General features: G+C 34.0%; 3 protein-coding genes across 3 annotated transcripts; all 3 read right to left on the bottom strand.

Moving 5' to 3' along the window:
- Positions 1-15,650: 15,650 nt before the first annotated feature.
- On the bottom strand, positions 15,651-16,700 carry LOC148205089 (uncharacterized). Its single transcript, XM_088102441.1, has one exon. It carries the CDS (start codon positions 16,698-16,700, stop codon positions 15,651-15,653), a length of 1,050 nt encoding a protein of 349 aa, XP_087958567.1.
- A 21,986-nt stretch (positions 16,701-38,686) lies between these two features.
- LOC148205088 (uncharacterized) lies at positions 38,687-39,664 on the bottom strand. The gene has a single exon (XM_088109799.1). It carries the CDS (start codon positions 39,626-39,628, stop codon positions 38,888-38,890), a length of 741 nt encoding a protein of 246 aa, XP_087965925.1. The 5' UTR covers positions 39,629-39,664; the 3' UTR covers positions 38,687-38,887.
- Positions 39,665-45,888: 6,224 nt separating this feature from the next.
- Positions 45,889-53,454, bottom strand: LOC148205087 (serine carboxypeptidase-like 42). Its single transcript, XM_088102678.1, has 10 exons — positions 52,815-53,454; positions 51,612-51,719; positions 51,297-51,389; positions 48,194-48,286; positions 47,844-47,929; positions 47,433-47,711; positions 47,204-47,337; positions 46,541-46,633; positions 46,317-46,434; positions 45,889-46,207 (listed from the first exon to the last, which is right to left on the bottom strand). Exons 1-10 carry the CDS (start codon positions 53,071-53,073, stop codon positions 46,040-46,042), a joined length of 1,431 nt encoding a protein of 476 aa, XP_087958804.1. The 5' UTR covers positions 53,074-53,454; the 3' UTR covers positions 45,889-46,039.
- Between the last annotated feature and the right edge of the window lie 18,635 nt (positions 53,455-72,089).

Raw genomic sequence — 72,089 nt, 5'->3', positions numbered from 1 at the left:
GAATAAAATAAAAATAAAAATAAAAATAAAAATAAAAATAAAAATAAAAAAATAATAATAATAATAAAAAAAAAGGTAAATAATAAAACATAGGAGAAAAGCCTATGGTAAAGCCAAAAATCAATCCGGACGAAATTTGGTATTGACATGTGGCCATACTCGATTTCAGACATTGCATCCAGGACGGAGGCAAAAAAAACCAATTTCATTCAAATCTATGTTCTATTTTTTGATCATTTCAAGATTACAAAGGATGTTCGCTTCAATGCAAACAGCAGAACACATGACATGGCATGATGGTAACAAAAGTGAAGGAGTGTTGCGTCATCCTTCTGATGGGTTTACTCCGTACATTCAGGCGTCTGCATCACCATATTCATGTTGGCCGGTGATTGTTACCCCATACAATCTTCCACCTGAGATGTGTATGACAAAGCCTTACATGTTTTTAACGTGTATAATACCAGGTCCATCTAATCCTAAATCAGGGATTGATGTTTATTCAGAGCCTTTGATTGATGATTTGAAGAAGCTGTGGAGCAGTATTTGGACGTATGATGTATCAAGGAAGCAAAATTTTCTTATGAGGGCAACTTTGATGTGGGACTATTAATGACTTTCCAGCGTATGACATGTTATCTGGTTGGAGCACGGATGGTCGATTAGCTTGTCCGCATTGCATGGAACACACAAAGTCATTCTTATTGATGCATGGTCGGAAAAGTTGTTGGTTTGACTGCCATAGAATGTTCTTGCCCATTGATCACATGTTTAGGAGGAACAAAAAGGCTTTTCGCAAAGGACAACTTGAAACAGATATGCCACCTCCTAGGCTGAATCCATCTCAAGTTTGGAGAAGAGTGAAACATTTTCCAAAAGTTAATGAAAGTGGTATCAATAGGATTAAAGGGTATGGGGAGTGGCATAACTGGACCAAGAGAAGCATTTTTTGGGATCTTCCGTATTGGAAGGATAACTTGCTGAGACATAACTTGGATATCATGCATATAGAAAAGAATTTCTTTGACAACATCGTCAACACAGTCATGAATGTTAGTGCCAAGACGAAAGATAATGAAAAGGTAAGGAAAGATTTACCTTTGTATTGTGCGTGAAGAGACTTAGAGTTGAAGGCCAAAGATAATGGCAGGTTGCTAAAGCCAAAGGCAAATTACACCCTATCAAAAGACGAGGCCAAAATAGTTTGTCGATGGATAAAGGAGCTTAGAATGCCAAATGGCTATTCTTCAAACTTGGTCGAATGTGCTAATATTGATAAGGGTAGTATTCAAGGGTTAAAGAGTCATGATTTCCATGTCTTTATGGAAACTCTAATCCCTGTTGCGTTTAGATGTTTGCCCATGCACGTGTTAAATCCACTGATAGAAATCAGTCATTTCTTTAAGTATTTGTGCGCCATGACGCTCAAGGCAAATTCTTTGAGAAAGTTGGAGGAAAATATTCCAATTATTCTTTGCAAATTAGAAAGCATATTTCCTCCTGCATTCTTTGATTCCATGGAACATCTTCCAATTCATCTTGTATATGAAGCACGGCTTGGTGGACCAGTGCAATATAGGTGGATGTATCCGTTTGAAAGGTTCATGGGAGAGTCAAAATGTTTAGTCAAAAATAAAGCTAGAGTGGAAGGATCAATTTGTGCGGCTTACTTGCATCGTGAAACAACATACTTTTGTTCACATTATTTCAAAAACTTCATGTTGTCGTCGATGAATGTTAGGAATGAAACACAATGTCAATCTGCCACATCTGATTCAACTTTGTCGGTGTTTCGAGAAGTAGGCCATCACGCGGGCAAAGAGTTCACTCATTGGTTAAGTGATGTTGAATTCAACTCTGCTCATGTCCATGTCTTAATTAATTTCCTTGAAGTTAAGGTGTACCTTGAGTATGTTTTCATCCCATTCCTAAGTTTTCAATCATACTATTTTAATAGTCACTAATTGTGTTCGTTTTATACAACTCATTTTTTTATGGCGATGCAAGTTCCAGAAGGGAGTTCTTCTGCTATAATACACTCACAGTTCCCTTAGTGGTTTAGATATCAAGTATGAATATTCTTTTAATAGTTTTAAAAACAATTGATGTGACACTTGTAGGTTAATTTTTCTTCACCTCTTTATAGGTTCATAACCAGCCATTAAGTCCCTTAATTCAAGATCTATAGGAATTGTCAAATTGGCCCATGAGATGTGTCAAAGAATGGCACACGTATTTTGTAAATGGATACAAGTTCCACACCGATGCATGGTCGAAAGGAAAAAAGACAATTAATTGTGGGGTGTTCGTTAAGGGCCTTACAGAGGGTGGTTATGATGACTCTTATGGTATTATTCAAAAAATTTATGAGCTAGAGTATAATACTTCAACTACTCCAAAGAGGGTAGTTTTTTTTATTGTCAATGGTTTGATCCTTCTAGGAGTGGAACAAGAGTGGATCCTAGGTATACTATTGAAGAAATTCAAATGACTTCAAGATACCAGCCATTTGATCCATTCATTCTAGCTCTTAATGTTAGACAAGTTTATTATGTCCCATATCTATCATTTTGCAACATTGACAAATGTGGTTGGTGTGTTGCAATACAAACCAAGCCTAGGGATCGCATTGAGTCAAATGATGTCGAAGACGATATCCCTTTCCAAGTTGATGAAATGACACATGGAAATGAAATTATTGAAGTTGAAGGTGTATCTGCATTGCACGACTTCGATGGTGATGCTGAAGAGTTATAAGGATAAATAGAAGAACATGAAGAAGGAGAAGAAGAAGAGGAAGAACAAGACGATGATGATGAAGAAGACGATGATGAAGATGATGATGATTATGATTATGATGATCACAGTGACGCATCAAACAACGATGACAATGACGATGATGAGGACGATCTAATTAATTAAATGTTTGTATTTTGACATGTGTACGATTCACGATTATATAAAATTAAATCATTTATTAAATACCAATTATGTACTATGTGTTTAATTGTCAATTTATTTATATACTTTAAATTGTAGTAATGTCAAGACATGATCCTTCACACCTTGACAAGGGCAAGACAGTAAAAAAGCCTAGGAGGCAGGCCAAGTACATTATTAGAGTTCCTTCGACGATACCATTTTCAAGTGTCAGTACTCCACCAGACGTTGGCTCCTCACGTCCACCACCCCCTTCTACGACACCCATACCATCTGTCGGGCCCACACCTCCTACTATAGTGCCCACTCCTTCAGTTGTAGGACCCACACCATATATTCATCCCTCTCCTTCTATCCCTACGCCATCTTCTATACCATCTCCAAATGTACATCAGCCATTTGCTGATCCTGCTGATCCTATTGATCCTACTGATTTGGGTGATCCTACTCCTCATGATCGACCATTCATTGAGCCATGTGGAAAAGGGTAATACCATATCTTCATCTTAGTCTTGTATTTTGCATTAAATTATTGGTCTTACTATGGTTGTAGATTCATAACTTTCTTACATTCATATTTCAGGTTTCTTCCTTCTAGAGTTACTTCACAGGCCATCACTAGGTCTATTAAGCAACAATTTCTTCAGCCTTGGGCATCATGGGGAGTAATCCCTGAAGACAACAAAAAACTGTTCTGATAGATATTTAAGGTAAAACATCGTGTTACTTAATCATCTTACATCACCATATTCAAATAGGAATTTCTTTTGCTTTATTTTAACATTATCTATTGTAACAGCAAAAGATGCAGTGGGCAGCTGAGCATGAAGCTCAAATTCAGAAAAACTTTAACATGAAAGCATCTCATCCATTGTCAGAAATGTTTAGAGATGCAAGGATCGCAGGACAACATCCTTATTTGGTGGGGGAGCACATATGGAATTCATTGATGGCACATTGGAATTCGCCATAGTACCGCATTAAATGTGCTACTGCCTAGAAAAATAGGGCTTTAGAAAAAGGTGGTGTACTGCATACCGGAGGATCAATCACTACACATGAACATGCGATTCGTATGGTAAAAATATTGATTCATTTCTTATCAATAACTCTATAACATCATGTACTTTGAAATTAATATGTGTCATTCGTATATTTTAAAATATTACAGGAAGCAGAGCTTGTACGGGCTGTTCATGTTGATGAGGTGTTTACACAAACTCATCTTCGCAAGGGGACTGACGAATATGCTGATGAGAGGTCTCGCAAGACCATCATTGTAAGTAAACTTTTTAACAACATTCAATTTTGTACTTTTCTTTTTGTTTCACACTTTCAAATTCATGTTACTGACATTTTCTATCTTATTTAACAGGAAGATTTTTCTACGAGATTTACACAGGCGAGATCAGAGGGGGAATCTTCTCCTGATGCTAACTCTAGAGTAGATGCAGACGAAGAAATCATCAGGACCCAATCCTGGGTTGATGTCGTTGGGGGCAAGAAGAAAGGACGATTGTATGGAGTAGGACAACTTGCCTCCCATTACAGTGCTGGAAGAGGAGGCATATTGAGACATCAACCATCTACCTTCGGCACATTTGACCACAACAATGTCGTTAGTAAAGAGGCTTATGATTCACTTCTAGCTAGATTTGACAATCTTGAAAATCTGGTCAGGACATTGATACGTCAGCAAGGACAGTCCGCCCCATCATCATCCCAACAGCCATGCCCACCTCAACACCATTCCCAGACCACACCTGTGCAAGAAGAAGATCATGACGATTCTAATGATTATGATGAATATTAGACATTTAGGAACTTTTGAAAACATTTGAAGTTAGGTTTTTAATTTAAAAACTTTGTTTTGCCATTAGAAACTTCTCAAACTTTGAAGTTATATTGAAGTTAGTTTTTTGTTATCAAACTTTGTTTTGCATTTAGGAACTTTTGAAACTTAGAATGATTGAAGTATTCTTGATGAATGTTGAATGATTGCATTTGAATTGCCTGGATGAATTGGCTGGCTGAATTGATGTTTGGGATTATTTATTGTTTATTTGCAGGTTTTGGGTATAATCCAGAAAAAAATTGCACTAAAAAAAAATTCACGGTACCGACAGCCTAAAGTCGTCACTAAAACCATCGAGTTTCGCCTTGCATTACCGAGGGTCTTTGCCCCTCGATAATACCGACGAATTTTAACCTTCGGTATTACCAAGGGCTTTTGCCCGTCGGTAATATCGGAGGTAAAAATCCGTCAGTAATGTTTCCGATACGCATATTACCGATGGCTTCGTGGTCGTCGTAAGGCCGTAGGTAAACACGACCTTGACCCTCGGTAATATCGATGGATTTTATCCTTCGGTATTACCAAGGGCTTTTGCCCGTCGGTAATACCGAAGGTCAAAAAGCTGTCCGTAATGTTTTCGACACGCATATTATCGAAGACTTTTTGTCATTACCAAGGGATTTGGGCCGTGGGTAAATCCCTTCTTTTTTGTCTATACATAAATATCATTGCTTGTTACAAAACCAAAAAATCCATCTTAGTCTACATACAAACTAAATCTCTAAAAAAGAAAAACAATCCTACAACAATCCATATCCCTGAAGCGCTTCCATTCTTCTAGTGTTGTCGTTGTCGAGGATTTAGTCTCATACATATTTCTTTCTAATTCCAAGCCACTCCTCATGAAAACAAAATTGTGCACTTTAGAAATTAACACATTTATCAACTATTTCTAATAATCATAATGTTACTTACATTGGTAGATTGAGGCATGATTTACCCATTGTATTTGTCCTCACCATCACACATTTCCATTGCTTTCAACATTATAACACCACAATCGTGTATAAAAGAATGCAACCACAACATATATTAGTTCTCACAACCTACATTAAGGACAACACCAACTCTTTAAAGACAATGGTTATAAAAACTTACAAGTTTGGTTGGGATGAGATATTTGCTTGTTCAACAACCAAAGGTCCAATCCTCCATTCAGGTCTAGTGTACAAGATGCTAAAAAATCCTCCAAGATTTTCAACCTACAAAATACGAAGTACAAAAACAAGCTAAACAAATTCCACATTAAGTGACAATAACAAGTTTATTTAGAATCAAAATTTTTGTAAACATACAATAGCTTTGTCAATCCTTTTCCGGTCTTTGATACCCTTGCCCAATGAGTCAATGACAAATATTTGTAATGTGCTAAATTTCACTTAATAGCACCACCAATGACCATCATGTACAAAAGGCATAAACAACTACAAACAAAGAACAAAATGTCAATACATGTACAAAAAAAATTGGGCAAACATTGTCCTTACAATTTAAACCTAACTCACAAAGTCAACTGTAGCAATGTCTCCAAGTCCAAAATTATCAGAACATAAATAGGAGTTGTAATTATGAAGTGTAAACACGTGTCGATTCTGGGAACGTCTCCTATAATCACAAAGAATATGGTGTTGTGGACAATTTCAAATTCATCAATCGATAATAGCTTACACATAATTTGTACCATAAAATATATGTTATCAAAAAAATTATTACTTACCCCGTATAATGGACTAAATAAAATCCTCTTAAAAACACCGTAGGACCTTTTCTCAAAGTACATAAAAATAGTAGTAGCAAATAACACCACCTACATAATGAATGATGATAAATTATCATGAACACAATGAAAATTGTACAATCAATAACATAACTGTGAACATTTAACATAAACCCATGTCACATAATAGTTACCATGTTATCAATGTATTCCATTGGCGCTAAAGTGTAACATGAAGTTGTGCTCATGGTTGGCCAATTATTTCAGATACAACCCTGAAAAAACAAGAATATTGAATCAAAAACCACCACCTTTCACCAATGACAAATAAATTTCTCATCAATTACCTATGTGGTTTGTCTCTTAGGCTGATTGTGTAGTACAACTGGTCAACATCCACAGTACTGGTTGGATCACCAACATAATTGAGCAAAAGGGGATCACCAATGGTACATTATAATCATCCCCTTCATCATCAACAACAACATCATCAATTTCAATGACTACTCTTTCAATGCCAGAACCTCCAACTTCTTCAACCGTTACTTCTTTCGGATATGGACCTGCAAGTTCTTCATGATATGCACCTGCAGGTTCTTCATCAACACCAGCAGTAACTTCTTCATCAGATGCAGCTACAACTTCTTCATCATCCCTATTGCCACCTTCTTCATCGTCTGCACCTGCAGATTCTTCACTGACATCAAGACCTCCACGACGACCATCTCGTACGTTTTCATTTTGACGAATGTCATGTATTTCCTGAGTAAGAGAAGCAATCTTGGCATTCAAATTTTTAGTCTTCTATTGTTTGCCCTCATTCTCTCCTTAGCATCTGCTTCCCAAATGTCATCATCTGATTTTGCATTTCGTTCTTCTTCAACACTACATCCTTCAGCCTTCACTTTCTCATCCAAATGGAAAGCAGCCCAGATGGCCTTGTGTCCTTTATCATGCTTACTTACGTACCAATCCAAATTTACCTATCACAATCCAACACAAAAACCTTAAACAAATAAAAAAATCAATAATTCAAAAAAATATATAAAATAGGTTCACACACTTACATGTCCTGTCTGAAACAAAACTACTAGTTTTTTGGTCTTTGACATAAACAGACATCATATCCATATGCGCGAGAATTTGCGATGAGAAGAATAACCATGCGAAGAAAGTCGTTCAAGAGCCCAAAGCTACAACATTACAAACAATAGTTAGCCAAATTTACAATGAACTCCACCACATTAACATAATGAATTCTAACTCATGTTACCTACAACACGAAGACATTGCCACTCAGACTCAACACCTGATGGATAGCTCCATACATTATTTTCTTACTACATCTATTTAAATTATGTACAATATTTTTACGAACGACGGTTTCCCAATCATATAGACATAAACTGCACAAGGCAAGTTAGCAACATGGACAAACTTCCTAGAAAAAAAAAACCAAACAAACTAACACATACAACCTACAAACCACATCAACCTCAATCTCATCATTGTTTACAATCATATGAAACATGTTCAACAAGTCCTTCAAAGTAGTTGCTTTTGAATTAAACAATTGACCAACAATATCAACTACTGATTCATCAAAAGGCACATCTAAACCCCCTTTTTCTAGACCTAATCTCATAAAGACATCAAAAACTTTGAATGAAACCAATTGTTGACTGACTCGAAAAAATTCCTTGTGCCCAACCCACCTAAGAACCATATCCTTTAACAATTTTAAATTAACCTCTAAAGCGGTAGTAATTTCCAAACACCACCTAAATAAAGTCCGACTATATTTCCAAACACCACCTAAATATGGACAGGGTGTTCATATGTTCATATGTTCATATATATATATATATATATATATATATATATATATATATATATATATATATATATATATATATATATATATATATATATATATGGGGTTTGCTAACGCGCGTACGTCTGTTTTTCAGTTGGTACATTTTCGCAATGTGTACCGGGTTTTAGTAGACAAAAATACCCTTATATATCATGGATTCTAAGTTTTAAGGTTAAGGGTATTTTAATAATTTTCATTCTTAAAACTAAAAAAAAAGAAACCCCCAAACCCTTACTCACCTCTCTCATTCCTCTCAAGTCTTTATCTTTGATCTCTCTTACTCCAACCTTTTCTCTGTCATCCCTACTATAGCCTTAATTGAAAAAATCAGAAACACTTGCCCTTAAACAATTTGCCTTTGTAAAGAGTTGAGTCATTGACATATTCACCTTCAGGCAAAGGTTCATTCAAGATCTCTTCAATTTCACCATCTTCACTAACCTCTCTAATTTCATCATCTACATATGTTGAATCATCATCTCTAAAAAAATCCTCTAGGCCAATTACCAATTCCTTCGGATGTCATTATGCTTGTGAAAATTAGATAAAATTATATACGACAAAAATTATAAAATGAAAACTCATTATAAAATCATTTTTTGTAAGAAATTGTTTAACAACAAGTGTTTCTGATTTTTTCCAGGCCAATTACCAATTCCTTTGATGTCATTATGCTTGTGAAAATTAGATAAAATTAGATAAGACAAAAATTATAAAATGAAAACTCATTATAAAATCATTTTTTGTAAGATTGTTTAACGGCAAGTGTTTCTGATTTTTTGAATTGGGGGATGACAGAGAAAATGTTGGAGTGAGAGAGATGAAAGAGAAAGGGTTCCGAGGTGAGTAAGGGTTTAGAGGGTTTTTTTTTTTTTTCTTTAGTTTTGAGAATGAAAATTATTAAAATACCCTTAACCTTAAAACTTAGAATCCATGATATATAAGGATATTTTTGTTTACTAAAACCCGGTACACATTGCTAAAATGTATCAACTGAAAAACAGACGTACGCGCGTTAGTAAACCCACATATATATATATATATATATATATATATATATATATATATATATATATATATATATATATATATATATATATATAAAGAAGGTAATCAGATACGGATAACATTGGCTTATCAGTTTGCAAAATCGAATTTTGTATGATTGGTACGTATGACAAATGTCATCTAGATTACAACTTGACTTTTTCTTTTTTTATATAATAGGTTTCAACTTTATGTTTAGAATTATTTGGAGTTTTTGAGTTATTTACTTTTTCTATTACACGCGTTTGACTTGGCCCCATGTTTCTTATCTTTCTTTTTTCTTATTTTTTTGTTAGTCGTAAATTTTTGCACGTGATAACAAATTACGAGTGTGTTTTGAGTATTGAAATGTGAAACATATATAGTATGTCTAACATGCATTTATAAAAAAAAAATTATATTCATATAGTTTTATTTAATATTTATACTTATACCATTAATGATACTATAATTTGTTATTCATGATTACTTTATTCTAAAGTGGGTGATATTGATTGTATTAAATTACTTTTAGGGATAAACATAAACATCGTTTGAAAGTTAAATATTTAGTTAATATATGTAATTAAGTAAACATATTAAAGTACACATTTGGTAAAATTAGTTGGTCCGACAATTAATTGTTAAATTTAAAAGAACACAAATAGTAATATTATTTATATAAATTTTAAATATTTAAAAAAAAACGTAGATGAAACTAATTCCTTAAGAAATTATTCTTTTATTTGTTTTAGTTAATTCCGAACATATATGTCATAAAATAATTTAAAAATAGCACGAACAACTATTATGTCATGACTAAAATAAATAACAGAATATTACTAAGAATACTGATTGGGCAATTTTATTGACGTATCTCCATTGAATGATAATTGCATAAAGTATATTTGTACAGAGCGTGTAAAATGTTGGTCCTAAATTAAATTTGAAGTCTAAAAACAGAAAAATGATCTCTTTAGTCATTCTCTGTGCCCACTATATTCAAACAGAAACAGCCAAAATAGCTATATGGTTGCAGCACATTGCTTAAGAGAATAAAACTTGGGACTCAATGTGGGTGTCATTATTAATTTACAACATTTACATGAAACATTTATTTATTTGGACGAGCTTTTCTGAAGAATTTTTTAAAAAATAAAGTTTTTATAAATTAAAATTAGTATATAAAAAATAAAAAATTTAAAGATTAACCTAATACAAAAATAACTAGATTTATACAAAAGAAAAAATTAATTTTCCTTGTGATTTTGATGAATAAATTCTTACAAAAAGCTCGTCGGAAGACTTGAGACATGACGTAGAATTTGTATGTTGAGAACAATGGCGGACGATGATCTTATTGTAGAGTCTTGAAGCAATGAATGTGATATCTTTTGGAAGACTTATGTGGCTTCAGTCCGAATTCGGCGAGGCTGTTACGTTTCTGCCATGGTTTTGAGACAGTGAGAAAATGAAGAGCTTGATGGGTGAAGAAAAGGAGAAGAAGAAGGAGAGCGAGACGAAGATCATCCTTGAGCATCTTGAAATAGTGGGAAAGGAGTGAGGAAAAATGGTGGAAATCAAATAAGAAAAGTGAAGAGAGAGCGAGAAAGAATGCGAGTGAGAGAAGAAAAAAGATGATGAAGATAAGAAGAAGAAGCAGAAAGATGACGAATGAGGCATGGAGAAGAGTGAGGAGAATGAGGTCCAAGTTCGGAAACATAATGAAACTGCTTTTCATAGAAATGAATGCATGCTTTGTTCGTTGTTAAAGGAAGAAGATGAGAAGGGAAGTGCCATTCACATATTCTATACTTCTAATGCCACTTAACCACTTTCTCACTCTTTCTTTAACCCAATATTCAGACTCACACACTTATAAAATCGATTATTAAATCATATCAAATACTTCCAACCATTCACACAATATTTTTGGAACTTTATGTATATTTATGTTATTATATATTAAAAAATATTGGATGTATGTTGTTGAGATTTTAAATAATTATCATATATATATATATCAATAACTCAAAAGTTTATTTTACAATTTAACTTTTAATATTGTGAAATTGCGATATTATACATGTAGTAAATTACTTTGTATTGTTTTGATTATCAAAATAATTTTATCAATGTTAACATAACTTCATATCGACTCTATTAAACAAATGAATATTAATCAATGCCTTGATTCATTCCATGAGGCGTTCACTTTTAAAGAAATAAGTATATACACACAAGCAAGGCATTTAAAATATTCCGTCGATAGAAAATTATTGTCTATTCGGCCTGGGATGGAAAACGGGCTTAGAACCTGCGCAAGCAAAAGTGCTTTTGTGACAATTACTATATTCTTTTAATTTCGACTTTAGTTTACTTTTTATTTTTTATGTATACCACATTTTACTATATTATAATCGACGACAATGGGTAAGTATTGAAGGAAAGGATTATTTCTTAGGTGTATTGGAAAAGTTGATACTACTTGTATTCAGATTTTGTTACATAAACAACTTTTTAATTTAAAGGAACAAAGTTCAGCAGTGATTCCTTACTTGTCAATGCCTATAGTATTATAGTTTGTAGTATTAACTAATTTCAGTTTTTAGAATCAAGTGTTTTTTTATAAGTGCCTGGGTAAACGTGTCTTACATCTTTCAAAATTAAGTATTAACTATAAAATTACTAGATATCATTAGTAAGGCTAACGGGTGTCAGATATAAATATTGTTTATCCATTATTCGATTCATATAAAACAAATTATATCTATTATTCGTACTATTACATGTTGGATATTTATATAAAAATAAATTTGTAAAATTTTTTAAATTACGAATACCCGTTGAATACCTACATATATTTTAAAAATAAACAAAAATACTAGAAAACTGAACATAGATAGAAAAGAAAAAAAACAAACATTCAAAGTTCTTTCCAAGTTAAAAAGAAAAAATAATGGAAGATGCACAGTTTGTTTTGCTAAAATATTCTTTTCCACTTTAACAATGAATCCTTGTTTTCCACCTGTCCTAGCTGATTGATTTCGCCAACTCCCTAATTGCATGAACCATGCGTGTTGGGGACACATCTTGGGTCATCACCGCCAATATTCGAATGTGAACGCGAGTAGCATATTATCAGTAAGAAATGCCACATCCTCGCTGAAAACCTTATAGTTGGTGGGTTTTTCGCGATATAGGTATTACTAGATCTGGGCAGAGTCACCAATCAACAATCGTGGTACAAAGTAAAGTGAAAATCCCTATTAGAAGCACAATATCAACTAAAAGCAAAAAAACAAAACAAAACCTCAATCGTGTTAACGCTGGACCAGTAGTGTGCTTTAGAACAGAGTGGCAGAATGTAGAAAATGAAAACGTGATGCAAGAGAACAGAGAAAACGATTATCTTCTCATTAACAGAAAACTGATATATGTATATCAGATACAGAAGTAGAAAATTGTCTTTTGACAGTTAAAACCGTTAGGTAGTTTAGATTTACATTTTAACACTCCCCTTTAAAGCTAAACTACTCAAAGATCTAACACTAAGAGAGTCCCTCAGCCTTTCAAATCTATTTTGCCGTAATGCCTTAGTAAAGATGTCTGTTGTTTGCTCATCTGTAGTGCAGTACATCAGTTCTAATCTTTCCTTACTGACTTGATCTCTGAGATAATGAAACTTAGTCTCTATATGCTTGCTTCTGCCATGAGAGACTGGGTTCTTGGACAAGCTGATAGCTGATTTGTTATCCACCATCAAGCGTGTTGGTTTACAGTGCTCAATCCTCAACTCTCGTAGAATAACTTCTAGCCATGCACATTGGCAAGCAGTTTCTGTTGCAGATATGTACTCTGCTTCGCAAGACGAGAGTGTGCAACAACATTTTGTTTCTTTGAGCACCAAGATATTGAAGCTCCCATCAATTTGAACAGGTATCCAAAGGTGCTCTTCCTATCCACTTGATCACCACTCCAGTCTGCATCACACCATGCCTTCAAAATATCACACGTACTGTCAACCTTCCTGGGAAAATGAAGACCATAATCCGTTGTTCCCTTCAACTAGCGCAGAATGTGTTTGGCTGCTGCAAGATAAGACTGTCTTGGATCATGCATGAACCTGCTGACAAGCCCGACTCCGAAGTTGATGTTCGGTCTGTTGTTGCAAATGTAACGAAGAGTTCCTACAATCTGCTTGAACACGGTTGCATCAACCTTGGTCTCTTCTTGTTGACACGTGAGTTGCAAGTTTGCCATGACTGGGATGGATGTGCTATTACAGTTCTTCAAGTTAAATCTCTCCAGAGTCTCTAAAATATACTTTCTTTGATGCATGAACATTCCATCTTCTGTCTGCACGAATTCCAGCCCAAGAAAGTACCCCAAGCTACCAAGATTTGTCATTTCAAGTTCATTCTTCATCTTCACCTTAAATTCTTCAATTTGCTGTGTGGAGCTTCCAGTGACCAGTAGATCGTCGACGTACAGACACACTAATAGAGTACCTAGCTGTTCAACAAATTTCATATAAATTCCATATTCAACAATGCATTTTTGGAAACCATACCTGATAAGAAATGTGTCACTGTGTTTATTCCAGGCTCGTGGTGTCTGACGGAGGCCATATAAAGCCTTGTCCAACTTGTATACTTTCAGCTCTTGTCCCTTCTTAACAAAGCCAGGTGGTTACTTCACGAAAACTTCTTCTTTGAGAGGGCCATTAAGAAATGCGGATTTGACGTCCATTTGGTAAATGCTCCAACCATTGAAGTTGGCTAAGGCAACAACAAGTCTTACAGTCTCTAGTCTTGCCACAGGAGCATAAACATCAGTGAAATCTATCCCGGGTTTCTGCAAGAAACCTTTTGCAACCAACCTAGCCTTCAGCTTTGCAACACTTCCATCTGGTTTATATTTAGTTTTGAACACCCATTTCACCTCTATGGCCCGTTTATGCTGAGGCAGTTCCACTAACTTCCACGTCTTGTTCTTCTCAATTGTTGAAAGTTCTTCCAACATAGCCTCCTTCCATTCTTTAATTTTGATGGCTTGTCCCATGAAAGTGTTTCAGCACCTGTTAGAAGAGCATAATGAACTATATCACCTGAGTCCGTGATATCACTGTCACTAAACAACTCATGACCAGCGAGTCACGTAGATGGAAATCGTGTTCTTTGTGACCTTCTAGCTTCAGCGTCTTCATTTGTAGATATCTGCTCGGTCTCCTCTGCCCTTTTCTCCTCCAGCCAGGTAGGAACAACAGCACCAGAGTGCTCGATTGATTCAGTTTCTGCATCAGCCCATCTAAACGTAGCAGACTCGTCTACTATCACATCTCTACTGATCAAGATTTGCCTCTTCTATGGATCATACAGCCTGTATGCACCTGTTGGATGATAACCTACAAGAATGAGAGTTTCACTTCTGTCGTCTAACTTCTTCCTTCGTTCAATTGGGACGTGTTTGTAACAGACCGAACTGAAAATCTTCAGGTGACGCACATCTAGTTTCTTTCCAATCCAAGCCTCTTCGGGTGTGCATGTTGACATAGCTTTGGTAGGACTTCTATTCAGCAAGTAGGTAGCATTCGAGACTGCTTCTCCCCATAGGTAATGCAGTAGTCTTCTTCCTTTAATCATATACCTGGTCATATCCAAAAGCATTCGGTTTCTTCTCTCAGCTAATCTGTTGTGCTGGGGTGTGTAAGGCGTTGTAACTTCATGTAGGATCCCTTTGTCAACACAAAATCTACTCATTTCTCCATAATTAAATTCGCCTCCACCATCAGTCTTGAGAATCCTGAGTTGCTGACCAGATTGCCTCTCGGCCATGAAACAAAATTTAACAAGTTGTGTGTAAGCTTCTCTCTTTTCTCTTAACAAATATACCCAGAGTTGTCTAGATAATTCATCTACGAAGAGTAAAAAATATTTGTTACCTCTTAGAGATGGCACGTCAAAAGGACCACACACATCTGCATGTACAACGTTCAACAGGTGTCTTGCTCTCTTGGGTGCGTTTCTGGTTTGCTTTCCAACAGCACAACTTTCACAGACTTTGTTTGGTGCAACAATTGTAGGTATGCCTCTCACAAGATCTTTATCTTTCAGATGACTCAGGCTCCTAAAATTTAGATGCCCATAACGATAGTGCCACAACCACTCTTCTTCTCCAACATTCATTGTAGTCAGACACTGTATCTTTGTTGCGTTCAAGTTCACTTTAAAAGTTCAATTTCTCGCAAGAGGAGCTTTGAGTATCATTCGATGTCTCTTGTCGAATACCTCAATATGCCTTTGCTGCATCTTCATGGTATATCCTTTCTCCAAGAGTTGGTCGAGACTTAGAAGATTGCTTTTCATCACGGCAACATATAAAACATTGTGCATGTACACTGATCTTCCATCTTTGCATGTGATCATCACTTTGCCCGAACCTTCAACTCTAATGATGCTGTTGTCCGCAAAACGAACAATGCCTTTGATGCTTGTGTCTAAGTCGAGCAACCAGTTTCTATTGCCAGTCATGTGGTTGGAACAACCTATATCCAAATACCACAACGTTTCTTCATCTTCATGGCTTGTTTCTCCAACAAGCGACACATGTCCTGTTCGGTCGGTCTTTCTTAGACACTTGTCTGTTACCCCACTCGTCTCTTGAACATGTCTTTCCTGTGCAATTCTCCAACTGTCATCGTTTTTGTCATGCATTGCGACTCTCATCAACAAAACGTGATCAGAATCCGATTCCAGTTCTTCTTTTGCAAGATTTGCCTCATCACTCTTTTCTTTCTTAGCGTTTTCACTGTGCCAACACTCAGATGAGTAATGGCCATATTTATTACACGTAAAACAATGTACATTTCTCTTGTCAACGTTCTTTCTGCCTCCTCTTCCTCTATAATTTCCTTCCTTTTGTTCGTTGCTGCTGTCATCTTTGGTCAGTTCGAAAGTATTAGCAAATCTGCCTCCATTTCGACCACCACGACCACCACGCAATCTTCCTTTGCCTCTGCTAGTTCCGCGACTCTTGTAGATTTGACTGCTTCTAGCTTGTAGTGCCTGATTTGTACTTTGTATAGCATTTTTTTCTGCCACTCTTCTCTCTATCAGGCGCTGATCATGAGCTTCAAGAGAATTTTGTAGCTCTTCAACTTTCATAATTCCCAAATCTTTGCTTTCTTCAATCGCCACCACAATGTGATCGTACTGGGTTGTCAGAGTTCGCAAGATTTTCTCAACGATCTTTCTGTCTTTCACCACTTTATCACACGCCCGCATCGCATTAACAACCACCTAAATTCTGCCAATATATTTTTCAATGGTTTCTTGCTCTCCCATACTCAAGAGCTTATATTGTCTTTGTAGCGATTGTAGTCTCACTTTCTTCACCCTTCATGAATTTCGATATCCATCTTGTAATATATCCATCGTGTAATACATCCATACCTGAATTTCTAAAATATCGTTGCAGAAACACATTGATGCAAGAGCATGTGTGCCTTACAGTCCAGCTTCTTGTTTTCTTTGTAGACTTTCTTTGCTTCATCCGTGTCCCCCTTTGAGGGTTCTTTAAATCCTCTCTTGACAATTTTGTCAACTTCTTGAAAGCCTAAAATAGCATCCATCTTCACACACTAGTCATCGTAATTCTTTTCGTCGAACACTGGCAAGCTGTTCTGGATCATCCCCGCAATCGCCTTTCAACGAGAACCCTTCTTCGCAAATTAAGTCCTTCTTCACTTGTTCGGAGTTTCACCAGGTTCTTTAACCTATCGCTCTGATACCATTGTTAACGCTGGACCAGTAGTGTGCTTTAGAATAGAGTGGCGGAATGTAGAAAATCAAAACGTGATGCAAGAGAATAGAGAAAACAATTATCTTCTCATTAAAAGAAAACTGATATATGTATATCATATACAAAAGTTAGGTAGTTTAGATTTACATTTTAACAAATGGAAACTTACTTAAACTTAAAAAAAATAAAAATATAATTTCATTTTCTTAAAGATTAACGGATACATGTACGAGTAATATGATATTTAAATTTGACTCACTAATGAACATATACTAAATTACCTGTTATATGCTTGTTACCTGCTATCCATAATAGATTTTATTTATACATACATGTGAATACATAATTTTTTTCCATCCCTATACGATGGAAAAGGTGGATTCTAGATAATGAATATCCGTTTGATTTTATTTTTAGATTATGATTTAATTGTTTTGAGATTAATTTTTCAAGTTGTATATTGAATTTAAACACAATTCCTATATTTATATTTATGTCAACAATTCTGTCTTCTCTTATTTATATAAATTATAAATATATTCATTTTGTACTAAACCTTATTATATACGTTTTTAACATAAATTTATATAAAACGTATCGAGAAATAATTTAAACTAAGAATAAAAAACTAAAAAGAAAAGAGTATGATATACAAGTTTGAAGAAACACACCCTAATATTAGTCCAATGGATTAACATGTTTTTACATAAATTTCTACAATTTTTTTTTTACTTTATAAAGTATCTACCATGTCTAATTTTATTATGATTACATCAAAGTGTATATATAAGAATAATTAAGAATAATTAAGCTTAGATAATTCAAATTAATTAATAATAAGCACAATTCACTAATTAAATTCGGTGCGGAAAGCTAAGTGAATAGAACAAAATAATAATACATCACGCAACTGATACATTAGGTCGAAGTGGGAGTTTATGCTTAGATCATTCTCAAAACATTTTCTTCCTCTATCAACGTCTTTATCCACATAACTGATTATCCCATTGTGTAATTTTGGTCTGAACATTAACTGGGGACAAGATATACAAGCAAAGTAGTACTTTTTCCATACATGCATTAAATGACATTAAATGTTTTGATCGTTTATGAATGTTATCTTGCGTAATATGTTCAAAACATCTTTTCATACATCGTGTCAATAAATATATCAGTTGATTACAATATTCATAAAACTTGGAATTTTGCTTCTTTTAGAGTGTTGATTAACCTTTCAAGTAGCATCTTAAAGGTGGGAAAGAAGCTTGTAGAAGATAATTCAAATTGGCTTGAAAAAGGAATATGACAAGGAGGCACTTGGAGTGACATAAAGCGAAGCCAAAAGTTGAAGAAGTAAGGGACAAGCTCACGACATTTTTGTGTTGTTGGCATATCACGAAATTTTGTAGTCATTTGTTTCAATTGCCTTGTAATTTTGGTCCATTTGATTTGTAATTTTGGTTTACTTAATTCTTTGCTTAGTGTTTGGGAAAAAAGCCCTTAGTGCAATTTCATCTCCATAGCTAAATTGTTGTAATAGCTTTAATTCCACTCAGAAGGGAAAGTGTGTCAAGGAACTCCAAAGTGTCACTCGCACTTTTACCTAGGGCCATTTAGATTGTTTACATCTTTACATTCTTTATATTCCTTGTTTTGTTTCCTTTTATAGGTCTATGTGATATATAGGTAACTTTGTTGCTTATTAGATAAATCTTTCTTTTGGTTTAGAAGCAATTTTACATTAACATTAATAAAAGTGTTTTGGAAGATTTTTACCTAGAAGCTTTTATAAAGGTAATCTAAGAAAACTTTGTCTAGGAAGGACTTGGTTTTTAAGCTTGTCCACTAAGACTCACCTCTCTTTCCTGGGAGCTACTTGAAACATCTTTACTCTTAGTTTCTTTCTAGAAATCCTCCACCCAAAAAGAAAACCATTTGTGAAATCCTTTTCATTCATAGTTGTGAAGTTCTCTTGAAAACCTTTGTGAAATTACTTTCTACTTCACAATATGAGTGAACAATCTCATCAATATAGTGTACATGGCAATGTGAGAGATAACCAAGAGGGCATTCATTTGAGAGATGAGCTTCAACAACAAAAGATAGAGATAAGTGAGTTAAAGAACATGTTTGCCTAAATCATGATGAATAAAAAAAAAGGAGAAACAACAAGAGAAAATCTCACATAGGAGGAGATAGTACACTAAAGAAATATCATCCTCTCCTAGTTATAGTGACCATCACCATAATGATTTCTACCAATCCCCACCAAGGAGATCCCATAGGCATAAAGATTGTCCCCTTAGGGAACTTAGAGTTGACCTTCCTCCTTTCTTAGAAGAGATAGCATAGAAGAATACCTAGATTGGGAGATGGGTTGAACAATTGTTTGAGTGTCACCACATCAGTGAGGAAAGGAGAGTACCATTAGCTACTATAAGTTTCCAAAGTTATGCAATGTATTGGTGGACTACCTTTGTAAAAGAACGTCAAATCAATAACTTTTCCCAAATCCACCATTCGAATGAACTTAAGACTGTCCTTAGAGGAAGGCATATACCTTCTAATTATGATAGGGAGTTGATGGAAGAGCTCCAAAGACTCCAACAAAAGAACATGAGTGTTAAAGAATATAGACAAAAAAATAGAGTTACTCATGTTAAGGACTGGATAAGGGAAGAATCAAGGTTAACAATAGCTAGGTTTCAAAGTGGCTTAAACAATTAAATTAGGGATAGGGTAGATCATTTACCATATATGGACCTTAATAACCTAGTTCCACTAAGTATTAAGGTGGAGAAACAATTAAAGAGTAAAAATACCTTTAAGAAATACTACCTTAGCACATCCTATCGTAGGAAAGATATAAAGAGGGAAGGTTATCCCTCCAAATATAAATATGAGGGATCTAGAGATAGGGAAAAAGAAAAGGAGAGATAGCCCCACAAAGAACCTTCCAAAGATAATAGGTGGAGAGTTTTTCCAAAGCTAGAGGCCACATATCACTCTAGAAATAGAGAGTTTTTCCATAGCTAATGGTCATATGCCACCCTCTCATTTGAGAGGATTTTTGCAACTTGTCTCCTTCCTATTGGAAAAGTTTTCTCCTTGCTCTCCAAGCCAACCAATGTGACTATTTTAGGTTAAAGTTTTAGCCCATTTTGAGACACCTTAGCCTATAAATAGAGGTGTCAACTTCATGTTATGCTACCATTTTGTGTTACAATAATGTTATGCTACCATTTTGTGCACTCATACTCTTTGTAAGGTCACCCTAGGCTAAAGCAAATTAAGTGGCCTCCTCTAGCCACTTTCCTCCAAGATTTTCCTAACCTCTCTTACACTGTGTTCACTTCTATGGATGATACTGTTCAAATAAATTTGCGAAGAATGATTTGCAATGAATTGTGTGTTCGTTTGAGAAGAAAGGGAAGGAATGTCGAAGATGGATTTGCGGGATGGAGAGGTTTTGGAGCACCCGCGAAAGTGAAGAGATCCGGAGGGATTTATAGGAAAAAGTCTCATGTGCCCTCAACATATTATATAATTCCATCTGTATATATCACCTTAACATACATAATCGATTCTAATTAAAACAGAACCGATTCTTGAACAGCCTTTTACTGTGGATTCACGAGTAACTAGAGTTACTTTCGCTTGGTGTGCTTGTAGAGATTCATGAGAGTGCACTTTGGGGACGAAGAAGGAGCTTCTGCAGGTTGATGGCATGAAGAACAAAAGGGTTGAAGATGAATGTGCAGGTTTGAGAGAGAAAGAAGATGATGAACAGTGCTTGGAATTAAATTTGACCAAGGCGTATTCGGTTCCAGTAGAGTGGTATCCGGTTCCACCCCTGTGAAGAATTCACAAAACACGTTGTATTCAGTTCGCTAACAGGGTATCAAGTTCCAGGCCTGCCAAAAATTGATAAAAACAGATGTATTTTGTTACCTAGTAGTGGTATTCGGTTCCCATTATTCAAAACCAAACTTCGAACTGTTGCATTGGGTTCCATGTTGCGTATGCGGTTCGAAGCAGCAAGGTTGGCGTGGAGGTGGAGGCGTCGTGATGTTTGACGAGGGTGGAGGATGCAGCTTCATCCCATGCTCCTTCTGTTACCAATAAGGAGTATTGGTAAATCTTGAAGAAATTTGTTTTGATGATGCTACAAGAAGTTTTAGTTGAAGAAGATATTAGAATTAGTTAAAAGCAATTTGTAGAAATTAAATGTAGTAGGAAATTCTTGTAAACCTTGTAAACTTGCATTTTTAACTGCAATAATCGATTATGATTAAACAATAATCGATTATCACAAGTCATACTTGAATAATCGATTATCACTTCATATAATCGATTATCACATTTTTGAAAACCTATAACGGACTTGAATAATCGATTATCACTTACAATAATTGATTATTCATGGCAGTTGGGAGCTGACCTTTGGCACTCAGTGTACTTGGCTATATATTTTGTTTTGGAGAAATTAGAAAGCAACGTTTTTGAACTGAGAAAGCTTAGAACACTGTGTTTCAGAGGAACGTTCTTAGAGAGCTTTTTGTTCATTGTTCCCTTGCTTGGTCTTGTGAAAGGAGAGGCTCGCGTATCGTGTGTCGATAGTCGGAGCAGACTCTCTTCAAGTTAGCAAGGTGCTCTGCCTGGTCTTGTGAAAGGAGAAGCTTGTGAATCGTTGGTCGATTGCTGAAGCGGTTCTCTTCAAGTTGGTAGAGTGGTTCTTTTCATTTTATTCTTGTTCATTACCTTTTAATCTGTTAAACCATTGTTAGTGAAAAAGGTTAATCACTATTTATAGTGATTAACGACTGGACGTAGAATCTTTTGATTCGAACCAGGATAAAAATTCTGTGTTGATCTTCTTATTCCCTACACACATTTTATTTTACGTATATCAACTGTTTGATTAATTTTCTGAAAGAAAATTATTTTTACTAAAAGGACCAAATTAAGTTTAATTGTGATCGAACACGCTTTCCGCTCTCTGAGTGTTAATTCCGCTGCGCTATACTCTTCGAAAAATACCCCCTCCGATACCATCAATTGGTATCAGAGCTTGCTTTGATAGTTTTTCAAAATTTGCGAAAATGGCTGGTCACAATCAAAACCATGTATATGCTGAGGGTGCTTCCATTAACAGACCTCCATTGTTTACTGGTGATAACTATGCTTTTTGGAAAGTTAGAATGGAGATTTTTATGGGGTCTGTTGATAGAGGTATTTGGGAAGCTGTACAAAATGGCCCTTATATTCCTATGAATACTGTTGATGGTGTAGAGACTGAAAAACCTTATTTTAATTGGACTGCTGAGGAAAATAGACGAGCCCAATTTGATATTAAGGCTCGGAATATAATTTTATCTGCACTAACCATTGATGATTTTTTCAAAGTACCTGTTTATAAAAGTGCTCAGGAAATGTGGAAATTTTTAAGAGTCACTCATGATGAAGTATTGAATGTGGCTAAGTTGTCTTGTTCGAACTCATGGTCTACATCAAACTCCTCAAGCTCAAGCGATTCAAATGAGCAAGAAAATCTATGCTTGATGGCCAACGTTAAATCATCTGACAGCCAAATCTTGAAGAAAAAGAAGGACTATCAAGGTTCTTCTTCAAGTTTCAAATGTTATGGATGTGGTGAAAGAGGCCATCTGAAAGCTGACTGTTCAAGCAACAAAAGAAGTAAAGAAAGAAAAGAAAAGAAACTTCACAAGAAAAAGAAGGTTCACATTGCTTGGGTTGATAATGACTCAAGTAGTTCAAGTGATTCTGTTGAAGAAACAAACTTATGTTTGACAACCAATGTTGATGACACTGCAAGCCAAGTAAGTTGTTCTAATTCTGAATCTAGTGAATTTGATTTGCAAAAAGCTTTTCTTGAATTGCTTGATGAATCTGAAAAATTGAATGTTGCTCATAAAAATTTGAAAAAGGAATTTAAACAATTGCAAATTAAGTATGATAATACATTAGATGAGGAAGTCATATTAAGAAACAAAGTTAGTAATCTTGAAACAAAATTGTCTGAATCTAATTCAAATGAAAAACCTGTTGAGTGTTTATCTTGTAAAAGTCACATGTTTGACATTGACATATTGGAAAATTTACTTTCTAAAGAAATCAAGCCTATCTCACATGTTCAAAATGTTTTTAGGAAGAGCAATCTTAGAAATATAAACATGCATCTTCATAAAAAGTCTAAAGTTAAGAGAACTCGTAGAGTTTGGGTTGAGAAAGGGACTTTTGTGAAAAACAAGGTGCATGATGTTTGTTGTTTTTATTGTATGAAAAAGGGACATACTTCTAACAAATGTAGAATTAAACATTTTGATGTTCCAAATGGAAAATATGCTTGGATTCCTGTTATAAAGTAAATTGTCTCTAACCTCAAAGGACCCAAATGAGATTATGGGGACCAAAACTCTATTGTTTTTACTTTGCAGGTTAAGTTTTCAAAAGGATAAGAGAGCTCTATGGTATTATGCTCTTTGAAGTGATGCTACAAACCAGGATGTAACTCCATCAAGTGGTATCCAAAAGCCTTCATTCAAGCACCAAGTATTTGAGCTAAGTGTTGTTTAAACTGTGATGTTACATCTTGTTTTTATTTAATCTTCCATTATTTAATTACTGTTATATTCATTATTGGTTAGGCAAATGATATGTTCATCACTATTTCATTCATCTTGTGGTGTGTTCTTGTCTGTTTACACATTTTGATCAAGTGAAATTCATTTATTTAAGATATTCATGTGTTGAATTTCATTCATGTCATGTAAAGCCATGTGCATTGTTATTTCAGTGCTTTGTTGATAATTATCTATAGAATTTGTGTTTAACTGGCTTAGTATTCAATTTCATGAGTACTTTGAAGTTACCTTTGGTGTAATCTCTGTCAAGCATCAAAAACTATGAAAAAGTCATTTAAATGAGTTGGCTGACAAATTTTCATTAGCAATTTTTTGATGATTAAGATATGTGAAAATTAAATTGTCATTTCTATTTCAAAGTTGGTTCTGTGGAGATTTGTTTTTAAGTTCTAATGCATAATGAATGAGCTATGATAATATACATTGAGAGCCTGGGTGCAGAAAATGAACTTATCAAATTTGCATAATTTTGATGTAAATTATTTTGTTTAAAAAATGTTGAAAGATAGCACCTGAATCAGCTCTTGTGGTTGAATTTTTGCATATGTTGTTTTGATATGCATAGTTGAATATATGAAGTTGAACAAATTGGGATATGAGAGTGCATGAATCATAGTTGTTGTTTTGAAAGTTGTAAATTGTGTTGTCAAAGTTAACTTTTTTAACTGATTGTGCTAGCTGAAATGCTTTCATGTCAAACCTGTAGCAGCTGTGATCATTTCCATTTAAGCTACTGTTGCATTCATTTTAGTTTATAAATTGGTTGCTTAATCATTGATATCTTAATTGTTTGAAAAGTGGTTGTTGATTTCGTGGGTTAATTGAGTATGCTAAAAACTAAATTTGAATTGCATATTTAAGGGGGTATCTTTACTTTATGAACTTAGAAGAGAGTTAGGAGTGTTAGACATATCTTAGAATCAAAATCTATGCAAATTTTTGCATTTTTCGTAAACTTAACGCTTCATAATCGATTATCACCAAGTCATAATCGATTATTCATGCATAAATTTCAATTCTGGAAAATCTTGAGCAGATAATCGATTATCATTATGCATAATCGATTATCATGCAATTCTGGGCAGTAATTATTGAACTGATAATCGATTATCATGAGCCATAATCGATTATCGCGCTGACAGTTTCAAAAATAGAGCCGTTGGAGCATCCCATAACGGCTATAAACGACCATAAAAATCTAAGTTTGATTGTTATGTTATTTTCTTTATGGTATTTAGTTTCTTAATGAATTTCATGTAATTCCTTTCTGTTCTTAATATAATGAGCTTTTATTTTTTGCATATATTCTATTTTTGAGGGGGAGCTCATATTAAGGGGGAGGTTATTACATTATTCTTTTTGCTTCTGATCAAAAAGGGGGAGAAGAATAATACAAGGGGAGAAGTATAAATTATTACAGGTATTGCTAACCTTGTTGTTGTTTGTTAGCTTGTATGTTTTGCAGGTAAGCCAAACTTGCTTTTAAAATTGAATTTTTGATCATCATCAAAAAGAGGGAGATTGTTACCAATAAGGAGTATTGGTAAATCTTGAAGAAATTTGTTTTGATGATGCTACAAGAAGTTTTAGTTGAAGAAGATATTAGAATTAGTTAAAAGCAATTTGTAGAAATTAAATGTAGTAGGAAATTCTTGTAAACCTTGTAAACTTGCATTTTTAACTGCAATAATCGATTATGATTAAACAATAATCGATTATCACAAGTCATACTTGAATAATCGATTATCACTTCATATAATCGATTATCACATTTTTGAAAACCTATAACGGACTTGAATAATCGATTATCACTTACAATAATCGATTATTCATGGCAGTTGGGAGCTGACCTTTGGCACTCAGTGTACTTGGCTATATATTTTGTTTTGGAGAAATTAGAAAGCAACGTTTTTGAACTGAGAAAGCTTAGAACACTGTGTTTCAGAGGAACGTTCTTAGAGAGCTTTTTGTTCATTGTTCCCTTGCTTGGTCTTGTGAAAGGAGAGGCTCGCGTATCGTGTGTCGATAGTCGGAGCAGACTCTCTTCAAGTTAGCAAGGTGCTTTGCCTGGTCTTGTGAAAGGAGAAGCTTGTGAATCGTTGGTCGATTGCTGAAGCGGTTCTCTTCAAGTTGGTAGAGTGGTTCTTTTCATTTTATTCCTGTTCATTACCTTGTAATCTGTTAAACCATTGTTAGTGAAAAAGGTTAATCACTATTTATAGTGATTAACGACTGGACGTAGAATCTTTTGATTCGAACCAGGATAAAAATTCTGTGTTGATCTTCTTATTCCCTACACTCATTTTATTTTACGTATATCAACTGTTTGATTAATTTTCTGAAAGAAAATTATTTTTACTAAAAGGACCAAATTAAGTTTAATTGTGATCGAACACGCTTTCCGCTCTCTGAGTGTTAATTCCGCTGTGCTATACTCTTCGAAAAATACCCCCTCCGATACCATCACCTTCAAGCACTTGAAGAAGGTGGAGAACAAGACGAAGCAACGTAATGTAGAGAGGAGTCAAACATTTCCAGTGCATGCATTGGAGTCCATGGAGGTGGGTGAAAGATGAACACCTCTGACAGTTTGTTTGAGATTCAGGTGTTCAGAGGTTGGAGGTAATGTCGTCTTCACATAAACACTCCTTTTGGTGTGTGATTAGGAGCTAGCAAAAGTGCGAAAAAAAGATGCGTTTGACCGAGCTAGAGTGCGAGGAGAAGAACCTCCTGTTGAGTTGCTTACAGAAGAAATGGGATTGCATTCCAGTGTTGAGCCAGATATAAAGAGGCTTTTGCATGGGAAGACACGTGCAGAATTGGAGGCTTTACAAGTTCACATTGAATCAGAAATATGTTTTGGTACAGCAAAGGTGGTTGAATACTGGGAGGCTATTTTAAAACATCTCCACATTTATAAAGCGAAGGTATTTCCCGTCACATTAATCTCCAATTCTTTTCCATGGCTTTAGGCAATGGTTGATTTTGACTATTATTAAATTACAATTAAAAATAAATTCACTTAACTAAAATAAAATTTTTGTACAATATTAAAATTAATTTTAATAATTAATATTAATTTTTTAGTCTTTATAAACTCTTTTACAATTAAATATAACATTAACAATTATCATTTTATATTACATTAATAACTAAGGGCATTTTGGTAATCTTTAATTTCTATCAATTAAACAAAAAAAAATTATGTGTCACATCAATCAAATCCTACACTAATTCTCATAAACTTTACTTCCAAATCCATTCTCAATTACCTCCAAATCCACTCAAACAAACAACAAAAAATTTACCTTCAAATCCTCTCAAATCCATTCAATCACTCTCCCCCAAATCATCTCAAGAGAACAAAGCCTTATAGAACCTTTAAACACTTCATCTTTAACCACACAACCCATCAAAATCGTGACACAATCAACCATTCCCCACCACCAAAATTTCGCACTCCAAAACCGTGAGCTATATGGCTTGTTCCTACTAGATTTGGCTTGTGCTAATTAGAGGATTACCATCAGTCCTACTTTGGAAAGTAGAACCTGTTTTGGTAAACAAGAAAGCTCTACTATTGGAAGTAGACCCCATTTTTGTAAACGGAAAAGTCATACGTTGGTGCGTAGGCCTAGTTTTGGTGAACTGGTTGTGTGTGCTAAAGTATGGAAGATGACATATAACAATAGTGATTGGTGGTGGTGATATAGTTTGTCTAGATTGAAGTTTGGATTAACAATGTGATATTGATTTGTGAAATTGATTTGAGTAAAGATGTTATGAGCTTATAATTTTAATAGATAATTGTGTTATAATAATTATATGATTAATGTGTTTTTTTCTGTTGATGTTGTTAGCTCACCCTTACATTTGTGGTGATAATTTTCACCTGTGATGATCGTATTTATAGGGGAGCAAATGATGTTACAGAGATTATTGTCGATGATGTTGTTGTCGTGTAGATCAAGAGGCGAGTGAGGAGTTATTTTCGAGGTTTCAAACCTTATTTCTTTTAAATAAATTTTGTTAAGGAGTTTTAATATGATCTTCCGAGTTGTATTGAGATTGATTATTATATTCGCGAGTTTTAATAATAAATTTTAAATATTTTCACTATATTGTGATGGTATCATAGTTTTGTTTATCTTAATTAAAAAAAATATCATTCTCACTAGTGTAGAAAAGGCTTTTAACGTATGTTATTTTGTTCTTTTTACGTCTAATCTTGACCCGACATCTTTGTGGGAGACGTTAATGGGACGTCGGACAGCACAGGGCTGACGTCCATATAAACGTCAGACAATATATATTAGACGTCTACATAGACGTCTGACTGGGTGATAGCTGACGTCTAAGCCGCTGGAACGTGGGTAGCCACTGTAAGCCATTGGACGTCGGTATGTGCACTGACAGACCTCAATAGAAGTCAGACAATACCATAACAGACGTCTACTGGGTGTTTTTTTTTTAAATTAATTTACTTTTGCAATAAAACCACACCTAAAAAATAGAAAATTGTCCCAAAACGTTATAATATGATATATATATATATATATATATATATATATATATATATATATATATATATATATATGTTTCAAGTTAACAAAGTACTAAAAAACTATCCAAACCTAAACTATCAAAAGTTAAAGTTAAACTAAATGTAAATGTTCAACAACAATAACAAATCTTCCTAGGTACATATTTGGAGAAGATAAGTTGTCCACTCTTGTCTTATCTTCTTAATTGCGTCCTCTAGTATAGGAGATATACTCTTGAAGCGCTGTAAAATGAAGAAAGATTCATTATGTTTGCATATGTTCAAAGATGAATTTTATTTTTAATGTATTGAAGGTAAGAATCATTACCTCAATCCAGTCATCTATAATGATAGCTTGAATGATGGTTTTAATCCAAGACATCACATAGTAGCCACATTCCCATGAATCTAGCTGCTTGTTACACTAAAATGAAAAACTAAATAGTCAAACATTTATATCCATAAACTCCAACATACATGTTATAGTAAATTATGAAAAATAGTTTTCCTAAACTGTCCAATCGGACAATTCAAAATCTAATACAAACGATTAAAAGATTAATCGTTTGTGTTAAATTTCAAAGGGAAACTAAGTTTCACTCAATGATTTGATACTTATAATCTAACATGCAATTCATAATAACACAACAAAACTTTATCACATGCATATTCAAAAGCCAATAACTTGCATACCTAAAAGCCAATAACATGCATACGCAAAAGCCAATAACATGCATACACAAAAGCCAATAACATCCATATATCCAAAAGCAAATAACATGCAAATCCAAAAGCCAATAACATGAATATCCAAAAGCCAATAACATGCATATCTAAAACCCAATAACACGCAATTCCAAAAGCTAATAACATGCATACCCAAAAGCCAATAACATGCATACACAAAAACTTTTAAACAAGAATGCTAACCTTCTTAACAGATTAAAACCGTAGTGGAGGGAAATGGAGGAGTGCAAAATGCAAGAAATCGCCGCCCAAGAACGCCGCCCAAGGACATGAGCAAAACTGCACCAAAACCCAACAAAAACGCATTTTAATTGGTTCAAATGAAAGATAATTCATCATACAGTAATGTAATCGGAGTAAAATTAATTTTAAACTGTGCAAAAGTGAGAAAATGAACCTGAAAATCGTAGCTCGTGGAGACAAAACTCGAGGAAGATGATGAACAATGAGTGTGCGTAATTGTTGCCTCGCGCACGGGTTTGGTAATAACAGACCATTACACGTCGGCTCCCTCCCTAGCCGACGTCTAAATGGCTTTATACGTCTACGCCCCTACCTAGCCGATGTTTAAAGCATTTAAAAATTAATTTTTGCGCACACTTTAGACGACCGGGATAGGGCGACCGACGTCTAATTCTTATTTAGACGTCGGGGCTGGCCGACAAACGCCTAATGGCAATTGAACAGTCACTTTTCGCAGCCCATTTGGCGTTCGGGGAAGCGGGGCCGACATTTAAATAGCCTATAGACGTCAGAGTGGTGGGATTGAACGTCTAAATGGCGTGAAAAAATAACTTTTTGGATTTTGGGCTGACCCTTTAGGCGTCTGATATGGGTGGCTGACATCTAAATAGACTACAAACGTCAGCCCCCCTGCACCCCTACGTCTATTACGAATAAATAATTAACTTTTTTACTTTTTCGTATCTTTTTGGCGTCCATTTAGTGGGAGCTAACGTGTATGAGTATTTAGACGTCGGTGCTCCCCTCCCCATAGCCGACGTCTAAATACTTGTTCTAATTATGAAAATGCCACCAGTCATTTTTTACGTTGGATATTCGGGGGTTGGGCGTCTAAACGGTGACGTGAAAGGCCTTTTCTACATGTGACATCCTAAATTAAGATGTTGCAAGGAAAGTCCTTTGATAAAACCTTGGACTGATTTAGGATCTTTAGGGTTTGAACCTAGTTGGAAATTTGGAAAAATAATAAGAAGGTGGACAATATTTTAGAAACATCAATATATTTTGCTATAGAACTCCGATTGAGGTGATTCTAAAACAAGGTGAAAATTCACATTCTGGACTTCAATCTAGGCTCAAGAATCACTTCATTGGGCACGTAGAATGAAAGATATGACCATGAGATAAACTTAGACAAAAATATGAAAGGTGGAAGGAAAGAACCACATTTCCAAAGGAGACAACACACAAAGGATGGGAAAGTCCTTTAATACAACCAAGGGTTCTTGAATCACTCAAGAACTTAGGAGAATCACTTTCACAAAGATAAAACAAATAAAACTCTAATATTTCTACATAAAACTTCATTTCATACTTTTTCATTGATGAAAATGATTCAGCTTGTGTAAAAGCTTTAACAATTAGAATTGCAAACGATCATTAATTTCAATTACATTCCACTTAAACTAATAATGATCTAACTACTTAATGGTTGATTATAACTGAAGTTGTGACAACCAAAAGTCACCTAAAAGAAATAAAACTCAATCTACCACTTAACTAGCCACTAATCACGAACACGTACAGAAGATGGAAACATTGCATAAGAGCTCGTCATAATAGAAGCTCGACATCATAGTAGCCTAGTAGAAATCATAATAATAAAAGCTCAACAACATTGAAACTCGGTATCATAGTAGCCCAGTTTGGATTCACATCAATGTCTCCAACCTTAAATCTTTAAAGTATTCATCCTTCTCCTCGATACTCGTCCTTCGTAAAAGGAAAGAAAGTTGTGCCTACAAAGACATTTTGATGCTTAAGCCAACCTCTCACGTCAACAAAGTAATAAATATGAAATTAATGATATCGTAAATAAAATGCCTCGACGATTATGTCATTTATAATACTATTTATTGTGTTGTGGGCTTTTACCTAGGTGGACCTAGGCTTGGGCCTTGAGGCCCATTTACCTTAGTAGAGAGAGTGTGTTTGATCATATCCTAGTAACAATTGCAGAGTAATCGATACTCCATAGATATTAGTTCTGATAAATCAAAAGGTATTGATCAAGTCGCCTAATAGTAGTCACTTACAATACGGACTGGACACGTTTAGTTAGGTGTAGGCATTTCGGACATATTCGGTTATAATTTATGTTGCATCGTCTAAGGATAATACCAATATTGGTATGACAGAGGGGTACTTAGCCATATATAATATACAAATCATATGTTATACTAATATACAAAATAAATTCTTACAAATTTTATTATGCTTAGTTCAACTAAAGGCCTAATTACTCGCTTGGTCCCCATTTTGGTGGGAAAGTTTCAAGTCAGTCTCCTCTTTTAGAAAAGTTTCAATTGTATCAAAAGAATGCTTCAATTAGGTCCTTTTAAAAAAAAGACTAACGATGTTAACGACATATCATGCGTCAATTTGTGGTTTTTAAAATTTTTAAAAATATTTTTGCATAATTTTTTGTTGTCATGTGTTAGTCCTTGGTGTGTATGTGGCATTGTTAGTGTCAGAAATTGATTTCATTTTAATCCGTATTTTCTCAAAATGGAGTAGTATTGTCTCTCTACAAATTGAGACCAAATTTATCTTTTGTATAGAGGTTAGATGATATTTTTATTTAAAATGACTTTTTAACATATTACATTATTATATGTTATTAATTCATGTTTTGTTAATCTATGTTGTTTTATAAGATTAAAACTAATTAAGTATAAATATTTTAGAAAAAAATTAAGTATTTAAAACTAATATATTCTTAATCCATGTTTTTTATAATAATAAACTAATTAATACCATTTATACAAATAATAAATTTGATACCTTTTCACTAGTGCAGAATTGGCCTTTAACGTCACCCAATAGACGTCCGTCCACAAAAACCCCAACGTAAATAATTGACCGGTGGCATATCCGTAAATAAGTGGGACTGTAGACGTCCGTTCTTGCAGGGCCCCGACGTCTATAATATTATAGACGTCCGGCCCCCTCTAGAACGGACATATAAGAGGCTGACAGGGTAGTTGAAGAGTTCATTGCTTCAGCCTCTTAAACGGACGTCTATTTCCAGTCGTTGTTGTTGTGTTTCCATTGTGTAATCATGTTTATCTTTCATTTTAAATGATGAATCTTCTTTGCTTGAGTCATTTGCAGCCTTATCTTTCAATTTCAAGTTGTCATAAGTCATGTGTACATTCTGATGCAGTTTTAATTAGAGCTGTCAAAATGGGTCATAACTCATGGGTCAACCCGACCCACCACGGGTTTGAGCCGGGTTGGGTTTGAAAAAATTGTATCTTTTTTATGCGGGTCAAATTTCAACCCGGCTCATGCGGGTTGAACCCGTGGTTGGCCGGGTTGGCCCACCAACACACCTACCTAATTTTATTTTATTAAAATTTAATTTTAGTTTTATAAAAAATATTTTTTATTTTGATTTTGCTTGAAAAAATTATTTAAATTCCTTATTTTAAAAATTAATTAAACACCCATGTTGGAAGTGAAATTTGGGAGTGAAATTTATTTAGATTTGAATTATAGAAAGTTTTTAATTTTTTTATTTAAAAAAATGTAATTAAGTGAGCCAGTGAGCCAACCCATTTACCCACCAACCCGTGGTGGGTTGGGTCGGGTTCAAATTTTTCTTGCTCGCTAATAAATGAGTCGGGTTGGGTTGACTCACTAAGTGACCAACCCGTGGTAGGTCGGGCCAAGTCGAGCCGGGTGGCTCGTTTTGACAACTCTAGTTTTAATTCTGTTTATTCCAGTATTAATCCGTTCTACTGTGTTTTTCGGTTTGTGTGAGTTTAGAGTGCTGGAAAAGCTTTAAATCAACCAATTAAGGCAATGAGAACATGTTCTAGTCTTGGTGATATAAGCCAAAACACTAGAAATTGATTCTAGTTTCAAATTTGCTCAAGAATTTCAATTCTGGTTTAAATCCTTAAATCTGTTTCAGTTGGTTTTCCTTTGATTCTGAAGCTTGGTACAACATTGTTTAGTGTTGTTGAAGGTTGCTAAAGGTCCAACAAACCATAATAAGCAATGAAATGCAATATGTATAGCTTGGTTGCTCAAAATCCTTAGCATCTTATTGTTTCAGTTTTCATTTCTAGCTTTCACTGTGCTAAAATTCTTTGTTTGGTCTAATTCCAATTTGGTTATGCTAAGCTTTCCAATTCTAGCTTAGATCAGTGCATTTACACTTCCTTGAGTCAATTCGATCACTGTTCCAGCTTTTGATCTATTAAAACTGATTTTGGTGGTGAGTTGGTGTATTTTACTGCGTATTTGGCTATTGCAAGGTCTGATTTCAGTTGGTGTTGTTTATGTGATGTTTAAATTGATGTTTGAAAGTTGATAGCACTGTTCATTTGGTCAAATTTTAGCCTATATGCATATTTGGTCTTTAAACCATCACTTTTTGAGTTAAAAGGGAAGTGAACCAATGATTTTGAGTTTTCAACAGTTTCTGAGTTGTTTAAGAGTTTGAACACACTTAAAATCATCAAGCAAAGTTGTTTGGTAACTCACATGAGTTTTTGAATCACTTCCACTTGTTTTTGGGTTTAAAACCACCATTTCAGTCCACTTTTTCTAGTGCAGATTTTACTTTCTAGCAAATGTTTGCTTATTTTCTTTGCTCAAATTCATTTCTGGATTGGTAAAAGCTGGTTCAATGTTTGAAAATGAAAATAAATTATCAAAAGAAGAATAATCAAGTGATAAAAAGCTTATAGAACCCTTCAAATCCAGTTTAGAGGCCCTAAAACTCAAAAACTCAAAATCTGAATTTCATTGGGGCATTTTATCAAACACCTTTGCAAAATATCAAACAATTTGGGTCTGGATGGATTTTAATTTTCTTGCTTTCTTAATTCATTCTATCACCTTTCTTAGGTTCATTTTGTGTGCCTACTATTGTTCAATACCTATTGATAATTGATGTTCCATTTTTTGGCCTCTCAAGTTGTCCAATCCAAGTCACATTCTAGTGTTGTCTAGTGACCATTTTTGGTGCAGTTTTTTATCTGGTTTGGTGCTAATTTTGTGTGAAATTGTGGTGTTCTGAAGACTTTGTGGTGCAATCCAGTTTTAGAAACCTTTTCCAACTAAGGTGGCATCTTAGAAAGTGGAGAAGGAGCATAATTTGTGAATTCAAAGGGGTTGTCCAGCAAGCAAAAGTGTGAAATTTTGGCAACTTCACTATCCAAATTTTGAGATACAAGCCAAACAGTTGAGTGATGGTGAGATTGAGTGCATATCATCCAAAAGAAAATTGTTAGTGGAGTGAAAAACACCTGAAACAGTTTAGAAGTGAGATTTGACTGGTTGCACCTAAAGCTAAGCTACCTTTGCTGAGAAAATGAGTAATCAGTTTTAAGCTATTACAATTTTTTTATATTGGTTATTGTCACTGCATCTAACCCCTCTTTTATTTGTTGATTAAGCTGATTAAGGCAATTGTGAAACTGAACAAAAGGATATTATGTAATAATTGTAGTAGTGCAACAATAGTTGTTTAATAATTCTTTTGTCAAATTAAAATACCACTGAACTGAACTCTATATAGCTGATTAAAATTTGATTTTAAGAAGCTTTATTTCAATCAATGTGGTGAACTGATTCTCATTAGCATGACACACTGTTTGATCAATTTGGCTAAATTAGAAACTATACTCAACCAAATTTTTTCGAAGTGACCACTGCACTTAATTCATTGTTGTATCTACTAGATTATGGTATGTTGCAGATGTGCAGAATTAATGGGGAATTACTTGTATAAGCCAGCAGCCACATTTTCATAAGATCTTTGAGCTAAGCAATTTACAAATCATCAAGCCTATATCTGTTTGCATCTCCATGGCTAAATACAAGTTGTTCCAGTGCAGAAAACATGTCATGTAGTAGCTAGTTTTGGTCTACAAGATTGAAACACCAATGTATAAGAGTTGAATGATCAAAACAAGTAAGGAGGCAGTTGGACATGTTCAAGCAGTGCAGATATGGAGCAGCATAGCAGTGTAGCTTGATCCTCTTGGAATTTTAAATTTGTAATTTGTTTCCATTTTAATTTTCATTTGATTTCTTGTAAAAGGCCATTAAGACCAAGTGTGTTTGGAAGAGTCCTTGGTGCTATCTCCAATCTTGGCAATTTTCTTTGCTTGCTTTGATAGTAGATGGTGAGTGTGTCTTTTTAGCCAAAGCTACAAGCCTCACCTAGGATTTCCTATGTTTTATTTTCCCACTCTAAGCTTTTGTTCCATTAGCAGGCTAGGTGTTTTGTCTTTCATTTTGACTGTTTGAGTCCATTTTTAAATTCAATAGTGAATCTTACTTTGAAAAATAGTCAAGTAAGTAACCTTAGACATTCTGGCTAGGTAAGACTTGGTATTTAAGCAGCCTTTGGCTACCTTTATTACCTGGGAATTGTCTCTTGGTAAAATCTTAAACCTTTTCAAACTAAGAATCCACTTCTGAAATTAAAAAGATGTCTAAGGAAAACATGATCACCAAGAGAGGAATAGAAATGAGTGAGCTTAAGGTCTTGTTTGCCCAATACATGAAAAATCAAAATGAAGGTGAACAAAAAGAAAGATGGAAGGATGAAAGGTGCAACCAAGCTAGGAAAGATATTCCATTCTTTGGTAGGGACATTAGTGCTTTAACATACTTAGCTTGGGAAAGAAAAATTGATAAAAATATATCATTTTCTTGCTAGAGATAGTGAATCCTCTGCTCTTAACATATATCTTTCTAGATTAGAAGAACATGCAAGTGAGTGGTGGGATGAAAGGCAATATAGGGTTAATAAAGGTAGACAATCCTTCATTCATAATTGATATGAATTAAAATCTTGCATGAAAATAAAGTTTGTGCCTCCAACCATTAAGAGAAACCTAGAACTAATGAAAGATAGTATTCAAGAGGGAAAAATATTTCTTGAAAGTTTAAATGATCATGGTTTCCTTCATAGAGAAATAGAATTTGGAGCAAGACTTAAAGAGCTCAAGGATAAGAAAATAGAAAGAGAGATTAAGAGAAGAGTGAAAGAGAGTAAAGATGAAGAGACAAGAGAAAAAGAGATAAAAGAGGAAGAAAGAAGACAAAAAGAGAGGAGGGAAGAATAGAGAAGAGAAGAAGAAAGAAGAAAAGAAGAAAAGAAAGATAGAGAAGAAAAGAGAGAAGAGAGCAAGAAAGAGTAGAAGAAGAAAATAAATTGCTACTGATGGCAACTTCTACTCCTACAATTAGAGAGGAACCCAAAAGGGAAGGTTTCCAATCCTTTAATTCTTCTCCAATTATCTTTAAGTCTTTGAATGATAACTTCTCTTTTAAACTAATCGCCATACCAATTTTCATTATACTACCCTCTTCGAAAGATGGCAATTTAAATCTTGACTTATTGTTACCCTTAAGGATACAAGGAACTCAAGATAAAAGAAAGTGACTTGTGAATTAGGACTTTCAAATTTCCTTAAAACTATAAAATAAAATATAGAAAGTCCCTATTCTAAAGTTACTTCTAAAAAAGAATTCTTTCTTGGATTGATACTAATTGGAGATATATTTGATGCTTATTGTAAGTATATTTTTGATCCACTAGGAAAGCAATAAACCAAATTTGTATTTCTTTATATCTTTCCGATTTCAGGACAAATCGTTTTTCAAGAGGGAGGGTATGATGGAAACCCATTTAGGGAATTCCATTCAAAGGAGTATCAACTTAAGTTAAGGCTAAGAAAGGAAAGTTGAAGAAGGACTTTTAAAGGCTCTTAATTTCCTTTTTCAGGGGATTCTTTTTAATATGCTTATATGTATTTTGTAGGATCCAATAATGCTAGGAGGTCATGAACCAACCAAAAATGAAGTCATCTAGTCAAAGGAAGCAAAAGAATCAAGAAAAGACAAAATTCTGGTTAGCTTTCGCATTGGGAAGATTGGCTTCCAGATTTAAAGTGTGCCGGAATTTGCCTTCCGGAATGAAGAAGCGGCCCAGCCAAAAACCTGACAAGCCCAGCCACTGCGATAAGTGTTTTTCACATGTGTGGTTTCTGACCTGGTTTGAAGTAGGGGCTACGTAATCTGTTTAAGGGCGCCTATTGCATGATTTTAATTTGAATTTGGGAGGGAATTTGTGCCAAAAGGATGGCTCATCTTTACCTATAAATAAGAGAGTCATCTTTTTGTATTTTCTCACTTTGGAGTGTAATGAAATGTTGTAGGATTTGTTCTAGCCTCTTATACTCTTCAGTCACTTGAAAATTTTGAATTCTCTCACTCTCCTCTAGCTTCCTTCCTTAGTAGGAAGGCCTTTTGAGCTTGAAGGCATCATACACACACCATACCTTCATCCAAACTTTCATCAAACACCTTCTATGCATCCATTTCATTGGACCATTTTTCATTCCGTTATGCATCTGTTTTGGAACTTCTTCTTGCATGCTTAATGTTAGGAGAAGGTTCCATCAACATGTTAAAAAGTTCAAAACTAAATGACTAATTCAAATATTTATTTATATTGATTATAATTAAAATATTTTACACTCAGATAGTATGATGTACTTGATGAGTACTAGGCCATCCGTGTCTTTAACAAGAACATAAACTCAAGGAAATTAAAAAAAAGGAGGTCTTGAAGTATTATAAACAAAAAGATGGCAATTGAAATTACATGAAAAAAATAAGAATGATTCACTAATTGAAAACAAGCAATTAAAAATAAAGAAAAAAAGCAAATTTCCAATAAGATAGAAAATGAACATGAGGAAGAAATGAAAGAAATTGGTGAATAGGAACATAATTATTGTTCCTCGTTTTGTTATTTGCAGTTTGGAAACTGAGAAATTTACACTATGTTGTCTTCTAGTGAAACCCATTCATTAAATAGTTTCAAACTTCTTTTCTCCATAATGTCTTGATGGATAACAAATAATAACCTCCTTTTAACAAATTTTCCTTGTATTTTGTAATTAGCATCCCTCTTTTAACAAATAATAAACTCTTTCTCACACATCACTTTTAGCTCGTCGTACCACTCCCATGTCCATCCACTTCCCATGGATAAAAATATAATTTCTTTAACACATTTATAAATAGACTACATATCTCATCCTTAATATTTCCAATTCAATTTAAATTGATGCCATCCTTAAAACATCAACGTCCGTATAATTATATAGAATATTAATTAGATTCATTCTAATATTAACCTTGTTGGAATTTAGCTATATTGCATTTACTTTTACTTTAATTATAATAACCTATAACTAGAGTAAATAAGTAGCCTAAAACTAAATAAAACAGTATCAACATAAACTTTCATAGTCGATAAATCCAAACTTGAAAACTTTACAAAGGAGGGGTTTTTCACGCGAAATAAGAAAGAAAAAAATTAATGACATTTATTTATTCGTTGAAATGAGTTAAGGGCATGTAAACGATCCTTGTTAGGAGTGTTTAGACAAGGATTTTGAATTCCCATGCGAAAGGGCATTCGTAATTGATTCAATCACGGGTTGTTTTGAAGGTGGTGGTGATGATGAGGAGCATCGTGATGTTCAGGTGCAGGAGGAGTTGCTGCTACTTCAACAATGCCGCTAGAAGTAGTTTCGTCTGCTCCAGGTGGAGACGATGATTTGGCATGCACACCATGCACACCGTGACCAACTTTCTCACTCTTTTTGATTTCTTCATCGATATGCACGTTATCTTCAACGGTTACCACCACTGTGTTTTGTCCGAAGGGACCAGGCACGATGGTTTCCTGTACCCTTTTCTGCTCATCAAAGTGAATCACTTCCTTTCCTTGCGTCTTCTTCTTCCTCCTCTGAACGCAGCAGAAGAGAGCAAAAGCCACCATTGTGAGCAACAAGAGGCCACCCAACGAGACCACCACCACTATTATCACTGTTGGGTTGCTTGGAGAGGGTGGAGGAGGTACAAGAGGGGCAGGAGGAGGAAGTGGGGGAGGACGAACCGGTCGAGGTGGTGGCGGTGGAGAAGGACGAATGGGACTAGGTGGCGGCGGTGGGCGCACCTTTGGAGGTGGAGGAGAAAATGGCTTGGGTGGTGGTGGTGACCGTAATGGCGGTGGTGGCGATCTAGAAGGTGGAGGAGGAGGAAATGAACGCGGTGGTGGTGGAGGGTTGAAGAAGGGTGAAGGTGGTGGTGGTGGAGGAGGAGTGGAGGGTTGAAAGGGAGGAGGAGGGAAACGTGGGTAGGTAAAGTTGTTGGGTTGAGTTGAAGCCATTTTGGTTTTGTTTAAGGTTGTTTGTAATGTCTATGAATTGATGTTTTCGAAAGATGGGTTTTTTAGTGTTATTTGAGAGTGGATTTATAAGAAAAATGTTGGGTATGAAGCTATGTGGAATCATATGTTTAGTAACTTGACTCGCATGCGAAGTTTTGTTAGGGTTTGTTTGTAGTGGAAAACACCTCTCTATGGTTTTACTTAGCTTCTTTGACTTGTGTTGCTTCCTCTTCTTTCTTTTTTTTTTTGTTTGAAAAGATGTGTTAACTGTGCTGAGAGTGATGATTGATAGTTTACTTTGGATGAAATTTTTATTGTGTAGTTTAATTTTAAAAAAAAAGAAATGGAGTTAGAATTATCTTAAAGTGTAGTTTAATTTTAAAAAAAAGAAATGTATTTAACTTGGTGAGTACCTTTTCTTAATTTTCATAGATGGGTGGTTTGATTTCAATAAGAATTTTTTAAAACCAATTACCTGGCATATTATTTTAATATCAACAGTAGTTGTCGGGTTAAACACTCTTAAATACACTTTCGAATGAATTCTCGGTTTTATAATGTACTTCCTTTCATATCTCCTAAAGTTTTGTATTCATCATAAATTGTAAGGTAAAAAAGATATTCTTACTTACTACACTTAAATAAAAAATAAAAAATTATATAATACTCATTGATATTTGGCGACAAGTGTTAAATTTAATAAAAATAAGAAGCTTCCTTTGATAAATTCATGGTTAGATATATCAAACTTTAGATTGTTTCAGAAAAAATGGTAAGCATTTTGTTGTATTATTTAGTTTAAAGGATAAAATGGTAGAAATGCATTATTGGTTCAGGGCGAAAGGAAAAAGAGAAAAACAGAGAGTAGAAAAGACAAATAAAGTATTCATGTTAAGGATAATTTAGTTTTAAAAAAAAGATTTTTTCAATCAATTGTGTTTTAACTATACTTTGACGTCTTAACTTTATGCATTCAAAATCATGAGAATATATGGTCCTTGTTTATTAGTAAATTAACTTTGATTTTGATTGGGAAACAGAATCCATATACTAGATAGAATGTGTGATGTTTTCACCTTACTTTTTAATAAAAATTGAAGTATTTAAATTGAAATGAGAAGTAATTCTCCCTTTTACGACATCTTTGTTCTCTTCGGAGTCAACCACTTTTTGGATGTGAGTATCATGCTCAATTCAAATCCAAATAAATTAACTGAATTCATATCAATTTATTAGGATAGAATTGATTTGGACTTTCAAAATTAGTTTAAAATTTGTTTTTGAATTCAATTTATAAAACAATTTTGTAAAGGGCTTAAGTTGTTAATTGATTTGAAATGTTGTTATGTTTTATAAAGAGTTGTTAAGAAGAAATGCTTATAATTTAAAATTAACGGTTGGAAGTCTCACATAGACTAAAAATAAGACTAATTTATAATATATAAATGAGTACAGACTTCACATTAATAAGTATATAATTGTTAATTTTAAAAGTTTTTTGGACTGAGATAAAATTAATTGGAAAATATAAAATAATATACAAAATTTTATACTGATTAACTTAAAAAGACATATTTTTTTTTGTGAATATTATTTTTAGTTTATTCTAGTTACATTAGATTGTATATAGAGGTATTGGGTTGTACAAAGCTTCAAAATAAACATATTGTTTACTGGATTTAGAATCTTGTGCTATTTTTTATAACTTTTGAAAATTGTGGAAGATTTATTGTATTGAAATCTAGTAAATATGATTTTCCTTATTTTAAGCTTAAGCTTTTGTAATTTAGCTTAGATATGATTTTCTTTCTTTGAGCTTAAGCTTTTGTAATTTAGCTTAAACCTAATTGTAGCAACATTTAGGTCCATACATCCAACTAATCAAAGCTTATATATATAACTTAAATGTGCCGATGAAATACACTCAGTTTATTTCTATAATTTTTTTATTTTAGAAATTGTCTCTTCGTTTCATTTTCTCTCAATTTTTTATTTTTATTTTTTCCTTTTCTTCTTTATCTTTTGTTCTTCAAATTGGTTTTTCTTCTCTCTAATTTCGATTTGGACTTTATAATATTAAATTGAATTTTTCATCTAGAAATTCAATTAATTGTCAATTAAATTTTGATTTTATAATTAGATACAAATTATATTGAATAAAATTTGATTTGATTTGTATTTTTGGTTTAATGATGTTCATTGGATTAAACTAATTAATTGAATTAGTTAAGTTCAGTATCTAAATAGTTAGAACAAGCATGATAAGAGGAATTAAATGAATCTTGAATACGTGAATTGACTCTCTTTTTTAATTTAATTTTCAATTCTTATGTTTATTTTTGTTTGCAATTCAAGTTGAAGCGTTTTAAAGAACCTCAAATTAATTTGCATATAAAGAATGTTAAATATTGAATATATAATGAGTCATTTGATAATAAATCTGGATTGCGTTATGTTAGCAAAATTTTATTGAAAATTTAGATTATTTGCTTTAGATATGATAGTTAAAAAAGGAACCACACATATAGTAAGTGTACCGTCCGGTCCTCCCGACACATAGAGCGAGCGGTTAGCCCAATGTCGCCCACCCAAGTCACAATCAAGACCAAGCGTCCAAACTAACGCCATCCGAGATTTCATAGACCGTACGGTCCTCCAAGGCCGTCCACCCAGGTCACGATCAAGACCGAACGTCCGAGCTAGGACTGACCTATTGGCCAACCGTACATAGAACGAACGGCCCTCCAAGGTCGTCCATCTAGGTCGACCGACATGACCGAGTGTCCATCGTGACCGATCGGCAGAACCGAGTGGCTTCCCACCCAAGTTGACATTTTTGGCCGGTCACCCTGCTAACCGGCCGTCACGACCGTCCCTCACTGTGTCGACTACGCGGTTAAATACTAATGACTCATTAAAGCCCTTAATGAAGATTAAGGTATGATTGGGCCGTTTTCAGGCCCACGAAAGGTAAAAGCCCATTACAATCAGTATAAATAAAGGTTCCAGGTATGAGTTCTGGACAGATTGCTTACAATGCAATATACATATGCATTACAGACCACTTGGTCATGTTACTGACTTAAGCGTCGGAGTGCCTTTGACAGGTACACGACCGCCCGGCTTGGAGAGCGAGGAGGGAGAGGACGAATACTACAACCAGGACTTGAAGACGAGAGCCCGTTCGGCCCTTCCCAGCGCGTCCAGCCCTCCGCCAAGAGCTTGTGAGAAGACGTCCGTCCGTCACCAAGCGTCCGTCCGATCCGTTGCATGCGATATCATCCGTCCGCCAGTCTTCATCCTTTGTGAGTGTTTTAACAGGGTCCCACCAGATCCGGTCGAAACAGTAAGAAAAACACTTTCAAAACTAGGCAACAATAATATCATTTTTAATTGGATTATCAAGTCGTAATGTAACTTACTTTTCATTCTAGAATTTTGTATCACTAATCATATCTACTATAATTGAGTTTTTCCCATTTGTAAGAAAAATCAATATACGTATATATTTGTACTATATATAAGATGTTTGAATAATGTATTAGCAAACATAATAATGTCATTGATTAAATACAACAAAATATGCATTTCCAAAGGAAACAAACACAACAATGATCAAACTAAAAGAGAAGGTTATAAGTAATGGATAAAGATATAAAAAGAAGAAAGAGTTATCAAGAACCTCAAATTAACTTTTTTTTAATCAAAAAGTCATTTGAGTGAGTCCTTGTTGTTAATTATGTAAATAAGAGTTTTTGTGAGATGTTACAAGCCCCAAGGGCTTACAAATTGATCTATTTATAGAGTAAAAATTGAGTATTTTGAACTAAAAAATTGTCCTTCTAATTTATCTAAAATGCTTTTTTTTCTAATGAACTTTTAAGTGGATACATTTCTAGTTATAATAATTGTACCATATATTTCTTTGCACTTAGTAGACTCTATTATATTAAAGACTATAATATGTTAATCATTTCTTTAACAATTTTTTGATAATAAATTATTTATCATTATTTTATTGGTTTATATATTTGAAACAAACCAACAATAAGTTATCACATAAACAATTGCAAAAAAGTTGTAAAAGAAATCGTTAAAAAAAATATTTTCTTAATATAAATGTTGCCAACATGTATTGTTTAAGAATAATAACTTTTATTGTATGTTCCATGTTCGAGAAGGAGTCTTTGCACATTTGTAACTAACTTACTATTATGGTTCACTTTTTGTTTTGGATTTCAGGTTATTTTGTTTCTCTTTTGTGCCAAACATTTGATTTAACTAGAACAAAGTTAAATTGTCCTACGTTGATTTCGAATTATATGTACCAGGTTCAAATGTGTGAAAAGTTATATTAACTTAAGTTATTAATTCTATCACTTGAATATTATAACTTATTTTACTGTTCAAATAACCTTTAATATTTGTTTATATAAATATTGTTGTTCAAATATCTTCTTTAAAATGTTTTTATTGTCTCTATATTATTTGTTTGAATATGATAATACATTCCTTCTAATATTTTACTTTTATATTTAAAACATCAAATACTTTTACATGTCCATGCGGCCTTAATACCTTCCAGAAAATAATTTTAAGTTAATTTTAAAAATTAACTTATAAATAAAATTTATATTTACTTATATATTAAAATTTTATTGAAAAAAAAACTCAATCACCTCAAAGATAAATCGACTTGAGAAAAATTCAAATAAAAAGAAAAGTAATGAAATAGTTATTAAATATAGTGAATCAAGAACAGTACACACGATGTTCAATAAAGAAAAAATGTAACACATGTTCCTAGTAGCAACATTCACACGAAGTGAAAATTGTGATTTTATTTTATTTTTTCAAATACTAACGGCTAAACATTATAAATATGACGTGAACTAAAGAATACATGAGTCCAAACATCTACTTTTTATCCTTCTTTTCTTTCTAAGGTAAATTATTGCTCTTTACTTCTCTGACCCTTTATCTTCATAGTTTATTTTTAAGAATCTTGTTACTTGAAGTTATTATTATGAAAAGTTTTGTTTTGTAAGTAAAATTTTTCATTATACAATGTTTTTTATACCTTAAGAGGGATCAAATTATTTAGTTTAATTAAGTTTTGAGTCTCTAAAAAATTAAAAAAAATTCAATAAAGTTTATATTAAATTTGTTTGATCTATTGAGTTTTTATAATTTAATTTTTTTTCAATTGTATGGCTGTAGTTAACTTTTTTTATTAATTATATGATATGATAGTTTACTTGCATTGTCATCGTACTTAAAATATTACTGCATAATATTTTTATTATATAAAATTATAAAATTATGAAATTATAAAACTACAAATATATAAAATTATAAAATTACAAATATGCAAAATTAAAAATTAAAATATTTATATTATAAAATTGTAAGAAAATTGAGTTCTTTTTACCAATAATTTTATAATTATGATTTTCATTAAATAAAACAAATTCTGGAAAAAAAAAAGATATTGATATTATGATATCTTACAATAAAATATTATAGTATGAAATTTATAAGAAAATAACAACGGTCAATTAATAGAAAAATCTAATTACAGAGACTAAAGTAAAAACTCTTAAAATTTTGAAAACTAAATAAACTAGAAAATTTTAATAGAAACTCAATTTAAAAGTTTTCAAATTTATCATGTACTCAAGTTAAACCAATTAATTATATTAATGTAAGCAAAATGTTTGTTTGATTAAGTCCAGACAATCTTAAAAATATTTATTTAAGAACCATTGAAGTACATAATTATAAGTTGAAAGTTCTTAAACCTCTTGGAAATTAATCTTTTTCAAGAATCCATTTTTCACTGAAAATAAATTCATATAACTGAAAAAAAAAGTTGCTTACATTTTCGGATTAAATATGTTTTTAGTCCCTAAACTATTGGCCGTTTCTGGTTTTCGTCCATTTTTCAAAGTAAGGTACAATTTGGTCCTCATTCTTTTCGAAATGTTCGTTTTAGTCCTCGAAAACTAAACATTGTTTAAAAATTTGGTCCTCATTTAGCAACAAATGAGGACTAAAATCAAAATTCCGAGGACTAAAACGAACGTTTCGAAAAGAATGAGGACCAAATTGTACCTTACTTTGGAAGAGGGACGAAAACCAGAAACGGCCAATAGTTTAGGGACTAAAAACATATTTAACCCTACATTTTCCAATAGAATCCCACAGCACCTAAGAATGAAGCCAAGAAATCTGTGCTAGTACCAAATGAAGAAAGTATAAAAACGACAGAATATAATTTCCTTTTTCTGTTCATTTTCCTTTTCCTTTCCATAGAAACCACTAGGAACTCATAAAGAAACAGTCTTTTCTCTCACTTCCTTTTCCATGGCCATGCCAATTTTTTGCTACAACTCCTTTAAGTGTCTTCCTTCAATCATCAACGGAAGAATGTGTTGTGTTGGGTAACCTCCTACCACGCACAAATGAACTGAACAAATGCAGTGCTCTTGAAGGTTGAGAATAAGGTACCATGTGAGCAGCACCCCTTACAGTTGCAAAAGTTAACAAATTTCCATACTCAGTCACCCAACCTCCAACCTACATGTTACCATTCAACATCAAATTATAACTTAATAGCTACTATTGATATTTCAAAAGAACAAGCTAACAATGTAAAACATTCTTAAAACTTAATATTTTAAGGTACCTGCCCTTTGTTGAACCAGGCCCCATATGGGACTGTAATCTTGAAATGCAATTCATTAGCTAGTTCACGCATTAGTGTTCGAGATCCCAATAATGGCACAACAGAATCTTGGTCTCCACTGAGAGATCATTCAACATTAAACTATTAGACGTAAACAAAAAGGTTATGTATCCAATGATAGTGGGGATTGCCATATCAGGGTGTCTGTTTTACATTGAAGTTACCTGAAAACCCATACTGGGATATGGTTTTGGACTATTCTTTTGAGAATTGGAAGGATGTTGATGTTACCATCAGTGTCACTGTAGTTTACAACACTACAAAGAAGAAACATGATCAATAACACAAGACAGATATGAAAGATGGAGTTGCATTGAATTTGTATTCTGCTGAGTGTTTTTGTACTGTTCTCTGCTGTGTCTTTAAAATATATTAGACTTTTTTTCAAATATATCGAAAAAGTAGTGTATAGGACAGTACAAAAAACTCTAACAGAGAAACTAGACTAAGTTGCATATGGATCAATTTAGATAAGTTTCTTGGAAATGCCCTTAGATAAAGGTATTCTACAAACCACTTCAATTTAACATGGATCTAAGTTAAACATAAACTTAGATTAGAATATTCAGGCATGTTAGTTAATGGTATTACTCTATTAATTTAAGCCTTGACCCAACATAATTTACATGGGTCTAAATCCCTGTATTGTGTTGATAGCAAAAATATTATATAAACCAGCAAATGTTTATATTTGTTTTAGTACATTAAAAAATCTGACATTACTTTAGAGTTAAGGTCAATAAACACCATTCTTCTTTAATCCATTGATGTGTTTTCAAGACAGCTATCACATAGCCACTGATTATTGTAAAGTTTTCTTTACTTACTTACTGCACATGGACCACCTATAAGGAAGGTTTGTACGGTTTGCATGAAGAGCCTTCTGAACCTCTGGGAGATTGAAATAAAACCGTCTTTCTAGACTCAAACACACATCCACACCTACACTTATTTTTGTTGCCTGCGTTCAGTCATATGGGTATTATAGCATACAAGTTCATAGAATAAAAGTAATACCAATAACATTTGACCTGAACAAAATTGGAAAAGGCCTACCATCTTTTTCAATCTCAGTTCTTGTTCCGCTATGGATGGATAACAAACATCTAGAATCACATCATAGTTGTTTATGTAGTTGCCAACAATGAGATTTGCTTCATATATGGCATTGTTGCATGAATTAGAAACGTTGTGAGGACTTTCATAGGAATAGTCATCAAAATTACAATCATTCATAATGGCAAGGCCAATTTCATCAGAAATCATTCCATGTGACCAGAAGTATTCATATGTTGCTGGTGCATCCCGATCAAGTCTCAAAAGTGGGTTTCCAATCTAATGAAAAAAGGGTGCATTAATATGACCTTTAAAATATCTGAGACAAATGAGACTTGTCCAACTGTAACACAAAAAGAAACTTCAAAGAAAATTTAAGGCAAAAGATGAATCAGGTGAATGGAATCTCACAGCAACTCCTTTGATGTTGAATTTGAAACCAGTTGAACCAGCATTATGGTCCAAGAGAACATTAGTTAATTGAGGTACATAGTGTCCTGCATGACTTGATAAAGTTTAATAAAAAATCCCAATGTTTCATGAGTTCAATGCACTGAAATATAAAAAACAAAAGTAGGTACTATAATATTGCAGCACTACCCCTCTAGGAATGATGTCACATTTGAAAATTTTCATAAATAATTGTAGTCTAACTAAACCACGTCCGTTATATAGAATATTTTCAAAGAGGAGATTTTCATCATGAAATTTCAATTGAACGAGTAAATTCTAAAACTGAATTTGATGATTAGTTTTTGAACCTGCATAGCTTTCTCCAGTGAGGAACAGCTCCCTTGTTCTGTATGATGGAAACTTCTCGTACCATTTCAACATGAACAAGTACATATCATTGGCTGCAAAAAAACAAATGTATATGCGTTCTCACAAAAATTTCCCATTTTTCAAAAAGGGCATTTAGATCAAGGTCCTTTAGATTATTATCATTTTAAATTTTTGTATTTGTCTTTTACCTTTGTAGACTATATTTCTTGCACTTGTATCAATCTTTCACTCACAAGGCCAAAGTTTCTTGGTGATTCTGTCATCATATGGATAATGATACTTTGACACCCAAATTTAACAAACTTTTGACACAGGACAAGTGTCGTAAGCTAATTGGTCCATGTGTTTAATGTTTAAAAAAATTGAAAATGAGGTGTAAAATGAAGGGTTGGAGGGGTTTTGAAACGCGGGACTCATTTGGACTCATTTCAAAAAAGGGAAGGTCATTTGCGTCAGAGCATTCTAGAGAACCGTCCTCCCTCCCACCCACCGACAAGCTTCTATCTCCCCACAAGGCTCGTCGGCGTTGACGGAGTTTGAAGGTTGCTGGAGTGCCGTTGACTGGAACTGCATACGTTCCGCCGTTTGGAGTGTACTTACCTCGAAACCGCCATTGGAGGTGGTTTTTGAAGCTTTTTGCCGTTCGTTTCGGTAAAACATTGTTTTTGTTCGTGGGTTTAAGTTTTTTAAAAACATTTGGCCATTTAGGGTTTGTTTTGTTATTTGGTTGTTTCTCGTGGTGTGGTTAATTGTGGTTTGAACTTTTGTTGAACATTTTCGCGTTTATGTTGTTTTTGGGTGCAAAGTTTGAAATTTTTGGGTTACTGTTGGGTTATTTTAACTTGGGTTTTGTATTATGTTTCGTTTGACAATGATGAAGTGCATTAAAGAAGAAGCTCGTAACAATGTAAGTAAATGTGATGTATTGAAAATGTAAATGTTCGTTTGAATAATGTTGGTTAATGGTTGTTTTTGTTGAAAATAATATGTAGTTTCTATTGAAAATAATATGTAGTTTCGATTGCGGGCGTGGTGTGACACCAAAGCCATAATCCAAATTAATGGTATACTAAGACAAATTGATTGGACACGTATTGGCCAAACTCCATTCAAGTAGTGTGTTCATATGAACGGGCCGATTGACTTATGCACTCCTTTGTTGAAGGAAATGGTGACCCGGTGGGTTGGCCGCAATGAATGATTCATTTTGAAGCAAAGAATGGTACCTTTTACAGTTACGGATGTTTACATGGGTCTAGGCCTGGGTGTTGGGGGATTAGATGTGAATTTTGATGATAATGTTGGTGGTGTTGTTTGTGCACAATTTTCTTCAAAATCATTTAGTCCAAAAGAAGTTGTAAATAGGATAAAATTGTTAATAGAAAATAATGAGTCCGAAGTGGATTGTGTATCTCGTTTATATATTTTACCTTTTTTTTTACTGTTTTGTACTTTTCTAGGAAATCAAAGGCAGTTAGTTAGTAACCTGCCTTTTAGAGTATTAGATAACATTGATAGTTTGTATCAATATGATTGGACAAAAGTTGTGCATACATTTGTGATTAATAGTTTAACAAAGGGGTTAATGATGATAAGGGAGCGTGAGATAAAGGACTCTGTAGGGCTTAGTGGCAATGCTGCAGTATTGCAGATAACAATTATATTTTATTTTACTTTTTTGTTTTGAAACTGTAAATTATTTGGTCTTCATTTTGGCTTATTCGTGTTTAGTAGCTTTGGGCCGTTGAACATTTGGATTTAGTGGATGGTGAACATGAAATTGTGTTCCCCAGAATAATAAATTGACCTTCGCTTAAGTTGAGGTCAAAGAAAATAGAAGAGTTGTTTCAGAAAAAGGATGTAAGTTACTTGATATCTCTGTGTACATTTAGTTCATTTGTTTTACATGCTTTTCTTTATTGTTTTTTATTGATTACTTATATTTGGATGTTGATAGATATGTTGGGAGTGGTTCGTGCGCGAGGAAGACCGTGGGAACCCATTGATTCATGTAGCCCTTCATTTGGATGAAGGGGCAATACCACAACATGGTGCAGATGAGATTGGGATGAGTTGGGAAGAACTACTGATGAAGAGAATAGAAGACAAACAAAAGAGAATGGTTGAAATGAATAAGAAGTTAAGAGATTTGGCTGCAATGGTTGGTGATGGAAGGCAAGAAAGACAACAACCTTCATTTTTTGTTGTTGATGTTCATTGTGAACCAGATGATGGTGATGTTCATGGTGAACGAGATGCTGCTGATGTTCATGGTGAAGGAGTGGCACGTATGCAGTTCCGGTCAACAGCGACACTTCAGCAACCTTCAAACTCCATCAAGGCCGACGAGTCTTGTGGGGAGATCGAAGCTTGTTAGTGGGTGGGAGGGAGGACGGTTTTCTAGAATGCTCTGATGCAAATGACCTTCTCTTTTTTGAAATGAATCCAAATTAATCTCGCGTTTCAAAACCCCTCCAGCCCTTCATTTTTCACCTCATTTTCAATCTTTTTAAACATTGAACACATGGACCAAATGGCTTACGACAAGTGTCCGGTGTCAAAAGTTTGTCAAATTTGAGTGTCAAAGTATCATTATCCTATATTCAAATATCTATTCTTGTATTTCAACTCACCTAGCTCAATATCATTATATCTACAATGCTTACTTTTTCAATTAAATCACAAATAATAACTTAATATGTTTTCCATTTCATTCACCCAGCTTGAATCTAAAGAAATATATCTTCCTCGATCTGTATTACTTTGAATAACGTGAAATTTTATTTAGATAATTAAATTAAGGAGGAAACTTACATACAGCAGTACTCATGGTACTCTTAGTGCTGTTTTCCAATTATATTTATTATTTCAGCTTTGTACTATGCAATGCATCTAATGTAAATTACTGAAGTAAAATTCAAAAAAACTGATTCGAGAACTGCAGCTATAATACTGTATGTAAATTTGTCCTTTTATAGTTCGAAGCAGGAGATAATGTAAAAATAAAAGTTCGAAGCCTTAAAGAACATCAGCATAGTAACTGAAAATGACAAAAAAGAGAAAATAGGCCAATTTTGTTACCAGTGGAGAGATCTCCAGTATTGTAATCTGAAGTTGTATTTGAGTATGACCAACCAACTCCAGCAGGAGACTCCACAAAAATGAGATTGGATGCTACAAATCACAAAAATATCAGGAAAGTGTGACTCCAAAAATTACATAAATAAAAGTTCTACTTTTTTAACCATGGTAATGGAAAGAATTATCCATAGTTGGAAGTAATAATAAACATTGTCCAAACCTTCAGATTATACACTTCTCAACATTTATCTCATATCTTAAGTGACATTATCAATATTCCAATTTGAACCACATTATGATGTGTATGTTTCATACCTTTATTCCAAGACATGGAATTTCTTCGGAGACCAAGTCCATCACCATTAGGATAAAAGGGTCCCAATTCAGTAAAAGCACCTCCTCCAACGGAAGAACATCCAGGGCCTGAAAAACAATGGAATTTGTTGGCTTTTCTTACTAGATTATTGTAGTCTACTTTTGAAACTAACAGTGTGTGAAAAATTCACGTGGGTGAGTATTATTTTATTTCAATGTTGTTTAAAAATATCCAAATTAACCTTAAACTTGCCTAGCTCTGTCTTCTCACACAGGTGACAATGATATGACTAAAAATATAAGTATATGATTTAGTGCAGCATTAACCAATAAACAAACTTAGACTAAGTACTGTCTTGTCTACACTGAACATGAGCAAAATTTCAATTAGTGCACGTTTGTATTGTAGTGGGAAGTGTACAAAATTGGTTTTCTTTTCCAAGCAACAATTTCTACGTTCTTAATTCTGTTTTATGAGGGAATTTCTAAAAGCACTTTTGCAACTTTAATTCATACAAACCTCGCACATTTCACAAAATTCTCCTTGCTAGGCTGAACTGTCATAGCTCACCTTAAAAATAAAGAAAAATGAATCATGCTTAAAGTAAATTTTACTGTGAGCTATGTGATAGAGTGACTGACAAGAAGAATCTCTATGTTGGATGATTTGATGTAGCTGTTAAAGTTTTTTCAAAAAGTAGGTACTACAGAAAACCGTAGTCGTTTCACTTTTTTTTTTCAGTTATTCAGAGGCTCTGCAAAAGAGAGCAACAGTGTAAGCAAACAGCACTTTTGGTAGAGTAAAAAGACAACACAACTCGAATGCCTTGTGGACAAATCAATGACACCTTCTTGGCTTGACAAAAAAGAAAGGAAAAAGGAATCAAAATAATCAACGGCTCCTAAAAAGAATAAAAAACACAAAATAAATAAATAAATAAACAAAAGCATGAAGAAAGAAAGAACTTCTGCAAACAAACAACCCCGGAAACTTTCAAGAAGCAAACTGACTCAAGCCAGGAGCACCCACTTCATGATTAACTTGAACCAACTCAAATCTCAGAACAAGCTACACAGGGTTAAAGAACCATGCAGGTGTGATGAATGAAGTTATGAAACCAAGCTTGTTTTGAAAATTCACAAGTGGGTGTGGCAATTGAAGAAGTGTAAAAAAGGGTGACATAACATAAGTCCATAACCAACCTCCATTGAGCCAAAGTGTGAGAGGCTTCTTGTCAGGGTCTTGATCAGCCTCCACAAAATAGTAGAAGAGGCTCCTTCCATGTTTGACATCAACATCAACATACCCAGCAAATTGCTTAAACCCAACATTAGGTTGTCCAGGCAATCTCACCACCAAATCCTCAGTTGGATACCCTTTCACTCCAGCAGTGCCCAGCAAGATGGCACACCACACCACAATTATGACCCCAACCAACCAACACCTACCCATGTAACCCATCACCCTTAAACCTTCAACACCCTCACTAGAAAGCTACCCTTTGTCAATTTATCTTTATTGACCAAAACAGGAACATTAATACTAAAGGCAAATCCTAACCCGCTCCTCACTCTCAAAAAAGCAATCTTTTTTCCAAATAGTTTATTCCCCAAGTCAAATGAAGAAAATTAACTATGGTACTTTTGTCTTTAATAGACTTACGTTTGTTATGGGATAGGAGGAGGCACGTGAGTCGTGGATTGGCTTTAGCGAATGTCCCAACCTAAAGAGCTTAATCGCAGAGTATGACCCAAATGCATGAAGGAATGAGCATAATAAAAATAGAAAGAAAGTGATGCGTTTCGACAATTACATGTGTCGGCATGATTTACATGGATTTAAGCTAAAAGGAGAAAAGAAAAAAAAAAAGTTAGAAACAGAGACAGATTGAGGGAAAAAGTAGGAACGGTATATATGTCAAGAATAGTGTAAAACTAAATATTCATAAATAAATAAGGTAATCAAGAACTGATCAAACGAGTGAACTACAATTTAGGTTCAAATACAATTTCAATCTTCCTATTTCTTTAAATTTATACTTTATGTCTCCTAGTTTAGAATAGAGATATTCAGTATCCTAATTTTACAATATTGGTGATTTCAGCCCATTATTGAAATTAAGATTTTGGGATCTAAAACAAGTTTAAACTCTTAAATGTCCAAGAAATTTGAATTTTTTTTAAAATAATCAATAAAAAAAATTGTGCTTTTGACGATCTGAAATATTTTTTATTTTTTTCTTAAGATTTCTCTTGTTGAATCTCACCATTTACGCGTTGTCATGATGTTTTGTCATGCACTTATTTAATTGAGTTGATTTCTTTTATAGTTTTATGTTTTTAATGTTTTAAATTAAATAAAGTAGTATTGTCATTTTGAAAGGGAATTAATTCCACCTCAATACTTGTTCGTTAGAGTGCAAAGTTGAAAAGCTATAACTCAAGCTAGTCTCGCAAAGTGAGAATAACTTAGTAAAATAGTATGGACAATTTGTTGTATATGTTGACAGTGAATATTGTATGTTAATTTAATATTTGTTTAGGTCTTTTGGAATAAACTAGTTTTAAACTTGTCTTTACTCACACATAAGAAAAAAATAATAAATATTTTTAAGTTTATAATTAAGTTTTGAATAGAATAAATTTAAAAAATGATTTATAAGTGTAGAAAATTCAATATGTTTATAAAAAATATAAATAGAAATTTTGTAAAAATACAAAGGATAAAATGTGTACAAAAATAAAATAGTCTCTCTAAAAATATAAAGAATAGGTAAAAATATATAGAGTAGACTCACTAAAAATACAAATAAATGTATATGTTTATAAAAATTATAAATAGAAATTTTGTAAAAATACAAAGGATAAAATGTGACAAAAATAAAGTAGTATGTCTAAAAATATAAAGGATAGGTAAAAGTATATAGAGTTGACTCACTAAAAATACAAATAAATGTATAAACAAACTAGTTTAATAAGTATTGTTATAACAAACTCGTCTAATATGTTTTTTAAGACTCGTTTAATCAATACATGGACTCGGTCAACTAATGTGTATTGTTAGACACCTAACTTATTTAATATATATTGCAAGAGTTATATAATCAAAGAATTGATAACACACACACTCACATACACACACATATTTAACACACACACATTTTCACATACACACACTTAACACACACACACACACACACATTCTCACATACACACACACACTTAACACACCCTTACTAAGAATGGGGGCACATGACACGTGCCTAGGGAAAATAAACATGTTTAGAAAGAGATTTTCTTCACTTTCTTTTGGTTTAGTTTTATATTGACTTGACTTGTTGATCTTAGTTGACTTGATTTAAATTGACATGTTCACTCTTTTGTTTGTTAGTTTTGTAGGACAACTTAGTGTCAAGAAAATTACGTCAGTTATCTGTGACTTAAGAACATATGTAAATTTACGTCTGTTGCATTTATAATATACGTAAATTTACATAATTTTTTTTATTAATTTGCACCAAATATCTTCTTCTTCATCTTCTTCTCATTCTCTTTTTTTTCTTCTTCTTCTCCTTCCCCTTCTTCTTCTCCTTTTCCTTCTTTATCTCATTTTCCCTCTTCTTCTTAATCTAATCAGTCTAAAATTAATCAAGCATCTAATATAAATCATAAAACTCATAGTCAAGACAAACAAGGAGGACATTCATACATAACAATGACTGAGTTCCCCAAAAATAGTTATGCATGCCAACACTATAACAAGAAAGATAAGAAACTAATCTTAATGCAAAAAATATATATGAAGAGAAAGATGTTTCTCTGTGAATCGCACACGAGAATGACTAAAAATACAACTTTTAATGGAGGTATTGACTAACACAAAATGATAGTGGGTGTCAAGAGGAAGCTTCATGCAAGGGAGAAAAGTGAAGAGAAATAGATGCGGTAGGTTTTTTTAAAATGCATTTAAGTTTAACCTGTAAACGTCAAACATAAAAAAATATATTTGATGCTTATAGGTTAGACGTAAATTTATGCATATTATATATGTTTATTTTTTACCTATTAGCGTTAGACATAAAAACATTTTTTTAAGTTTAATGCTCATATTACAAAAATGTCACCATGGCAATTTTTATGCTAGTTACTTATATGTTAGATGTAAATTTAATAACATAATAAATTATTTTTGTGTTAATAATTTCTTTTGCTAGACCTAACAAAAAAGGGAAAAAAATTAAAAAATCTTTCAAACCAAGTATAAGGGTTTTCACTTCTAGGTCTAGTAACTATTCCACATAGATCTATTCGGACGAACTAAAACATTGAGTTTAAAAGGAAATAAGTATGAACGGGTTATGCTAGACAACTACAAAATATTTACACGAAATATTTACACGAGTATTCTTCTTTAACTATAAAAGTGGATTTAAAGAGTGTTTTGAAAATTATTAAGAAAATACATATGAATAAATGATTTTACATCTCAGACATTACGAGTGATTATGAGAGAGGGTTTAAAAAGGCATAATTCATATTTCTATATCCACCAAGAACTCTTCAACCGAATGTGATAATTGAAAGAAACAAAACTTTACATGTACACAAACTCTATACTAATCACTTATGTTTGTTTCAAAAGACAAAAAAAGAGAGCATGTTTAATGTGTAAGAAGAAAAATTGAGAAAGTACAAACTTTAAGAAGAATAAACACATGATAAATCAAGAATGAAATGTGAATAAAATTGTTTATGCTAAACTGCAAAAGAAAAACGATAAATTAATTAAATATATAAGTATAATATAGTATTTTAAAACACACTAGCGCAAAAAAGACCTTTAATGTCACCCTTTAGACGTCTGACCCTCAAATATCCAACGTAAAAATTGACCAGTTATTTACACGTCAGCTATGGAGGGGCCCGATGTCTAAATACTCATATAAGTCGGCTCCCCCAAATAGACGCCAAAACTAAACGAAAAAGATAAAAAAAAAATTTATTCTATTTAGACGTCTGTTATTGGAGAACCGACTTCTAAAGTATTTTAGACGTCTGTTATTGGGGAACTGACGTCTAAATACACAACTCAGAAATTTAAAAAGTTACTTTTTGACACCATTTAGACGTCTGATCCTGCCACTCCGACTTCTAAAGCACTTTAGACGTCTGTTATTGGGGAACCGACGTCTAAATGCGCAACCCAAGAATTTAAAAAGTCATTTTTGACTCCACTTAGACGTCTGATCCCGCCACTCCGACTTCTAAAGCCCTTTAGACGTCTATTATTGGGGGAACCGACGTCTAAATGCGCAACCCAAGAATTTAAAAAGTCATTTTTTACTCCATTTAGACGTCTGATCCCGCCACTCCGACTTCTAAAGCCCTTTAGACGTCTATTATTGGGGGAACCGACGTCTAAATGCGCAACCCAAGAATTTAAAAAGTCATTTTTTGACTCCATTTAGACGTTTGATCCCGCCACTCCGACTTCTAAAGCATTTTAGACGTCTTTTATCGGGGGAACCGACGTCTAAATACACAACCCAAGAATTTAAAAAGTCACTTTTTGGCTCCATTTAGACGTCTGATCCCGCCACTCTGACTTCTAAAGCACTTTAGACGTCTATTATCGGGGGAACCGACGTCTAAATACGTCACTTTTTGACTCCATTTAGACGTTTGATCCCGCCACTCCGACTTCTAAAGCACTTTAGACGTCTGTTATCGGGGGAACCGATGTCTAAATACACAACCCCGAAATTTAAAAGGTCACTTTTTGACTCCATTTAGACGTCTGATCACGCCACTCCGACTTCTAAAGCACTTTAGACGTTTGTTATTGGGGGAACCGACATCTAAATGTCGGCATTAAAACACCGCGAATGCAAGACAGCCGTTACGCGCACTCATTGTTCATCATCTTCGTCGCGTTTTCTCTCTACGGGTTACGTTTTTCAGGTTCATTTTCTCACTTTTGCACCTTTTTAAATTAATTTTACTCCGATTACATCACTCTTTGATGCATTATATTTAATTTGAACTGATTAAAAGTGTTTTGGTTGGGTTTTGGTGCAGTTATTCTCGTGTCCTTGGGCGGCGTTCTTCGCTGGCGATTTCTTGCGTTTTGCACTCCTCCAATTCCCTCCACTATGTTTTTAAAACCATCCAATAAAAAAAATGTATAATACATTCTCTTCAATTAAATTATAAAGTTGTAAACTCGAATCACCATGAGTCAGGAGCAACCTCAGAGACGTCTGACTTGTATGGATCGGACGTCTATATAGACGTTTGACTTGTATAGGTCCGACGTCTATATAGACGTCTGACCTATATAGGTCCGACGTCTATAAAGATGTCTGACCTATATAGGTCCAGCGTCTATAGAGACGTCTAACCTAAAGGGTCCGACGTCTCATTAACGTCACCCATATAGACGTCGGACAGAGATCAGACGTTAAAAACCCAAAATAACAGACGTCTAAAGTCCTTTCTGCACTAGTGACGAGCTCAGTTTGACAAATAAATAATTAAAAACAAATATTAAAATAATAAATAAATAAAATTAATCACCTTAAATTTTAGCATCAAATGAAATAATTATTTTAGTTATTTATATATTAAGAATTTATAATAATTTTTTATTTACTTTAAATTTTTATTTTAATTTATATTTTAAAAAAATATATTTTACATTTATATATTTTTAAACGTTTATTTTATAAACTATTTTCTAAATATATTAAAATATAATTAAATTTTTTTAGTTAAGATCCGGGAAAATAAGAATTTTAAAAATAAAATAGTTTTGAGACTATTGGTTTTTGTTTGAAAATTAGTGTTTTTGAGTGTATATTTGGTAGAACATAATTGTTATGTTATTTCTTTAATTTTATATTTTTGCCTACGAGCAAAAGGATCTTTTACCTTTAATTAATATATGTAAAAATTAATTAAGGAGTGGTTTCGTATTTAAAAACTCTAAATCAAAGAGAGAAAACAGAGGAAGAAAGGATATTAATGTTTTGGGAGAAGAAGAGAGAGAGCGACGAGAAACTCTTAGTGTAAAGGAAGATTGATGGTGTTTTAGGATTGTAGATAAAGCCTTATGATTAACCAAGGTGGGGAAACTTACCTTTGTTTGTTTATGGTTGTATGTTATATGTGTTCTTGATTATCTTGCTTTGTAATCCTTGTTTTGATACATGTGTATATGATTATGATTATCTGTGGTTATTGTTGGGTAAAAGTTTTTGTATGAATGTACATAGGGTTTATGTAATATTTATGATGAGTTTTCCCTATGAATATATTATGTATGTCTTGTTGAGTTATCCCAAAAAAGGGTTTGATGCTAAGGGAGAACACAATTATGATGCTTGGGGGTTTCCATGTAAATATATGTTGTAAGTGTAAGGTCATTAGGCTCCCTTCCTATGTGAAGAATAGGCCAAATAATGTGGACTATTATGTCTCATTTTATATTAGTGTAGATGAGTCAGATTAGTATGACACATTAGAGTCATTTGAAGAGAGGGAAAAGCCAAGTGAGAGAGAAAGGAAGAGAAGAACTCATTCCCGCATAACATAAAGCCTACACTGATGTTTTCATCGTTGTGCAGCTGTTCATCTTGGATTGGGTTGATTTTTGGACAGTGGGTTCCAGACGTATGGTTCTTCAATTTGACTGTTCGGATCATCAATTCGAGATCTAGTTTTGGAAAAAATAATCTCGCATTAGTAGCTCTGTTTTGGAGAATTTCATAAAATCTACACTGGTGTTTTCGTCGTTGTGAAGTCGTTCACCGTTGGATCGGGCTGATTTTTAGATAGTATGTTCCAAACGTATGGTTCTTCATTCTGACTATTCAGATCTTCAATAGGAATTCTAGTTTGGGAGTAAACAGCCTCGCATTAGCAGCTCCATTTTGGAGAAGTTTCATCTTCTTGGTTCTCATTTGTAACCATTATGCTTAGTTAGTTTAGTTGATTAAAAACTCTATTTGGTGTTTTTATCGGAGACTCTTTTGCACCCTATTATTAGGGGTATAACATGTCAATGATTGGATCTAGACGATTCAAGTGATGTATTATATGTGTTTGAGTATGTTTACATGGGAATATGATGCTTGAGTGCTTGTATGATGTGTTAACTATGTTTCCACGTGATCTAGGGTTGATTTATGTATGTTTGAATGCTTAAATCATGTCTAGGATGTGTTTCGATTCGATAATAATTGATTATCATTAGTTATAATCGATTATCTACACGTTGGTTTTGAGTGTGGTTTCGAGAATAATCAATTATCATCATAATCGATTATCCCTTCTTGTGTGATGTTTCGGGGTAAATTTCGGTGAGATAATCGATTATCTTAAGTGATAATCGATTATCACAGTTCATTTTGGTGAAAATGATGAATTTGATGAAGAATGGACGTGAACCAAGCTTGAGGAGCTATGAAATGTATCACCCAAATAATTTAAGGGTATTACTAGTAGTAAAAACTAAATTAATTCGATATCTGATATAAACAACCAAACTTTATTTCAATTCAACCAAAGTACGGTTACAAACTTACAAACTTTAAACAATATAGTCTTCACCACTTAACATAAGTTCGAAATTAAACTTACAAGTCTTACACAACATATTTTTCCAATACAATATTTTCTTTTTTACAAAAATCCTTGAAAGTTTTTCCCAGCATGTCTCTCATCATCTCTATGCTTTTTCAATCGTATCTGCAACATTATCTGCTCACATATAACATGAGTTATACAATCATAGCACAAACAAATAAGAGTGAGCTAACCATAACATACAATCATTAAACTTATTTATAATATATAATTCAATCATGTATTATTATAATTTATAAACACAATTATCTCGATGTCATTAATTCATTTTTCCTTAACTTCTTTTAAAATCATCCTTCTCATTTTCATAAACCTTACAAGTATACTATGCTTACTCACGAAGCCTTATGGTCAGACCGCTCTTTGCCTACTTCCTTAAGCCTTATGATAACGGTTGATTTCACCATTATTTGGGATTCAATTTTGATAATAAATGAACCATTTTTGACTTAGAAACTTGCTGGATCTCTTGCTTATTTTTTGTGAATAAGAGAGTTGAGGTTATACTTGAGGATTTTATCACTAAATTCCCTTGATTTTGTAGGAAATTGGAATGAATTGGAAGAGGATTTAAAATATCAAAGAGTTGGAACTCAGAAAGGATAGAAAAAGCACTAGAAAAGAAGGCTACAGAAGGTCGCAGGACGCCTAGTTGCTCCTTTCTGGGGCCCTTAGCGCAAGATGTCTCGCATCGGCGCCTGACTGCCCCTTCTGGGCCCTCAGCGCAGGATGTCTCACATGGGCGCCTAACTTCCTTTTTTTGGAGCCCTCAGCATAGGAAGCCTCGCATCCACGCCTAAGCACCTTTCTAAGGGCACTGAGCGATAGACTTCGAGTACCGTTTCACGCCTAGACGCCCCTCCTAGGGCGCTGAGCGCCACTTCTCTCGCAAGTTCGCTTGGGCGCCCTAAGTAGGGGCGCTGAGCGTTGGCGACGTTGACCCATGATTCAATTTGGCTTTATTTAAGGACTTGCACGTTTTAGAGGGAGTATCTTTTGACAGAAGGGACGCAAATTCAGACTTCTTCGACTCTCTAGAGGCAGAATTGGATGCGGAAGCTCTCCTCTTCGGTTTTTAGGATTTATCTTTGATTCTCATTCCATTGTACATCTAGTTTCTCCGTGACAATGGGGAACTAAATTCATTTGTTGTTGGGGAAGATGTAACCTCTAAATTCTCATGTATTTGAATTGATTCCGATTTATATATGTTTCTTTCATTAATTGTCATAGTTATTCTCCTTGGCTCTATGCTTGTTATGTTTAACTCATTCATGGCATGATTTTTGGTTTTCTTTGTTATTGACAAATACCTAAAAACCTAGAACTGGGGAATTTCTCCCAAGGGAACTATTGCCTAGACATAGGGATAGAACGCTTGGTTGTCTTAAGCTTCCGTTCGTAATGCAAAATTAATTATTAGGGATGCAAGACATTGTGATCTAGTAATTAAGAATAGGCTTCTTTCGTCGAGACATCGGGTTCTAAGTAATTTAGAAAGTGACACTGACATTTAATAAAAGAAGAAGAATTCTTATATGCACGAGAGTGATTAGGTGAAATATAAACCCTAACAACATCTTCATCTCATAGTACAAACATCATCATTCACTTTTGCGTTTCTCTTCTATTGATCAAAATTGCATTCATATTTACTTTCTTGTTTTTACATTTAAAAAACCCTAAATTGTTCTTCAAATACTTAATTAGTTAAGTAATTACATGATTGTTTAGTGTCGTAAGTCTCTTGGGAAACGATACTTAGTCTTACCATTTATTATTACTTGATACGATTCGGTACACTTGCCGAGGTCTTAACATCTTACCCGTATACTATGTTTTACTTTCTGAAGCCTTATGGTCAGACCGCTCTCTTCCTGCTTCTATAAGACTTATGAGTAATATGTTTATGTCAAATCCTTATGGTCAGACCACTCTTTGCCTGCTTTCATAAACGTTATGGGTTACTCTGCTTATATCAAGGTCTCATGATATAAACCAAATATACTACTCCCGGTAGTAAACATCATTTCATAATTAATGATTTCTTATATTCACCCCAACATTTCCTAAAATCAATAAATCATATCATTTCATCCACCTCACTGAATCATGTTTGTTCTCTAATCATAAATTGATAATAACCCATTTTCGTGTCAATATCCAAAATAAAATAAACATATTGTCAGATATAATACTCTTCTTATCATCTTATCTTTCCCATAACGAGTACAAACTCAACATAATTTCACCAATCAAAGGTTATAGATCAACCAAATTTTATTATTATTTTCTCTTGACGTTACACAAAAAAATTTGTTCTTAGTACAAGTTCTTCATTCAGGATCTAAACTGATAAATTGAATCATAATTTACTAGAATCTTAGATAAAAATTTCAATTCGATCTAACCATTAATAAAGTGAAAATTTGAAATTTTGCATCCGTAATTCAGGAACATAAAATTGAGATCCTTAATAAACACCACTTAGTTTTAGAAAAATGGAACAGTCAAAATACATCAACATGTCTTAGGAACTACATATCTAAATTTTAGGTTAATCTAACGGTTATCTAGGTAGAGATTGAGATTTATACAACTCGAAAACATTATTCAATTGGGTTGTCAACTCTATCAAAATTGCAGAATTAATTCCTCCAAGTACAGACATCCAATTACAAATCTGAGTGGTCAAAATATAGGAATATATTTCTGGAATCATTTATCAAAATTTCCAACTTAATCTATCGGAAAAAGAAGGGGGAATTTATATTTTTTCGATATAAGTTAGACATAGAAATAAAGTGATGGTCATTCTACCCAAAATTATAATATTATTTCCTCTAAGTACAATTCTCAAATTAAAGATCCTAATGGTCAAAGTTAAATTCTATGTCTTATAAACTATGTATTAAATTTCCAGATTGATTAAACGGTAGACTAAGTAGCAATTAGAGTTTTACTAAGATAACTTCGCAAAGAAAAAAAACATTTTAAATTTCACAATTTGATTGAGTATTTACTCCCACAATTTTATAGTTTACTTATTCAACATAATAAAGTGTATTCATCACATATTCCATACAAAATGAATATGTCACAAAATAAATTAACAATAATAAAATATCACAATATAAACGTTCTGAGGAACTAAGAAGTTGAATCTGGCATAGCCGGTAAAACAACTTCTTATCCTTCCAAAAAATGCAAGAGAAAAAGAAACACAATAAAAGTCTTGGGGAAACAAGAAGTTGAATCTGGCATAGCCGGTTAGACAACTTCTTATCCTTCCAAGAAAACAATGCAAGAGAAAAGGAAACACAATAAAAGTCCTGGGGGAAACAAGAAGTTGAATCTGGCATAGCCAGTTAGACAATTTTTTATCCTTCCAGAAAAATACAACAGAAGCATAATATCATTCTAAATCCATAAATGGACTCAAAATTTTAAACATATTCAAGATTTTAGATCATATAAAAAAAAAACAAAAGACTCAAGGTTAGCTCCTCTTACCTGATTCTCGCTCCTTCCTGGATGAAGAACACCTCTTCAGAAGTTCTTGCTACCTTCTCTTCAACTCAGATTCTAGTCCTAATATCTCCTTATTTTCGACGAAAGTCTTGCTCAATTTCATTCTCCTTCCCCCAAAACTTCATTTCTCACCCATATTTATAGTTGAAGTTAGGGTTACTGTAGTAGTACTATAGTTGTACTACATTTTACTGTAGCAGTATTGTAGTTGTACTACAATTCACTGTAGCAGTACTGTAGCTTGTACTACATTTTTCCTGTAGCAGTACTATAGCAACACATGATTCACGAGGTATTCTTACTATAGCACAATACATATTTCACTGTAGCACTATACATATTTTACTGTAGCATTTTACTATAGCTTTATACATAAAATTATGATTTTTATTTCAAAAAAATCTAGTATCTTAATTACAACTATTTTGAAGGGTCTTACATGAAACTTGATGATAATCAGATATTAAGGTTAGTGATTTTGTTTAGGGTCAGTTTGACTTGTGTTGGGATGTACTTGAGTATGTGATTGATATGCATGAGACTGGAGGCTAAGTCAGCTTGTTGTAACTCGTAAATCCTTATTCTATCTGTGAATATGTGCTTCATTTTGCCTTGTGTGCATTGAAAGAAGAGGATCTGTAGGGAAGGCTATAAATGTCTTGTAAGGGAGGCTAAATGTGAGCTGTAGGAGCAGCTACAGTCAGTGAGGTAGGGTATAGGAGTGAGATGGACTCTTTCCACTATGGTATTATGGTACGGTGATGCTCATGGTGTTGTTAATGACTGGGATAATCATGATGGTTGTGTATCTATGATGATGATCATGGTACTTGAGATGCTTCAGGTTATGTTATGATGATAGTGTTACTATAATGGTTATAGTAAGTAGTTAGCATGAGTGTTAATGAGTGGATAGACCAAGGGTCTATGTGTGAGATGTTAATGATGACATCAAGGGTTAGAGATCAATAATCGATGATCGAAGTTCAAGGATCAGGGATTGAACAATTCAGTATGATTGGATTGTTTATGTTAAAGGATTAGGAATCCTATTGTTATTACTACTATGTATGGGGTGTTTGATTATGGTTGATATAATCAGAAGGTAGGTATCTTGTTGTGAGTTTGATTATAGTTGGTATAATCAGAAGATATGTGCCTTGTTGTGTGTTTGATTATGGTTGATATAATCAAAAGGTATGTATCTTTTTGTGTGTTTGATTATGATTGGTATAATCAGAAGATATGTATCTTGTTGTGTTTGATTATGGTTGATATAATCACTATGTATGTATCTTGTTGTTATGATTGTATTATCGATAGCTTAACCCATATATGTGTTTGTGTGTTTGTGAATGAAATTGTTGAGATTGTTGATAAGGGGAGCACTTGTTTACCTGAACTCACAATCTCAGTAATATCTGAGTTTTTGATGATGACAACGCATAATTAATAACACATGTGTATTATGTGTTACATGTTCTATGCTTACATGTTATATGCGTATATGAGAACATGATTGTGTTGTTGTTGTGTTGTTCATTGCATTTCACTACATTTCATTGTGTTATATATGTGATTTTATACATGAATGCATGACACATGTTTCTGGATGAGAAAAACCACAAGCACTAATGTTGAATTTTAATTGTGTGGCAAAACAAAAGTTTTAAGTCGATTTCATTATGGGGTGAGTCAATTAAAACTTGTGTCTTTGCACTAACCTTTTTCAAAGTGTGTTGTGATTTTTCAAAGAGAAAAGTTTTCAAAACTTTTATTTACACTGTTACATAGTCGGTTATATGCGTGTTGCATTCGACTAAGTTTGTTACTGTTTTGAAATTCTGTTAATGCTTGATATAACTGTCTAACAGTCATATTTTTAAATATGTTGACCAAGCATTAAATGTCATTCGACTGCATTAATTGCAAATTCAATTAATTACTTTGACTGCTGCTAACTGCTATAACAGAAGTGTTATATTCAACTATTAGTAGCTTAGTCGATAAAAATGCGTCAGAGATGTGTTATTTTATAAATTGACGTGAATTTAATTTTTGTAAGTAATTTTTGAATCTACTAGTTTTTGTGATATTTTTCAGAAAGTGCTATCTCTCATAAAGAGGAAAAGAGCTCCAAGAATCAAGAAGTGATTGTGGTGATCATCTCCTTTTGATTTCTTAAAGAGCAAGTTTGTTGTGTATTCAAAGGGCTGATCAATTCTGCACATTTGGGTGTAACTACGAGATCAGAGTCTACAATCTTGTGAAGATTGGATTGAGGTTCCCTATTGTGACTACAGGAAGAAGAGCGTGTGGCGTTCTTGACTTTGAGAGGTGTCTCAAAGGGTTTAAACAACACAAGAGGGGATTCTTGTTGTTGGTCTAGTTATTGTACTGCCTATATTTGATTAGAGGGTTAGAGAGGTGTTTTATATTTTTGACGTGAGGTGTTTTATATTGTTGGTCTATTCTTGATCATTATAGTGTATTTTCTTCCTGTGGTTCGAAGGACACTGGATGTAGGTAGGTTTGTCGAACCAGTATAAAAAGCAGTTTTTGAATTTTTTGATCCCTACTCTTTTACTTTTAATCGACTTTACTCTGTACTTATTCGATTAAGTTTCCGCTGCATTAGAAAGTCTTTTACCTTGTGTTTCAAGAAAGCTTTAAAGGCATCACCTTTTGCGAAATAGATTTCAAAAGACTTTGTTTTTACGTTTCACCAATTCACCCCCCTCTTGGTGTGAGAAATTGAGCCATTCTATTTTAACATAAATTATTGGCGATGATCGTATAATGTGTTATACGTGAGCATATAATATTACAGATGTTCCAGAGACGTGATTGACTCGAGAGAGAAAGAGGAATAACCTTCGAATTCATTTAAAGCTATTTTGGTTTACAAGTTAAGACAATATAATTGAAATATTTCCTTCGTTATTTTATTACTTGAAATAATATAATTGGATAAAATTTTATTTAAATACTGATGACTTGGGTCCAAGCCCATCAATTAGTCAAGGACCCATCACTAGAAGAATGATAAATAAGGAATTACAAGGACGTTGGAAACAAGCCAACACACCTTGGAATACTTTGTAGGATGACCATCGCGCGTTTGAGCGCAACCAAGAGGCGCCTGAGCACCAATCAGCCAGTACATGCTGCTTCACAAAATCTAGAAAGATCATCGAACGCTTGAGCGAGGACCGTGGGACGCTCGAGCGCGACTTCTTTCAGCCAGTTATTTCAACACGTGGATCATGTGTTTGTCATGAACCCAACACCAGATTTGCTTCCCTATACGTGGCATTCGATTCATAAATCATGGCCGATGATCAACATTGTATCAGGAGGGGTGAGTCTCCTATAAATTCACCCACCTCCTCTTTATAAACTCACTTTTGAATGAAATGAGAGTTTACCATGCTGAAGCATTTCCAGCACCCAAACTCTAACCAAAAGTCACCTCTAAATTATGCTTTCCCTCTCCACCTAGCTTCCTTCTAGTGAAGGCCGTCTGAGCTAGAGATTCCACCCTCCAAACAGCCCTACATCCATCATCAACATCACTGAATCCCTCTACACCATTGCTACCAAACCCCAAGCAACTACTTCAGCTGCCTCTGATCTGAAAAATTACTTGGAGCTTCCTCATCAAGTGGTATTTAGAGCCTAGACTGCTCACGGTGTTGTGTGGTTGCTTTAGCTAAGCGTTCTTCATTAATTCTCCACTGTCCTTATATTCGGTTCTCTGTTTTTGCTTCTGTTTTCACTGTTACATTGCTAATATAAATCCATTAGGTTATGTTGGGTTTATTTTCTTGTGTGCCAGCCTTTCTTTGATGGCGTTTATCATTTTAATCAATCAAATCTGGATTTGAGTCATTTTAAATTTTACAATCTGTTATGTTTGTCTTTATTCATGTGTATTTGATTCATTTTGTCAAAATCTTGAGTTAAAAATGTGCCTGGATAAATCTACTTGACTTGAGTGGTTATTCAATAACTGAACATTATAAGAGCAATAGCTCGAGTGCATCATGACTACCATCAAGTGCAGTTTCAGTTGTGTGCAGTAATTAAATCTGCTTGAATATTTTGGACTGCAATGCATGTAGCAAATGAAGTCTAAGTGTGTTTTTGAATTCTGTGATATGAAAGATGTGCATACCAAATGAACAGTGAATTGCTTAAGTCAACAAGCTTTGTTGCATCATCATACAATATCCAGAAACTACATCACTGTAGCTGGCCGAGCTGCACTTCAATAGTTGATTCATTTTTCAGTTTTTAATCGGGTTTAGCATCTAGTTCATTGCTGAACATCTTAATTTGATTTTTCAGTGCCCTTCTCCATTTTTAAATCCTTGTGTTGAACTCATTTTGAGTGCTCAAAATCCTTTCACTCCTGTGTGCTTGAATTTGGTTGGTGGAGTTGTTAAAATTGATGATTAAAAGGAACTTGACTAATGAATTTTGGAAATATTGATATCTAACCACAGCTGGTAGAATCTACAAGTTTAAAATCATAAACTAAACTTGTTCGTGCCATAAGATTGTATGTTTTAACAACTTTGTGCAATTTGAATATTCCAACCACCAATGCAGCACTTATTTTTTTAAAACAAGTTGCTTTCCTCTGCATAAATGTTTGCTGGTTTGGTACATCAATAATTGTGTGAGAATTGGTAGCAAAAGCTTGGTCAAATTGCATTAAAAGAAATCTCAAATGTCAAAAGAAAATGAGAACAAACACTCTTAAAAAGCTGATTAAATGATAGACGGGGCCCAAGCCCAATTATCTTATTGTAGTATTTCTTTTATTTTTATTAAAGCATGTGTAAAAGGTGTTAGGCATGTGGTAGATATGAGGGACTTTTAGTCCTATATATAGACATGCCACCACCTCTTGTAAATAACTTTTGAGCATAATGAATTGTCATTCTATAGAGATTACTCCAGAATAATTCTACCTTGAAAGCCAAGGCTAGAGAATTTGGATTCTCTTTGGCCACCTTCCATTCACATCTACCATTCTCATTCACTCTCATCAGTTTCTCACTCCTCCACCGTGACATCCATCTCACGCCACTCTCACCAATCCGTAGCTTCCTCGTGGCTTGTGTCATCAGCCTTATCAGCCACGTTTCATTCTCGCACCTCAGAGAATCACGTCATTCCTCATTCTCGTCTTCATCGCGTCATCCATCTCTCTCTCAAGAGATCTTCATCCACCAACCACGGTTAGCACCCTACTCTTCACACTTTCACCATTGTCTTTGCTTTTCTCTCAAGATCTCACCCTCACCGAACCCTACCCTCACTTTTGACCGATTAAAACTAAGATCTATTCCATTCCATCTATTCAATCGGTGAATCCTCTTTGTTCACCGTTTAAAACCTTCCAGAAGCCCAACCCTGGAATCTATCCTGATCAAACCACTAAATCCAAGGTTGCCTCCGTGTTCGTCTTCCGTTGCTTCTTCGATACCAAACCTACGGGTTCACGATTCAAATCGCTTTCTTGATTGTTTCTTCGGTTCGTCAGCTCGAGCTACTCTCGATTTCATGTCTTCTCATCGATTCGCTTAGAGTCTTCGTCTATCACCAAACCAGTGCCAGTTATGATTTATACTTGATGCACTAGTTTCAGTATTTTTCATTCAGGCATTTTCACAAACAGTTTTGCCTAATTCTTAATTGAGCTTGAATTTGATCTTATGCAACTTATAAATGTTTTCTTGCTTTATGAATATAATCTAGAGCATTTCCTAGGATCCTTTTGAGTGCCTCTGTTCTTGGAATCCCTTTTAATTGCTTGCTTTTAGTTGTTGAATTTCCTGCACATAAATTGTTTGATAAAAGTCCAGTGGTGCATTCTAGTTTAGCATTTTCTGGCAGCAGCAGGACTAATTTTATTACAATTTAATCACTTGAGGGTGGTCTGTGTGAGCTTTATTTTGAGCGCAGAACTATCTCAGATGGTCCTACAATACTGGTAGCAAGGAAAGATCAACTTTGGAGTTGATTTTTGGTGTAGCAGAACCACGTCTTTAACTGTTCTGCACATTTTCTAGGTACTCCAATAGTAGCTCATTACAACAGTAGCTGTGAGATTTGCCGTGAACTACCATAGTTTAATCCTTTGAGAGAAGCCAAAGCTGCCACACATCATTTACTTCCCATTTCCTTTTTTAAATTCATTTGCTTTGCAAAATGCTTGTAATTGGCCATTAAGCAAGTGATTTGGAAGAATTCACAAGTGTTCTTCCATCACTTGCAAACTTTTGTTCTTAATCTCTCATTAAAATTGGTAGACGGTGAGCGTGTCTTGGATCCAAAGTTCCAAGCCTCACCCAGGGGACCTCACTTCTTTCAGTTCTTTTAAGCGCATAGGAAAAGTCTTACAAGTCCGCAATTAGGAGTCTAGATGTTTTAACCTTTGGTTGTTTGAGTCCACTTTTTAAATTCAATAGTGAATCTTCTTTTGAAAATTGATCATGTAAGTAACCTTAGACATTCTGGCTATGCAAGACTTGGTACTTAAGTAGCCATTGGCTCACCTCTCTTACCTGGGAACTGTCTTTTGGTGAAATCTTAAACCTTTTAAATTTTGGAAATCACTTTTGAAATTAAAATATGTTTTCTCACTATTTAGAGCGTCATTTTGAGGAAATCATCACTTTGAAACAACAAGAACTTAGAGAGCTCAATTTATGGCGACAAAGACATGAGCAAAATAAGAACATGAGTGGAGTGTATTATCAAGCTTGGAGAGATATCCCATTTTTTGGTAGGAATATCAGTGTGTTATCATATTTAGTTTGGGAGAAGAAAATTGATGAGTTACATCCATTCTTTGCTAGCAATAGTGAATCCTATTTCCTTAGTTTATACACTTCCCAATTTGAAGATTATAGAAGAGAGTAATGGGATAACAAGCAAATCAGTCTTAGACACGAAAGAAAATCCCCCATCCATGATTGGAGTGAATTAAAAGATTGCATGAGAAGAACCCATCTTCCTCCTTCGTTTGAGAGAAACCATGAGCTTATGAGAGAACTCATTAAAGAAGGCAAGGCATTCATTAAAAATTTAAGCAGGTTTTCTCGTAGGGAGCATGAGTTTAGAGAAAAACTTTTGATGCTCATGAATGAGACAAGTAAAAGAAAAATTGAGAGAGCACATAAGGAATCACAAGAGAGAAGAGAAGAAGAGAGAAGAATATAAGAATAAAGAAAGAGAAAAGAAGAATAGACAAGAAAAGAGCGTGAGAGAAGAGAGCAAGGGGCAAGTGTACCAGATCATACAAGTAATATAAAATGGTAAGACCAAGTACGTCTCCCAGAGCCTCTCGGCACTGGACAGTCGTGTGATAACTCGATTAATTAAGACTTACAAGGGAATGAAATCATTGGTTTAGAATGCAAATACAGAAAATTAAATATGAATGCAGCTTTGATCAATTGAAGAGTAGCACAGCGATGAACGGGTGATGTTTATGTTATGAGATGAATATGTTGTTGGGGTTAGATTTCACTAAGTTTACTCTCATGTATATAAGAATTCTTCTTCTTTCAATAAAGTCAACGTCACTCACTAAATTACTTAAAACCCGATCCCTCGGTGAAGAAAGCCTATCCTTAATTACTAGTTCATATGATTCCTAACATTCCTAATAATTAATTCTGAAGATCAGGAGCTTAAGACAACCAAGACTCATACCCTCATCCCTGAGAAATACTGCTCTTGGGAGTAATTCTACAAGAACCTAAATTGTAAGGAACCTCCCGACACTCATGCAGTAAATACATCACGCTATGAATGAGTTAAACAAAGCAAGTATTGATCACAGAAGAATTACCCTAATAATTAATGAAAAAAGCATATATTCTTAAGAGTCAATTCAAATACATGAGAGTTCACAAGGTTACATCATCCCCCAACAACAAATAGAAGTTAGTTCCCCATTGTCGAGGTGAAACTAGATGTACAATGGAGAAGAATGAGATAGAAAACCCCTGAAAGTTGAAGATGGAAGCTCCCGCATCCAAATCCGCCTTCAAAGAGTGGAAGAGTGTGTTGTTGCGCCTCCTCTGCCAAAGATACAAAACCTAGGGCGTCTGGGTCCTTTAAATAGAGCGGAATCAAAATAGAAACAAAGCCCAAGCCCATCTCGCTGGCGCTTAGCGCCCCACTTAGGGCGCTCGGGCGTGCTGCGGCACATATTCTGGCACTCAGCGCCCTTAAAAGGGCACCCAAGCTTTGGACAGCAACTTCTGGCGCTCAACCCCC

Source organism: Vigna umbellata, chromosome 1, assembly GCF_029865625.1.
Source record: "Vigna umbellata cultivar VRB3 chromosome 1, Vumbellata_1.0, whole genome shotgun sequence".
NCBI classification, from domain to species: domain Eukaryota; kingdom Viridiplantae; phylum Streptophyta; class Magnoliopsida; order Fabales; family Fabaceae; genus Vigna; species Vigna umbellata.
The sequence above is the reverse complement of the archived record's forward strand: the minus strand, read 5'-3'. Positions and strand labels throughout refer to the sequence as shown.

Bases quoted from the DNA above. Each gene is read 5' to 3' on its own strand.
- LOC148205087 (XM_088102678.1), bottom strand. From the start codon at position 53,073: ATGGGTTACATGGGTAGGTGTTGGTTGGTTGGGGTCATAATTGTGGTG. The intron at 47,930-48,193 runs GTTCAAAAACTA...CAAGTCATGCAG, and splicing joins CACTGGAGAAAGCTATGCAG to GACACTATGTACCTCAATTA. The intron at 47,338-47,432 runs GTAGGCCTTTTC...GACTGAACGCAG, and splicing joins AACTGAGATTGAAAAAGATG to GCAACAAAAATAAGTGTAGG.
- LOC148205089 (XM_088102441.1), bottom strand. From the start codon at position 16,700: ATGCGGGCGTGTGATAAAGTGGTGAAAGACAGAAAGATCGTTGAGAAA.
- LOC148205088 (XM_088109799.1), bottom strand. From the start codon at position 39,628: ATGGCTTCAACTCAACCCAACAACTTTACCTACCCACGTTTCCCTCCT.